We start from the raw sequence: 72,089 nt of genomic DNA on the forward strand, positions 1-72,089 counted from the left end.
ATTTCTCATAATTAATTTCATATTTAAACACTTTAAATATAAATTTAACTTATACTATACATCCAATAACCTAGATTTGGTTTCAAGCCATGCAAGGGACTTTGCAATCTAAATGTAAACCAAACCTGTTTAATTAATCAATTAAATCATATTTAACTTAGTGATTACTTATGTATGTGTGTGACTCACTAGGCTCATCACTAATTGGCAATGAGATATGATATCAACTCTTAATATCATCAAAACTCTTTCTTACCATAAATGATTTCTCTAAATTATTTTATGCAGCTCATAGACTATGGTTAACACCTAGCATAGCATGCCATGGCCACCCAATTAGTAATAAGATTTACCTTAAATGAACCTATAATCATATGTTACCATGCACTAGAATCTCTCTGTTACAAAATCCCAATTCGAGCTGGAGTCATAGTTTATGTCAAACCCCATTTGCTATGAATATTATGTTCTCTTTTAATTCCAGTTCTTGATTAAAAAGATTTTCTCATCAGAAACTCTTTTTTTATTAAATCTATCTGTCCTAGTCAGGAACTTGAAACATCAAGAATAATTAAATGAACATAGCATTTTATCCCTATTTACTCAGAGCAACAGATTTCATCTTGATCAACACCTACCTCCATGTATAACTAGTAGGAGTCAACACATGCCCATATACCCATACACAATACAAGCATGAAAGTAGTATCAAACTCAAATCACCTATATACAAGATAACTGTGCTATCTCAGGTCTAAAGATTATATGCACTGATATGATTTATGACAATGCATTGACAAGAGTAAACTCCATGTGCTTGTTATAAATGTCACTGGTTCGGCCTACTTATCATGTATAAGTGCCTATCATGTTTGTTATATGGCATGAGACTCACCATTCCATCTTATTTATATCTCATATAAATACTTTGGGAACAAACATGAATACAATCTTTCAGGATAAGTCATGTCCTGTGTGAAGTATCCTCAATTATGAACCAATTTATGATACTTTATGCTAGAAATACTGTCACTCATATTCTTAACAACTTAAGAATAGAATTTCTAACAAAATATCAGTGGACCTTTTCTATTACACATAAATATATTATGTAAATGGAAAAGTGAAAATACCTTTTATTAATAAAACATGTACAAGAAACATACTAAATGATATGCTCTAGGGCATACTACTAACATATTGGAGTTGAGAATATGATGAACATATTAGGAGTGTTTTTAACAGGTTCCGAAGAACTATTTTTCTAATTTATAGTTGGCACTCTACCGGATTTTCTGTAAAATTTGCGAAAATTCGAATTAATTGAAATTTTAATAAATGACATAAATGTTATGAATTTCACTCAAAAGCCTTTTAATCAACAAATTAAGAACTGTAAAAAGAAATAAGATAAGATATGGTGCTCCGGCACACTGTGTGGCATGCCTTGCTCGGCTATACTGTAGACAGGTAAGGGGTGTCACACCCTCACATGGCTCCATCTATGCTAAATAGCTCCTAACAAGGGCTTCAAGATCATTGCCTTGGGTACGAATGTCATTTTGAAAACAGGTTTCTCTAGAAACCATGGAAAAGATCACTGATGAGGTCAATGTCTAAGTGTGAAATTGTCAATTTTCATCCTCTTTGTGAGCTAGAAATCAACAATTCTCATTCTTAGTTACAGAAAGCCCTTTTCAAGGAAGTGAGACAAAACCCACTTATCTAAGCTAGCGAATTCAAATTCTGTTATGTCGGTGCGTAAAGCAAGCTCACTTAGACTGCAATGCGCAATCCTGTCCTGCAACTTTCTTTAGGAGGATCTTACTTTCCCTTTCTTTTTTTTTCATTTATAAATAAAATATATAGCTTAAAAGATTTATTCCAAAATGAAAAGATAAATGAAGAAAACTTGACATTTTAAGGTCATGTTGGTATAAATAAATTCCACAAAAACTCATTTATAAATCTAAAATTTAAATGTCTAGTTTAAATGAAATTTCATTTGGAATTCTTAATGATCAATTCCATAAAATTTATTATAACTAAACCAAATTCTAACAAAAGGGATAGAGTTTGTAAATGAATTTCAAACTTAAAATCATATATATTTTAAGACAAAATTACTCTCTTTTACCATATATTATTATACTTTATTTTCTCTTCTCATTTACATTCTTTTGTTATGTCTATATGATAGACACACGGAGATATACAGACAGACATGGACACAGACACAAGCACAAATAAACATTGAAACTAATGCAGGCCCATATAAACATAGACACAAACACAAATAGACATAGACATGAACATGGATACAAACACAGACAGCATAGAGATACAAATAAAGACATACACAAATATACAGACAGACATAAACATAGACTCAGACAAAAATAAACATATATAGACATAGATAGACAAACACAAATACATGCACAGATATAGATGGACAGATGTAAATGCAAATACAGACACAAATATAGATAGACACAAAATATATATAGACATAGGCAAATAGAGAGACATAGACATAAATACAGACATAGACATATATAGACACAAATATATACAGATATTGATAGACAGACACAAATATAGACACAGACATAGGCACAGATATATAAGGACATAGACAAACAGACATACACATATACAAATACAAACACAAACATATATAGATGTAGATAGACGGATATAGACACAAATGCATACACGAAAATAGATAGACAGACATATATAAACGCAGATAGACCAACATAGACTTGAATAAGACACAAACATAGACATAGATATACATAGGCATTGAAAGATAGAAATAGACACACAAATACAGTCATAAACAGATAAACACTCACACAAACAGATAGCATTATAACTATTTTAATTGTCTACACTTTTAGTTAAAAGAAGAAGAAGAAGAAGATGAATCCAATAATAGACATAGAATGGTATTTTTGGAAAAATAACATTTTGAATTGAATTCTTCTTCACTCATACCAAACACAAAATTCATTTCATTTGAAATAAATTCCATATTTAATAAAAAAAATATACCAAATAAAGGAATTCATTTGCAAATGAATTCTATGATAAAGTTTGAACTTTATCATAGAATTGAATAAAAAAGGGTCTAAGCCTCCAATGTAATTCATGTTGTTGAATTCATTCTTGCAATCTATCTTAGAAATTATGGTCTAAAATGGTTCTTGTCTATTTAGATCGTATTTCACTCACTGTACACTTTAGCATGTCTTGTAAATGGTAGAAGCTGGCATGTTCATAGTTATTAGATTGTACTTTTATCATGTACTTTTGCTTCACCCTCTTTGCCCAATTTATTTTGGCCATACAGCTACTCCTTTGGCAATGGATCTTCATCTATAAAAGCATTTAAGGCTGGGTGATCACCATCATTAACAATCACTATAATGTCAGATTTAATTGAACTTTCTGTTAACACTAGTTTGTCCTTCACCTCCCTGCCTTTACCCCAAAGAACCATGTATAATCCACGTACAATTAGCCCTGCACCTAATATGCTGCCATTAGAAAAAAAGTACAATGAAATAACTAACATGAATAAAGTTTCAACTTAAAATTATTTCTTGGGTTCTGTGTTAATTGTTTGATGAATCTAGAGCCATAAGATAGTACTAGTAGTGGAGAGAGAACAAATTATTAATTTATACCTTCCAAGGTGTAGTTTTTCTTCTAGTACTAGAGACCCCATAATGGCTGTGAGTAGAAGTGAAAGAGGGTTAAAATTAGCCATAAACACTGGCTCTCTTATGTGCACACACCAAGCAATGACGATAACAACTAGTCCAGCAATCACAATCCCCTGCACACCATCAACTAACTCAAAGTTTGTAATTGTATAAAAACTAAGATAAAAATATTCAACTTTCTCATTTTGGTTTACTGTTGCATTATATACACCCTAAACATTTATCTACACATTGCACAAGCATATATTTTCACTTTCTTAAATTGTTAATAAATAAATAATGAATTGTGAATTTCAAGCAACATTTTAGATATATATTTGATATATGATAAAGAACCTAAACAATGTGGGCTTTATATATCTGTATAATAATTTTGAGGTCATGGTGTGCTTTATTGAGTTGGATGATGAGCAAGTTAAGGCATCTTGTTCTTCATAAGCTACAAAGTCTAGCTTGTATAAAGCTTTACCCCTTATTTGGATGATGGTTTATCATGGTTTCATATTGTATGGTATAATTATACTCTTTTTTTGTTTAAATAGTTATTGAAAAATGGTAGTTGTGGGTTGTAAAATGATGGTTTCATAACCATCATTTTACCACAAGTTTTCAAACCATCAAATCAATGGTTTGAGATGGTTTTAAATTTTTATATTTTCATTTTATACAATAAAAATTTATATATTTAAAATTATAATAAGAGTATTTTAGTGATCTTCATTTTTATTTTTCCATACCATATCATCTAACCATAAAAAAAAAGGTTATTAAACCATCCTATACTATAAAAATTTTCTAAATATGTTAACAATAAAAACTATACCATACAAGACAATACTATACAATACGATATATTAATAAATCTCGCTGCACTCAATCCAAACAGGGGTTAAATGCAAGTTTGGACATGATTCCTACATAAAGGGACCAAAGAGTGAATGCTACCAATGAAAGGCAAAGATAACCAATGCTTCAAGAAGAAAGAGCACGATGAATAGAAGGACTAGGCTATGATGAGTTATAATTGTGGCAAAATGGGATATTATGCTTGCAAGTGTATAAATAACCTATGTATTTTTAGCTGAATTTCATCTGTAGTCGACTAAAGCACCATAAACCATATAGCTAGAGTTCAAGGAGCAATTATGAAGTAATATTAGATACTAGCTGATACAAAGTGGATTTATGTCACACCCTACCCCTCTGTAAGGCATAACATGATCCAGTAGTATACCTAATGAATTACCAACTTCGTCTACTGATAACCCATTAAATACACTACAAGGGATTTTAAAACTTTCTTACTTTTTTTTTTACAGTGGTGAGCACTATTTACAGGTGTTAAAAACTTTTTGAACTGAAGTGATAGAACTAACACATTTGAATTATTAGGAATTTCTGTAAAAATTTTAGCAGAGTGCCATCTGTATTTTGGATAAAATAGTTCTTCAGAAAACCTGTAAAAAAACACTTCAATATATTTCTCAATCTCAACTCCAATGGTTAAAAAACACAATATTTTTCTCAACTCAATTCCACAATAATTTTTCAAAGACTGAGATTAAAGAGATACAGTACAAATTTTAAAAGTCAAATAACTCATAATTTATTTTACAACTTCAAGGTACAATTTTATTTTACAATTGCTCAAACCAAGAACAAAATATACATACAGTGAATATACATTACAGTACAAAATGCAAAATGCAGTATACTCAATATACCCCATGCTCTCTCGCTGAATGCTCTAGCAGCCTAGTCTGCTGCCCTGTCCGTCTGTTTACCTGTGACAGCAATGAAAAGCTATCGCTGAGACAATGTCTCAGTGGTGCACAACATTAACCAAATACAACTTTAAATCACAAATCATAAGTTAAATAAATAGTGGATACTTAAAACCATAGTTAAATTCAAGACAGTAAATGTCAACAAGAATTTAAACTCCATTTCTTAATATCACAATAAATTTTAATAAATCAAATCATGGTTAAATTCAAAAGACAGTGAATGTCAATAAGAATTTAAACTCCATTTCACAATCTCGTAATACATATCAATAAATCACACACAGCTTAATCATGTTCCAAAGTTCAATTCGTCCCAAAAGCCGATGGCTAATGAGGTATTCAATTCGTCCCAAAAGCTGATGGCTAATGAGGAATAACATAGCTAGCTAGCAAAAATATGAGTACTCATTCTATTCGTCCTCAACAGGCACACACCTCAACACTTCAGCCAGAGAGGGAATTCAATTTGTCCCACTAGACAAGCTAGCGAGGAATACAATCAATATACATGATAGCTGTGGTTTCAAATCATTTCCAATGCTTTTCAATCAATAAGTATCCATCAATATCATTCAAACAACTTTCACAGTTTCAAACCATTTACAATACTTTTAAATCAGTAAGTATCCATTCAAACACATTTCCACAATTTAAAACAATAATGTACAAATAGTCATAATTCATTTCCATTGAAAAATTCAAAAGAAATAGCTGTTGTGCACAAACCTCTGATAACTGTCTCCTGGCCTTGACTCAGTGTTTCCTTCCCTTTCCCTGAGTCCTTGCTAACTGAGAAACACAATTTGAAGTGTTTCAGCATTCATTTAAACTGTCTCTAACGATAATGCTCGATAATTAATTCACTGAATTCTATTATTTACTTAGTCAACCTAATATGTTGACCCTAAATGCGTTCTAGGTAAATTAGGTTTCAACATTACTAATTTGTCACATTCAATAGTCTTTTAGGGTTGGTACATGTTACCAAATTCATTTCCTTGTATATTGCATTTTCTTGCAATTTGCTGGATTCCGAGATACTAGTTTGACCTAGCCGGAAGACCTAGTTCCCTCAATTTTCGAGTTTCGGTCAAAACTACAAACTTGTAGATCTATGTCTTATTGCACGCGGGGCAAAATCACAGGTCATTCTGAGTTATGTAGACCAAGTTATGGTCATTTTACTATTGCTGGTCAAAATGCATCAAAATTGGTCTCTTTAGGTCATTTTAGGTCAATTTTGGTTCAGCCAGTTTTTGGACCCGAACTTGTGCAAGCTGTTTGACTTGCTTATGGTCATTTCTGGATTTTTGTGTCTTCATAAGACTTGTAGATATTGGGTCTTAACTATTCATGGTCAAAATTTCAGGTCAATTGGACCTGTTTTGAGTGAGTTATGGCCTAAACACTAACTGCTGCCCAAATGGTAAATTTTCAGGCCTTAATTGCACTAATCCGGATTTGGTCACTTTTCAAGTTACTTTACAAGCAGAATTTTGGCATGCTTCCTTCATGAAAGTTGGCACATTTTGTGCCTAGTTTCACCTCCAATTCGTTTCATACCAATTGGAGCCACACACTTAAGGTTCTAAGCCCAAAACACAAACTGCCTTATTGCATTTCCTTCATACACATCAATGATCACTTTTAACACTTACCAAACTCAACATTCAAGCCAATTCTGGTTGTACCATAACCTAAACATAATTTACAACTTATTATAGGTCATTTTGGCAGCTTACAATTACATTCAATGTGCACCATTTAGTACAGAATTTTTAAAACCCAATTTACAATAATTCAATCACCTAACCATAACACTTTTACATGTCCAACCTCACACCATCATCCATACACTCAAACTGCCATAACCACTATCACAATTCAATATTATTATTCCATAAACCAAGCATGAATTCCAGCATTCTTCAAGAGTTGACAAACTGCCGCAATGGTATACCTCCATAATTGCCTTCAAACTCAAATTTTTCACTTGGTCACCATTCCATATACATGAAGTTAACTTACCAAAACTTTGAATCACATTAGTCAAAGTTAATTCTTCACAATACATGTAATAATATTTCATTTAGTGCACAATCCCATGGCTGTCCATTTAGACAATCACGCATACAATTCCAAATTCAACAAAAATTTCCAATTCAAGTGTTCAATTTAACATACAACAACAATTAACCTACTAAACTTTGGTTTACTTTAATCAACACTAATACCCATCAAATGCATGTGAAAATAATTCAAGTTCTTAAATTGCCATGGCTGCCTAAACTAGTGCATAATAACAATTCACCAAAATCTCAAAATTTCTTCATCAATTCAATGATCTCAAGCTTCCCATAAACTTTACTTAAGAAATAAATTAATTTAAACACTTACCTATTATTGAGGCTTGTTAAATCTTCACCAAAATCCCTTGATTTTAGTATCTACTTCTTCCTTGTGAGGTGGGGATAAAAATTTGTTAAGTGACTTTGGTGTTTAGTATGGAAATGGTGGGGGTTTAGGAAGCTTTAAACATTTTGGCCATTGATGGTTTTGGAGAGCTTCCTTTCGCAATGGAAGAATGAATGAGGAAGATGGAGTTTGAGTGGGAGTACACCTGCCCACATAGTGTTTATTTAATCCCCATAGTCCTCCACTCACCTAAGAAAATGATTTAATATGATTTAAGTGTTAATTACTCAATTTATACCCCATTTTTGTTATATATATTAGGTACCCCTAATTTAATTTTTCATTATATTTTCCAAGTGTAATATTATTTATTTTTAATGGACATTAAGGTCAAAAGGCAACTCGGGGTGTCAAACAACCACAATGCCCCTGTTCGGGTTGCATTCCCGATTTTTCGGTAACACCGGGTTTTGTCCATTTTTCGATTTCTCACTTTTCTTTGTACTAATTAATTAATTTTTCTTTGATATTTCTAATGATATTTATACTTCAATTGATGTCTCTTTAAGTCCTAAAAATATTTTTGTGGTTCCCGCATCAGTAGCTAGTCAATGGTCCACGCCGTGACCTCCCGGTGCGGTCACCCATCGCTAGGATTCTCGGCTCGCTTAACTTGGTTACATTTCTTTGCTATTATTTTTCTTTTGTTTTTCTTGTATTTTCTTTTCTTGTATTTCATTATTTTATGTCTCCTCACTCATATCGAAGTGTAGTTTTAGGCATTCTAGCTGTCCGGAAAACACTGGTCATTGGAACAGTAGAATGCACTACTGAACATAGGGGTTTTACAATTCTCCCCCTCTTAAAATAAATTTCATCTCGAAATTTTACTTGGAATTAGTCTCTGAACAGTTGTGGGTGTTGTCTCCTCATATCCTCTTCACGTTCCAAAGTAGCTTCCTGGCCTGAATGATGGTTCCATAGCACTTTAACCAGGTGTATTTGTTTGTTCCTCAGCTGCTTCACCTCATATGCCAGAATTTCTATGGGCTCTTCCTCATATGAGAGGTCTGGATTTACCTCAATCTCTTCAACTGATAGTACATGAGATGGGTCAGATCTGTACCTCCTTAACATGGACACATGGAAGACACTGTGTATCCTTGCTAGCTCTGGAGGTAATGCCAACCGATATGCCAAAGGACCCACTCTTTCCAGAACCTCATATGGTCCGATGAAACGAGGACTCGCTTCCTTTCTCGCCAAATCTCATAATCCTCTTCCAAGGAGAAACTTTGAGGAATACTTTATCACCCACTGCGTATTCAATATCTCTTCTCTTCATATCAACATAGGACTTCTGACGGTCTGATGCAGTCTTGAGTCTATCTCTAATCAAACTGATCTTTTCCTCTGTCTGCTGAACAATTTCTAGCCCAATCATCTTTCTTTCACCTACTTCATCCCAACATAAGGGAGTTCTGCACTTTCTACCATACAAAGCTTCATATGGAGGCATCCCAATGCTTGATTGATAACTGTTGTTATAAGCAAACTCAATCAAAGGCAAGTGTGTATCCCAACTACCTTCAAACTCAATCACACAAGCCCATAGCATATCCTTCAATATCTGAATTACCCTTTCAGACTGGCCATCTGTCTGTGGGTGGAATGCTATGCTGAAGTTCAATCTAGTTCCTAGGGCTCTCTGAAGACTACCCCAGAATCTAGAAGTGAACCTAGGATCTCTGTCAGACACAATTGATACTGGCACTCCATGCAATTTTACAATCTCATATATGTATAATCTGGCCAATCTTTCTAGGCTATAATCCATCCGAACTGGCAAAAAGTAAGCAGACTTGGTCAATCTGTCAACTATAACCCATACCGCATCATGACTACTCTGTGTCCTTGGAAGTCCTGTAACAAAATCCATAGTTATCCGTTCCCATTTCCACTCTGGTACTGGCAAAGGATGTAACAAACCAGCTGGAACTTGATGTTCTGTCTTTACTTGCTGACAAGTTAGGCATTTGGAAACAAACTCAGCTATATCCCTCTTCATACCCATCCACCAGTAATGCTCTTTCAGCCCTCTGTACATTTTAGCTCCACCAGGGTGCATAGCAAAAGGAGACTCATGTGCTTCCTTCATAATGATCTGTCTCAATTCCACATTACTAGGAACGCACATTCTGCCCTGATGTAGCAATAAACCATCATCTCTCACAGAAAATTCAGGTTTCTTGCCCTGCTGGACTTCTTTCAGTAACTTCTGATATTTAACATCACTCTGAGCAGCCATTCCGATCTGATCAATCAACACTGGCTGTACATGCTATGCAACTACTGTCTGTCCCTCATCATCAATCTCTAAATTGGGATGCTGTGCTTTCAACTCATATACCATGGACAAAGGAGAAACTCTGAGACTTGCCATAGTCTTGCGACTTAAGGCGTCAGCCACCACATTTGCTTTCCCTGGCTAATAGTCTATTAAACAATCATAGTCTTTAATCAGTTCTAACCATCTCCTCTGCCTCAAATTCAATTCCTTTTGGGTGCCTAAGTACTTCAAGCTCTTGTGATCTATGTAAATGTAGCATTTCTTCCCATACAAATAGTGTCTCCAGATCTTCAGAGCAAAAACAATAGCTGCTAGCTCCAAATCATGTGTTGGGTAGTTCCTCTCATGCGGTTTCAGCTGGCGTGATGCATAAGCAATAACATTCCGATCTTGCATCAGTACACAGCCTAACCCATTGTGAGAAGCATCACTATAAACTGTGTATTCTTTACCCGGAGTAGGTAAAGTAAGGACTGGAGCTTCAATTAAACACCTCTTCAACTCATCAAAACTCTGCTAGCATTTATGAGTCCATTGAAATTTTACATCTTTCCGAAGCAGTTTGGTCAGTGGAGAAGATAACATAGAAAACCCCTTCACAAACCGACGGTAATATCCAGCTAAACCCAGAAAACTGTGAATTTCTGTGATGTTCCTAGGTGGCTTCCAATTAAGGATAGCTTCTACCTTGCTGGAATCTACCTTGATTCCTTCAGCCGACACAACATGTCCCAAAAAGGAGATTTCTTTCAACCAAAATTCACACTTTGACAATTTAGCGTATAGCTGTTTCTCCCTTAAAGTCTGCAGTACAATCCATAGATGTCTATCATGCTCCTCAGCATTCCTCGAGTATATCAAAATGTCATCAATAAACACCACCATAAATTGGTCGAGATATGGTCTGAAGATAGTGTTCATCAGATCCATAAAAGCAGCTGGGGCATTTATTAACCCGAATGGCATTACTAGAAACTCATAGTGGCCATACCGAGTTCTTAAAGCAGTTTTTGGAATACTCTACTCTTGTACCTTCAACTGATAATAACCAGATCGCAAATCAATTTTGGAGAATACAGCTGCACCCTTCAACTGATCAAACAGATCATCAATGCGAGGCAATGGGTATCTGTTCTTTATTGTCACCTTATTCAACTGTCGGTAGTCAATACACAAGCGAAGAGTAACATCTTTCTTCTTAACAAACAATATTGGCGCTCCCCAAGGTGACACACTAGGGTGGATGAAGCCCTTTTCAAGTAGTTCCTGCAATTGTATCTTCAACTCCTTCAACTCTACTAGTGCCATTCTATATGGTGTTATGGAGATTGGATCCACACCAGGCATAACATTAATTTCAAACTGCACTTCTCTTTCCGGAGGTAATCCTGGCAATTCATCAGGAAACACATATGGAAAGTCATATACTGTAGGGATGTCCTTCAATGCTAGACTCCCCACTTGGGTGTCTACCACATGTGCCAAGTATGCTTCACACCCCTTTCTGATCATTTTTCTGGCTAGTGCAGCCGAAATGATGTTTGATGGCAATAACTGCCTCTCCCCATGTATTACCACATCATCATGCATCGAGGAGACCAAAAGTGACTGTCTTTAGCCTACAGTCAATCATAGCATGATGCCTGGCTAACCAATCCATGCCCAAGATGATATCATAATCTCTGAAGGGCATTTCAATGAAATCAGACAGAAAAGTGTGTCCTTGGATCACCAAAGGACAATCTCTATACATTCTATTAACCCTGACCTCCTGTCCTAACAGACTTGTTACTAGCACCTCAAAGTCCATTTTTGTACATGGAACAGCAATGCAATCGATGATGCTAGCACTCACATAAGAATGGGTAGAACCTGGATCAAATAACACAAACACATCTTGATTAAAAGTTGAGAAGGTACCAGCCACAACATCAGATGTCTCGGCCTCTTCTCTCTGTCTCATTGCATAGATTCTGACTGGAGCACTATCTTGCTCTGAATGTTTTACTGTGCCTTGGCTGCCTGCTGGGCTACCTCTACCCCTGCCTCTACCTCTGCTGGGTGGTTGTGAACTTCTGGTGACAGGGCTCTGAACTGACCCTTCTGCAGTAGTAGGAGGTGGTCCAACTCTGCGACTACTAGTGCAGTCCTTGGCAAAATGTCCTGTGCCTCCACAGTTGTAACAGGCTCCAATAGCCTTATAGCATATCCCACCATGATTTCTTCCACAAGTTTCACATTGTCGGGGAGGGTAGGAACCTCTGGTACTCTGCTGACCAGATAGGGGAGGCTTCTGTCCTAAATATCTTCCCCTACCAGACTTCTTGCCACCTCTGCTGTGTCCCCCATGGTTCTTCCTCTTTCTAGTAGGACCACTGGGACTCTGTTCTACTGATTTTCCCTCTTTCTCTGTCTTCTCTGATTTCTTTTTCTTAGGAGCAGCTTCAGACTCAATTCTTTCCAACTCTAGGGCTTGAGAAACAAGTTCAGAGAAGCTAGTGTGTTTGAATCCGACCACTTGTAATCTGATACTAGGCTTCAAGCCAGTTTCAAACCTCTTGCATCTCTCCCTGCTGGTAGCAAGTAAACTTACTGCATAATGGCTCAGGCGGGAAAATTCTCTTTCATACTCACCACCGACCGCTTCCCCTGTTTCAGACTTAGGAACTCTTGTAGCTTCTGGTCTACATAAGCATCAGGGACATATTTTTGTCTGAATTCCCTGAGAAAGTCATTCCATGTTAGCACTGCAGGTTCTACCAGACTGTGGGGAATGGTTTTCCACTAGTCATAAGCATCCCCCTATAGCAAAGATATTGAGTATTCAAATATGAGTTCCTCCGTGCAATGCAGTTTCTTGAATACCCTATCCATCCTCTCTAACCACTATTTAGCCTCTAGAAGATCTATTGTCCCCTTGAACTCTGTAACCCCATATTTCATCAATTTGTCATCTCGCTAGCGTAAGATCGTGGTTGTACCATCGTGTCTCAGTATTGGGACTTGAGTAGGCACATTACCACCATTTGTTGGAACATTGCAGCCATCTACCGAGTGAATCGAGCAGAAACTACTGCAGATCGCAAGGGTGGTCTTCTTGAACCACTGACATTATGTAGGGCTGGGGAATCCCCTTGCACCTCAGCCTCTATAGATTGATCAACTGAACGATCACCCTCTTCCATGGTCAATGTGAGGATCTTAGATCTCCTGAACAAATAACACAAGGAGATTTCCTCCCTTTAGTGTATATTTATAATGTAATGTACTGTATGTATCAAATAATGATATTGAACAGTTGTACTATAAACAAAGAATATTCAAATAACCTGTGAAAATAGAATTTAAAAACTAGCTCTGATACTACTAAAACATGTCACACCCTACCCCTCTGTAAAGCATAACATGATCCCGTAGTATACCTAATGAATTACCAACTTCATCTACTGATAACCCATTAAATACACTACAAGGGATTTTAAAACTTTTCTTACTTCTTTTTTTACAGTGGTGAGCACTATTTACAGGTGTTAAAAACTTTTTGAACTAAAGTGCTAGAACTAACACATTTGAATTATTAGGAATTTCTATAAAAATTTTGGCAGAGTGCCATCTGTATTTTGGATAAAACAGTTCTTTAGGAAACCTGTAAAAAAACACTTCAATATATTTCTCAATCTCAACTCCAACAGTTAAACAACACAATAATTTCCTCAACTCAATTCCACAATAATTTTTCAAAGACTGAGATTAAAGAGATACAGTACAAATTTTAAAAGTCAAATAACTCATAATTTATTTTACAACTTCAAGGTACAATTTTATTTTACAACTGCTCAAACCAAGAACAAAATATACATACAGTGAATATACATTACAGTACAAAATGCAAAATGGAGTATACTCAATATACCCGATGCTCTCTCGCTGAATGCTTTAGCGAATTTAGTCTCACGCTCGTCTGTCTACCTGCGATAGCAATGAAAAGCTATCGCTGAGACAATGTCTCAGTGGTGCACAACATTAACCAAATACAACTTTAAATCACAAATCATAAGTTAAATAAATAGTGGATACTTAAAACCATAGTTAAATTCAAGACAGTAAATGTTAACAAGAATTTAAACTCCATTTCTCAATATCACAAAAAATTTCAATAAATCAAATCATGGTTAAATTCAAAAGATAGTGAATGTCAATAAGAATTTAAACTCCGTTTCACAATCTCATAATACATATCAATAAATCACACACAGCTTAATCATGTTCCAAAGTTCAATTCGTCCCAAAAGCCGATGGCTAATGAGGTATTCAATTTGTCCCAAAAGCTGATGGCTAATGAGGAATAACATAGCTAGCTAGCAAAAATATGAGTACTCATTCTATTTGTCCTCAACAAGCACACACCTCAACACTTCAGCCAGAGAGGAAATTCAATTCGTCCCACTAGACAAGCTAGCGAGGAATACAATTAATATACATGATAGCTGTGGTTTCAAATCATTTCCAATGCTTTTCAATCAATAAGTATCCATCAATATCATTCAAGCAATTTTTCATAGTTTTAAACCATTTACAATACTTTTCAATCAATAAGTATCCATTCAAACACATTTCCACAATTTAAAACAATAATGTACAAATAGTCATAATTCATTTCCATTGAAAAATTCAAAAGAAATAGCTGTTGTGCACAAACCTCTGATAACTGTCTCCTGGCCTTGACTCAGTGTTTCCTTCCCTTTCCCTGAGTCTTTGCTAACTGAGAAACACAATTTGAAGTGTTTTAGTATTCATTTAAACTGTCTCTAACGATAATGCTTGATAATTAATTCACTGAATTCTATTATTTGCTTAGTCAACCTAATATGTTGACCCTAAATGCGTTCTAGGTAAATTAGGTTTTAACGTTACTAATTTGTCACATTCAATAGTCTTTTAGGGTTGGTACATGTTACCAAATTCATTTCCTTGTATATTGCATTTTCTTGCAATTTGCTGGATTCCAGGATACTAGTTTGACCTAGCCGGAAGACCTAGTTCCCTCGATTTTCGGGTTTCGGTCAAAACTACAAACTTGTAGATCTATATCTTATTGCACGCGAGGCAAAATCTCAGGTCATTCTGAGTTATGTAGACCAAGTTATGGTCATTTTACTATTGCTGGTCAAAATGCATCAAAATTGGTCTCTTTAGGTCATTTTAGGTCAATTTTGGTTCGGCCAGTTTTTGGACCCGAACTTGTGCAAGCTGTTTGACTTGCTTATGGTCATTTCTGGATTTTTGTGTCTTCATAAGACTTGTAGATATGGGTCTTAACTATTCATGGTCAAAATTTCAGGTCAATTGGACCTGTTTTGAGTGAGTTATGGCCTAAACACTAACTGCTGCCCAAATGGTAAATTTTCAGGCCTTAATTGCACTAATTCGGATTTGGTCACTTTTCAAGTTACTTTACAAGCAGAATTTTGGCATGCTTCCTTCATGAAAGTTAGCACATTTTGTGCCTAGTTTCACCTCCAATTGGTTTCATACCAATTGGAGCCACACACTTAAGGTTCTAAGCCCAAAACACAAACTGCCTTATTGCATTTCCTTCATACACATCAACGATCACTTTTAACACTTACCAAACTCAACATTCAAGCCAATTCTGGTTGTACCATAACCTAAACATAATTCACAACATATTATAGGTCATTTTGGCTGCTTACAATTACATTCAATGTGCACCATTTAGTACAGAATTTTTCAAACCCAATTTACAACAATTCAATCACCTAACCATAACACTTTACATGTCCAACCTCACACCATCATACATACACTCAAACTGCCATAACCACTATCACAATTCAAGATTATTATTCCATAAACCAAGCATGAATTCCAGCATTCTTCAAGAGTTAACAAACTGCCGCAATGGTATACCTCCATAATTGCCTTCAAACTCAAATTTTTCACTTGGTCACCATTCCATATACATGAAGTTAACTTACCAAAACTTTGAATCACATTAGTCAAAGTTAATTCTCCACAATACATGTAATAATATTTCATTTAGTGTACAATCCCATGGCTATCCATTTAGACAATCACGCATACAATTCCAAATTTAACAAAAATTTCCAATTCAAGTGTTCAATTTAACATACAATAATAATTAACCTACTAAACTTTGATTTACTTTAATCAACACTAATACCCATCAAATGCATGTGAAAATAATTCAAGTTCTTAAATTGCCATGGCTGCCTAAACTAGTGCATAATAACAATTCACCAAAATCTCAAAATTTCTTCATCAATTCAATGATCTCAAGCTTCCCATAAACTTTACTTAAGAAATAAATCAATTTAAACACTTACCTATTGTTGAGGCTTGTTAAATCTTCACCAAACTCTCTTGATTTTAGTATCTACTTCTTCCTTGTGAGGTGGGGATAAAAATTTGTTAAGTGACTTTGGTGTTTAGGATGGAAATGGTGGGGGTTTAGGAAGCTTTAAACATTTTGGCCATGGATGGTTTTGGAGAGCTTCCTTTCGGCAATGGAAGAATGAATGAGGAAGATGGAGTTTGAGTGGGAGTACACCTGCCCACATAGTATTTATTTAATCCCTACAGTGCTCCACTCACCTAAGAAAATGATTTAATATGATTTAAGTGTTAATTACTCAATTTATACCCCATTTTTGTTATTTACATTAGGTACCCCTAATTTAATTTTTCGTTATATTTTCCAAGTGTAATATCATTTATTTTTAATGGACATTTAGGTCAAAAGGCAACTCAAGGTGTCAAATGACCACAATGCCCCTGTTCGGGTTGCATTCCCGATTTTTCGATAACACCGAGTTTTGTCAGTTTTTCGATTTCTCACTTTTCTTTTTACTAATTAATTAATTTTTCTTTGATATTTCTAATGATATTTATGCTTCAATTGATGTCTCTTTAAGTCCTAAAAATATTTTTCAGGGTTTCCCGCAGTCCAGGGGTAGTCAACGGTCCACGCCTTGACCTCCCGGTGCGGTCAACCATCGCTAGGATTCTCGGCTCGCTTAACTTGGTTACATTTCTTTGCTATTATTTTTCCTTTATTTTTCTTGTATTTTCTTTTCTTGTTTTTCATTATTTTATGTCTCCTCACTCATATCGAAGTGTAGTTCTAGGCATTCTAGCTGTCTGGACAACGCTGGTCATTGGAACAGTAGAATGCACTACCGAACATAGGGGTGTTACAATTTATATAGGTAACAATTTTAAATTTGACTTGAAAGGAGTTAGGCACATGAAATTGAAAATTATAGTTTCAACTTAAATTTAAAATCATTATTGGCATAGACTTACTTAAAATGCAAATTGTAATTAATCATTCATAGACAATGTGTTATTTTATAAGAATTTATTTAGTATAATCATTGTATGTACACTTTAATCATTAATTATACTAGGATCCACATGGAAGGCACTATTACCAATAATTATAACAAAATTATTGCATATACAATAGCTATATTCTAAAATTTTTCTATTTTAAACAACTAACCTCATAATCTCTTATAGAATTTTAAAGATAAAAATCGCATTTTTATTTATGTATTATTTCTATAGAATGAGCCTTCTTTAAACCGATTATGTGTAAATTGTACAAATAGTACCTTATTTAGGAGTATGTAATAATAAAGTATCTAAACTTTAATTTGTAATACAAAAGCCCCTAATATTTAATTTAAGTAATATAAAACCCCCTTATAACATTAATACCTAGTTTCTAGGTTATTATACAGACATGTCATTTAACAAAAGTAAAAAAATATATATATATTTTCAAGAATTGGTAGCTTCAGATGAATAAGTTCTAGGTTATTAAAGTGTCAATCTAAGTAATTTGTATAATCGAAAAAATGGATAGAGAGAGAGAGAAAGCAATTAGAATTTTTCCCTAATAAGTGTCAACTTAATAGAGAGAAAATATAATTTTTAATCTGACAAGTATTACGTTAGCAAAAATAACTTAGAAATTGACTACTAATGGTTATAAGAGGGGTTTTATATTATTTAAATTAAAAATTAGAGAGTTTTATGTTACCTAATTTAAATATTAAGAAATTTTATATTATATATTAAAATTTAAGCACCTTACTATTACATATGTTTAATTGAAGTATTATCTATGTAATTTACTCAATTGATTACACTAAAATTTGATTGTCTTTGCTAATTGTCCTATTTGTAGATTTACTATGATGGGTTGTCATGAATTGACTTTCCTTTTCATATTTAATTCAATTCTATTAGTCTCTTTACTTTTTTTTAATTAAATTTATTTCCTTCCTTCTTTCCTTTTCTTTTCACTCAGATTTTATAATAAGATAAACTAATTCAAAAGATTTAGCTGTGATAAGTGACCTTCCTTTTTTCATATTTAATTCAACTAATCACCCACTTTTATTTTTCCTTCTTTATTTTAGATGCCTCTTAGATTCCATATCTTTTTTCTGGATTTATTTATTTTTTATTCTTTTTTAGCTCTTTTGCTTTATTTTTACAATAGGATTTGCTGCCCATTAATTTAACTTACATGAATTGATGTTAAATCATTAATATTTGTCTGTAAACAATCAAAGAGTTTAAAAATAATTAGTTTACAACATAGCATATTTTCTGTCATAATGAAGAAGATTATGTTTGTAATACTCCTATTTGCATAGCCTGGTATATTTCACTGTTCCGGTGATCGGTGTTAGTCCGGACAATTAAGAGAATTAAAACCACATCTATGACAACTAGACAAGCCCTGAACACAAATAATTAGTAATTGCCAAACAGTTAAGTATAAAGAAGAAAAACATAACACAAAAAGTTAAATGAGCCGGGAGTCACAGCGATGGGTGACCTTTTTGTGAAATGACTGCGAGGTCAGTCTAAACTCAAATTTCAAACCGAAAAATGTGACGCCGCGGTCCTTAGGACTATTGTAAACACAGTGCAAAAGAAAAAATCATGAAAAATAACTATTAAGTAGGTCAAATAATTAGGTCAGAGATCCGAAAGAAATATTGAATTACTTGCAAACCGGATTGAACCAGAGATGGGCAATTTGGTCAATTCACCCCTAGAGCTAACTCTTTACCTAACTGTCCAATAAAATTGGAGAAACAAAAATTTTGGAATCAAGAATTAAATTAAAGAACTAATGGAAAAATAAATTTAAAAGAAAAAAGAAAAGAAAAAGGTTTATTTACATCATGCATAACAAAAGCATGATGCAATAAATCTAATATTTAAAAAATTGAAATTGTGGGATAAATCCTAATACTTAAAAGACAAAAATAAAAAGAAAAAAAATTCATTTCTTCTTCTTCATGCAGCCGCCCCACCTCTCTCTCACTTCTCTCTCTCAAAACTCCATTGAAACACAACTCCAAGCTTGTGTGAACCCAAGAATCAGCCATAAAACTTATAGATTTCTTAATTAAATCATGTCTTTGGACCTTGCTAAGCAACTTGGGAGCAAAAAGAAGAAGGGAATCAAAGAGTTGAGAAGAGGAAATTTTCTCTAAACAAGGTTAGTAATCTAAACTTGGAAATTGTAGTTAAATGTTTATGTTTGTAGCTTAATTAACTTAGAAATTATGTAAAATCAAACAAAAACAATTGTTGAGGGACTAAACAAGAAATTCGGTGAACTAGGGTTAGGGTTTGAAATGAATGATTTTGAGATGTTTGAATGATTATTTGAGGTGCATTAGCTGTAGATATCATGAATGTGCACTTTGAATGCATTAGCTTCACAACCTTTTCTCATCAATCTTCTTGCAACTGTGGCTGAGATAACACTGGACAAGAAATCTGTACTTTCACCCACAACAGTTATCTCATTACCCTCAGGAGTTTTCAGAGAAATTCTCTTCAATTTATAATCAACTATTGCCTGATGACGTGACAACCAGTCCATTCCCAAAATCACGTCAAACTCGTGGCAGGGCAATTCAATTAGGTCTGTCGAGAATTCATACCCCTGAATCCTCAACGGGCAACCTTTATACACCTTATTCACTACCACACTGTGGTCTAGTGGATTTATGGCTAGAATGTCTTGATCACTTTCCTCTACTGGAACTCCCCTCTCTACGGGTAGTTTGATGCAAATGTAGGAATGAGTGGATCCTGGATCCACCAATGCATGCACAGAAGTGTTGTAGAGGGAAAACGTACCCCTGATGACATCTAGGGCATGTTGCTCCTCCTGAGCTCCGATGGCATAGGCCCTGGCAGGCACTCTAGTATCTGGCCTCTTAGCTGACTCGGATGCAGGCCTCAGTGCTGCCTCAGATTTACCGAGCTTCCTACCCATTTGTGGTGCAGGAGCAGGTCCATCAACTTATGTTGGAGCAACTGTAGCAATCCTCTTCAGACAATTCTTGATCTAATATTCTGTAGATCCACACCGTAAGCATGCACCGGTCACTCGCCAACAGTCCCCCTTTGTAACACCCCTATTTGTATAGCCTGGTATATTTCACTGTTTCGGTGACCGGTGTCGGTCCGGACAATTAAGGGGATTAGAACCATATTTAAAACAACTAGAGAAACCATAAACACAAATAATTAGTAATGTTCAATTAGTTAAGTATAAATAAGAAAAACAGAACATAAGAGGTTAAACGAGCCGAGAGTCACAGCGATGGGTGACCTCCTCGGGAATGACTGCGAAGTCATTTTAAACTCAAATTTCGAACCGTAAAATGTGACGCCGCGGTCCTTAGGACCCTTATGAACACAGTGAAAAAGAGAAAATCATGAAAAAGTACTGTTAAGCCAGTCAAATAATTAGGTCAGGGAGCCGGAAGAAATATGGAATTATTTGCAAACCGGGATGAACCGGCGAGGGGCAATTTGGTCAATTGACCTCGAGAGCTGACTCCTGACCTAACTGTCAAATAAAATCGGAGAAAAGAAAATTTCAGAATCGAGAATTAAATTAAAGAACTAATAGAAAAATAGAAAAAAAAAGGAAAATAAAAAAGTAAAAAGGTGATGACATCATGCATGACCTCATGCATGATGTCATAAAATAAATTAATTAAGTTAATTATTAATTTAGATTTTTGTGGTCTTCCATAAGTTAAATTAGAGAAAAGAAAAGAAAAAAAAAAACAAAAAGTCATATTCATCTTCTCCCAAAAACGTCACTCTCTTCTCTCCCTGACAAAACCACCATGAAAGCTCTATTGTGAGCTTGAAGAACTAAAAATCCCACCACAAAAAAATAGTCTGTCATATATAAGACTTGTTTGGGCAACTAGAAAATAAGATCTAAGGGAAAGAAAGAAAAGAAAACTTGAAGAAAAGGGAGAAGAAAATTCTACACACAAGGTTAGTAAACTAAACTTGATTTGTTAGTTGATTTAGTTATGTTCATAGCTTAATTAACCTAGAAATATACTTGAAATGAAAAGAAAATATCTCTAGAGGACCAAAAGAAAATTCGTCCAACCTATGTAGGGGTGAGAATTGCATGAGTTTGATTGGATAAAATATGTTAGAAAGCTTGAATGAGTTGAGGAATTGTGTTTGTATGGTTGGAATTAGTATAATGTAACAAATTAAGTTAGTTAGGGTTTTGGGACTTAGGGTTTTGAAGCAAAAATTTGAAGAAGTGAGTAAATTGTGTGTTTGACCTATTGGGAAGTGAAAAATGGTCAATTGTGACCAAATGAGTTGTGTTTGAATTGTTGGAATGGAAGCCAAATTCGGAGGTTGTATGGTCATGCTACTGGCAGCATGACCAAGTCAACTTTGAAGGACCAAAACTGAAATTTTACAAGCCCAATTGATATGGTACCAATTGGGGATGAAAATAGACATAAAATGACACAATTTTCATTTAGGAACCATGCCCAAAAAGTGACCGAAACCTAGTGAACAAATTTACCAAAGTTGAGTAAGAGCAGTCTGCCACTGTACAAACTGACCAAATGAACAGTATTTGTTCCTTTGGTCATAACTCGAGCTAGGCAGGTCAAATTGACCTGAAATTTTACCAATGATTAGATAAGATATAGACCTAAAACTTTCATGAAGAACACAAGTCCAAATTCTGCCAGCAACCAAGCCATTTGGCCACCCCAAGTTGGTGACCCAAAACTGCCAGCACCAAACTTTGCCCAGAAAATCTGGGTTATTTTCCATCCGGCAGCCCTGATTCAAAGGGCCATAACTTGAGCTACAGAACTCCAATTGGGTTGATTCAAAAAGGAGAATAAACTTAAGACATTAAGGAACATTTTCTATGAAGGAAGTTTTGCCAAATTCCAACAGTAGATTGACCAATGGAACAGTGCAACTTGGAGCACCAAAACTGAAAATTTGACAATTTAGCCAAAAGGATTTAAGCTTTGAGAAAATGACCAAAACCAACAAATTTAATGACCAAAATGTGGTATGTGGGTGAAGTTGGAGTTCCCATACCTATTTAGCCTTAAAAAGCCAACAATTTGACTTGAATAGTGAAGTGAAAACACAAAAACTTCGAGAACGTCGAAATTAGCACATTAAAGCTAGGTAAAAATTGAGTGAAATTTATTTTTGGATTTATGCTAAGTTATGGTACTAAAACACTGTGAAACTGTGTGTTTCAGCTGAAAAAGACTTGGAAATTCGAAGAGACTGAGTCAAGGCTTAAAGGCGACTCAAGTCAGGTCTGTGCACAATAATTCTTGTTTAAATATTTTATTCTAAAAATTTTGACTTCTGTGATTAATTATGTACTGTGTTGCCATTTTATAATCGCAAATATGAAAAGGAGGAGGGTTGCGGTAGGTGATAACCAGCGTAAAAATTTCATCACACCCTATGATGTGGATTCAAATGATATAAACGTTGGGGCATCCTCTACTAACGACGCACTACATTGGAGCCCGGGTGTAGTGATAAATATGCAAGGGTGTAGGGCGTTCACCGAAAGCGATGTGCCATGCCGGCGCCCGGGTGTGGTGTTAAGTGAGCAAGGGTTCCCACATTATGGACTGGTGTGGGTAAAGAAGTTAGTCCATAGGACAGATAGTAGAACAAATAGTGGAACAGAACACAAGTTAGACATAGAAAACAATAGAAGATATCATAGAAGGAGACCAATTAGGAAGGAGCAGGATAGGAGGAGGATCAGGGTTGGTACTTGTAATGTTGGATCACTTACAGGAAAATTAATGGAGCTTGTGGATACCTTGGAAAGGAGAAGGGTGAATATTGCTTGCATTCAGGAGACTAAATGGGTAGGAGAGAAAAGTAAGGAAGTGGGTAATTCAAGGTACAAATTGTGGTTTACCGGAAAGGAGAGAAATAAGAACGGAGTGGGTATAATCATAGACAGAACATTGAAAGACGCAGTAGTAGCTGTGAAAAGAGTAGGAGATAGAATTATACTAGTAAAGCTAGTACTAGAAGGAGAAACAATAAATATAGTTAGTGCTTATGCCCCACAAATAGGACTAGACAGTGAGAGTAAACAAAGGTTTTGGGAAGATATGGATGATTTAATGCAAAGCATACCGAATGAAGAGAATGTTTTCATTGGTGGAGATTTGAATGGACATGTAGGAAGTGATAGGCAAGGTTATGAGAATGTTCATGGAGGTTTTGGTTTTGGCAGTCGAAATGAGGAGGGAAAAAGCATCTTGGATTTTGCTATGGCATACGACCTAATACTAGCAAATACCTACTTTATAAAAAGAGAGTCACATTTGGTGACTTTCAAAAGTGGGCAACATAGAAGCCAAATCGACTTCCTCTTAACCAGGAAGATAAATAGAGCTCTATGCAAGGATTGCAAGGTCATTCTAGGAGAGGCTTTAACAAGTCAACATAGGTTGGTGGTCTTGGATGTCAAGTTTAAGAACAATTCAAGTAAGGTCAGAAGAAATAGTGTAGCTCGAACAAAGTGGTGGGAGTTCAAAGGAGTAAAGCAAGTGAAGTTCAAAAATGAGCTTCTCAAATCTGAAGTATGGAAGCTAGATATGGAGGCCAATGATATGTGGATACAGATGGCATCAAAGATTAGAGAAGTAGCTAGAAAAGTACTTGGAGAGTCTAAAGGACATGGACCATCCTCAAAAGAGAGATGGTGGTGGAATGAGGAAGTACAAAAGGCAGTGAAGAGAAAAAGGGAATGGTATAAGAAATTACCTAAATGTGATAATAATGAGGCATATGAACAGTACAAGATAGCAAAGAAAGAGGCAAAAAAGGCAGTTAGTCAAGCAAGAGCACAGGCCTTTGAAAAGTTATATGAGAAACTTGGAACTAAAGAAGGGGAGAAAGATATTTATAGATTAGCAAGGAGTAGAGAAAGGAAATGTCAAGATCTCAATCAAGTTAGGTGCATTAAGGATAAAGAAGGAAAAGTGTTGGTGAAAGATGAGGACATCAAAGAAAGATGGAGAAATTATTTTAATGATCTCTTTAATAATAGTCAAAATGGAAATAGCGTGAATATAGATTATAGAATAATAGAAAAGAATGTAAATTATACTAGAAGGATTAGATCTTTAGAAGTAAAGGAAGCACTTAAGAGAATGAAAGTGGGTAAAGCCTGTGGACCCGATGAAATACCAATTAAAGTGTGGAAGTATTTGGGAGATATGGGAGTGGCATGGTTAACTAAATTATTTAATAAGATTCTAAACTCAAAGAAAATGCCTGATGAATGGAGGAAGAGTATTTTAGTACCTATTTTTAAAAATAAGGGAGACATACAGAGTTGCTCAAACTATAGGGGAATTAAACTTATGAGCCATACTATGAAGTTGTGGGGGAGAGTTGTGGAGCATCGACTACGTCATGATACTTCTATCTCTCTCAATCAATTTGGTTTCATGCCCGGTCATTCAACTATGGAAGCGATCTTTCTCATTATAAGCTTGATGGAGAAATATAGAAATGGGAAGAAAGATCTACACATGGTTTTTTATTGATTTGGAGAAGGCTTATGATAGTGTTCCAAGAGAGGTCTTATGGAATGTGTTAGAACAAAAGAGGGTATCTATTAGGTACATACAAGTATTGAAAGATATGTATGAAGGAGCAACTACTATTGTGCGCACAGTGGGAGGGGACACAAGAGATTTTCCGATCTCAATTGGATTACACCAAGGATCAGCCATAAGTCCTTACCTTTTCACATTAGTTTTAGATGAACTGACGAAACATATACAAGAGAGTATTCCTTGGTGCATGATGTTTGCGGATGATATTGTTCTGATAGATGAGACACAAGAAGGAGTCAATAGGAAGCTAGAACTTTGGAGAAGTACTCTAGAGTCAAAGGGTTTTAAGTTAAGTAGAACGAAGACAGAATACATGCATTGCAAGTTCAGTGAAGGCCAAACTGGTGATAGGGAAGGAGTTAGTTTGAATGGAGTGGTACTGTCCCAAAGTAATCACTTTAAATATCTAGGCTCAGTCCTTCAAGTAGATGGGGGATGTGAGGAGGATGTTAGTCATAGGATTAAAGCCAGATGGTTGAAGTGGAGACGTGCCACGGGAGTTTTATGTGATCGTAAGATTCCTAATAAATTAAAAGGAAAATTTTACCGTACAGCCATACGACCTGCTATGTTATATGGTAGTGAGTGTTGGGCACTGAAAGAGTCGTATGCATCTAAGATAAGAGTTGCAGAGATGAGAATGTTAAGGTGGATGAGTGGCCATACTATACTAGATAAAGTCCGTAATGAAAGTATTAGAGAAAAGGTAGGAGTGGTGCCAATTGAAGATAAGTTGAGAGAAGGGAGATTGAGGTGGTTTGGTCATGTGAAGCGTAGACATACAGAGGCTCCAGTTAGACAAGTAGAGCACATTAGGTTAGAGGAAAGAAAGAAAAAAAGGGTAGACCTAAATTGACTTGGAGGAGAGTAGTACAACATGACTTAGAAGCATTACACATTTCTGAGGATTTAACCCAAAATCGTTCAAAGTGGAAAAAGCGAATCCATATAGCCGACCCAAATTTTTGGGATAAAGGCTTAGTTGAGTTTAGTTGAGTTGAGTTGAGTTATTTGAATAAATTGGTTTGAATTGATTTTGTGTTCACACTTAGCATGACAGTATCACACTATTCCTCCTCCATTTATGGGGTTGAGATCATTTATTTTCCTCCCTCTCTGGTTTACCAGTTGAGGTTGAGATCGGATGAGTACTCATTAGCTAGCTAGCCACCTCCCTCATTGATTTCGATTAATGGGGTTGTAGATTGCTTTGTCGTGGTGTACAACACGGCATTGATCGGAAATTTTGTGTCATAGCTTAAGTTGTGTATGATTTTGGCAACACTGTGTTTATGAAATTATTTGACTAAATTGTGTTATTATGAGCTCTGATAGTTTGCGAAATGTGATTGAGAAATATTTAAACTGTGTTTTGATAATGAATGATTTATGTATTACATTTTAAATTTTTATTGTGCACCACTGAGTATTTTATACTCAGCGATAGCTTATTTTGCTGTCGCAGATAAGAGCAAGGAGAAAGCAACAGAGTGAGCTGCTATCGAATTGTGGACCCCACTGATCTTTTTGTACGGGTATTATTTTATACCATTGTAGTTAATTTTGATGTAAATATAGTAATGTTGTATGTATCAATGTAAGTTGAGCAGTTGTAAATAAATTGTAATAATATTATTTTGGATTTTCTTCTGTAAATTTAATATTGTACATGTGAATTTCATGCTTTATGCCTTGTGAATGAAGTATTAAATATTTTGAGATAATGAATTTTGATTTGGATTGTGAAATTACCTTGAAGTGAGTTGAATTGTGTTGATTGAGATTTATTGGAGGTTGGGTGTTGTGGAAAATTTTTGGGAGTGTTTTTTTTAGGTATTTGAAGAACTCTTTTCTCCAATTACAAATGGAACTCTGTCAAAATTTTTATAAAATTTGCGGTAAAATTTAAATGGACAAAAATTTTTACTAGTATTTAAACTTTGAATAAATGGTTTTTAATTTCTACCAAAATGCTCACCACTTCCAAAATGTAAGTAAATTGTTTTACAATCCCTTGTAGGGTACTTAATGAGTTATCGGTAGGTGAAGTTCGGTAGTTCATTAAGTATTCTACGGGATCATGTTATGCCTTACAGTGGGGTAAGGTGTGACATGTTTTAGTGGTATCAGAGCATGGTTTTTCAATAAATTTTAACTATGTGTATGAACATTTTATTGATAAGTACAACTGCTCAAGTGTCCTTAATTGATACATATGACATATTTACATCATGAATATGCCTTAACGGAGGTCAACCTCCTTGTGTTTGATCTCAGGAAGTAGAAAATTTGGGAAAACGGAATGGAAGGAGGAGATCATTCCGAAGAACAATCTGTTGAGGCTGAGGTTCAAGGGGAAGCCCCAGCACTCCAGAACGTGAGTGGGTCAGCCACTCCAGCTCCTGCTCCAGCACCGTAGTTTCCTGCTCAATTTGTACAGCAGATGGCTGCGTTCTTTTAGCAAATGGCGGGTAATGTGCCACCCCAAGTTCAAATGCCAGTACCTGTAGCACAACCACAGCCCTCAGCTCGGCAATATGAAAAATTAATGAAATTTGGGGCCACCGAGTATAAAGGCACTGTGGATCCACTAGAGGCAGAACAGTGGTTGGAAAGAATGGAACGAGTTTACAGAAAACTGCAGTGTACGGAAGAGATGAAGTTCGAGTATTCTATTTCCTTGTTACAAGGGGATGCATATGAATGGTGGAAGACCATCCCCCATAGCCTGGTTGAGTCGCCTGTGCTGACATGGACAGACTTTCTGAGGGAATTCAGGCAAAAATGGGTTCCTGATGCATATGTAGATAAGAAATTGTAAGAATTCTTGAGTTTGAAACAAGGGGACCGAACCATAGCATAGTATGAGAGAGACTTCTCAAGGCTAAGCCACTATGCTAGAAGCTTAGTCTCCACCCCCAGAGACAGATGTAAGAGGTTTGAATCCGGGTTAAGGCCGAATCTGAGAATGCAAGTCGTGGGTTTTCGACATCAGAATTTTGCTGAATTGATCTCACAGGCCCTGGAACTGGAAAGAATAGAATCAGAAGGGGCAGTGAAGAAGGGTACACAAGAGAAAACTGAAAAGACTACGGGACAAACATCTAAGAGTGGCTTTGGAAAGAGAAAACAGTTTGGGGGATCCAGCTCCCGTAGATCTGGCAGAGGCAGATTTTCTAGCCAACGACCACCCCGGTCTAGTCAGCAGACCCAGCAGACACCCCGAGGAGCTCTATCAGTCCGGCAGTGTGAAACTTGTGGTAAAACTCATGGCGGGGTTTGTTTCAAGGCCACCGGTGCATGTTTTAACTGTGGAGGGAGCAGACACTTCGCTAAAGATTGCACCAGTCCGAGCCGGTCTGGATCTTTTACTACATCTGAAGGATCAGCCCAAGTCTCTACACCTAGAGGGTCACAGTCAGCTGCTAGAGGTAGAGGCAGAGGTAGGGGTCCTGGTAACACCCCTGGAAGTCAAAGCACTGTTAACCAGCCAGCACCCAGTGGCGCACCAGTCAGAGTGTATACCATGCGTCAGAGGGAGGAGGCTAAAACATCAGACGTTGTAGTTGGTAATTTTTCCATCCTTGACCAAGATGTGCATGTGTTATTTGATCCTGGCTCCACACATTCGTATGTTAGTGCTAATGTGATGTGTTCTACTACTATTCCGTGTGTACCAATGGACTATGATGTGCTAGTAACTAGTCCATTAGGCTAGGAGATCAGAGTAAATAGGCTATATAGGGACTGTCCTTTGGTGATCCAAGGACATACTTTTTTGTCTGATTTAATTGAAATGCCCTTCAGAGATTATGACATTATCTTGGGCATGGATTGGTTAGCCAGGCATCATGCGATGATTGACTGTAGACTGAAGACAGTCACTTTTGGTCTTTCTCAGTATGGTGATGTAGTAATACATGGGGAGAGACAGTTATTACCTTCAAACATCATTTCAGCTGCACTGGCCAGAAAAATGATTAGAAAAGGGTGTGAGGCGTACTTGGCACATGTGATAGACACCCAAGTGGGGAGTCCAGCACTAAAGGACATTCCTACTGTATGTGACTTTTCGGATGTATTTCCTGATGAATTGCCAGGATTACCTCCAGAAAGAGAAGTGCAGTTTGAAATTGATGTTATGCCTGGTGTGGACCTAATCTCCATAACACCATACAGAATGGCACCAGCAGAACTAAAAGAATTGAAAGTGCAGTTGCAAGAGCTGCTTGATAAGAGCTTCATTTGCCCTAGTATGTCACCTTGGGGAGCGCCAGTATTGTTTGCTAAGAAGAAGGATGGCACTCTCCGATTATGCATTGACTATCGGCAGTTGAATAAGGTGACAAAAAAGAACAGATACCCATTGCCCCGTATTGATGACTTGTTTGATCAGTTGAGGGGTGCAGCTGTGTTCTCCAAAATTGACCTAAGATCAGGTTATTATCAGCTAAAAGTACAAGAGCAGAGTATTTCTAAAACTGCCTTCAGAACCCGCTATGGCCATTATGAGTTCTTGGTCATGCCATTCGGGTTAACTAATGCTCCGACTGCTTTTATGGATCTGATGAACACTATCTTTAGACCATACCTCGACCAGTTTGTTGTAGTATTTATCGATGATATATTGGTCTATTCGAGGAATGCAGAAGAGCATGATAGACATCTGCGGATTGTACTACAAATTTTGAGGGAGAAACAGCTATACGCCAAATTGTCGAAATGTGAATTTTGGCTGAAGGAGATATCCTTTTTGGGGCACATAGTATCAGCAGAGGGTATTAAGGTAGATCCTAGCAAGATTGAAGCCGTCCTTAGTTGGAAGCCACCCAGAAATGTCACAGAGATTCGCAGTCGGGTTAATGGATACTACCGTCGATTTGTGAAGGGATTCTCCATGTTGGCATCTCCATTGACCAAGCTGCTTAGAAAGGATGTGAAATTTCAGTGGACGGATAAATGCCAGCAAAGTTTTGATGAATTGAAAAGATGTTTGACTGAGGCTCCAGTCCTGACTTTACCTACACCGGGTAAAGAATATATAGTTTACAGCAATGCTTCTCACAATGGGTTAGGTTGTGTGTTGATGCAAGATCGAAATGTCATTGCCTATGCATCACGCCAGCTAAAACTGCATGAGAGGAATTATCCGACACATGACTTGGAGCTTGCAGCTATTGTGTTTGCTCTTAAGATCTGGAGACATTATTTGTGTGGGGAGAAGTGTTACATCTACATAGATCATAAGAGTTTGAAGTATCTGAGCACCCAAAAAGAGCTGAATTTGAGACAGAGGAGATGGTTAGAGTTGATAAAAGACTATGATTGTCTAATAGACTATCAGCCAGGGAAAGCTAATGTTGTGGCCGACGCCCTAAGTCGCAAGACTATGGCGAGTCTACAGGTTACTCCTTTGTCTTTGGTACATGAGTTGAGATCATTACATGCCAGTTTAGAGATTAATGATGATGGGCAGACAGCAGTTGCATGGCATGTACAGCCAGTGTTAATTGATCAGATCAGAATGGCTGCTCAGAATGATGAAAGATATCAGAAGCTGTTGGAAGAAGTCCGACAGGGCAAGAAACCAGAGTTCTCAATCAGAGAGGATGGTTTACTGCTACACCAGGGCAGAATATGTGTTCCTAATGATGTTGATTTGAGGCAGATCATTTTGAAGGAAGCACATGAGTCTCCTTTTGCTATGCACACTGGTGGTACAAAAATGTATAGAGGCCTAAAGGAGCATTACTGGTGGATGGGTATAAAGAGAGATGTGGCAGAGTTTATATCCAAATGCCTGACTTGTCAGCAAGTAAAGGCAGAGCATCAGGTACCAACTGGGTTGTTACATCCACTACCAGTGCCGGAATGGAAATGGGAAAGAATAACTATGGATTTTGTGATGGGACTTCCGAGGACACAGAAGAGTCATGATGCAGCATGGGTCATTGTTGACAGACTAACTAAGTCTGCTCATTTTCTTCCAGTCTGAATGGACTACAGTTTAGACAGATTGGCCAGGTTGTACATTGATGAGATTGTGAGACTTCATGGAGTGTCAGTATCCATTGTATCAGACAGAGATCCTAGGTTCACTTCTAGATTCTGGGGTAGTCTTCAAAGAGCCCTAGGAACTAGATTGAACTTTAGTACTGCATTCCATCCATAGACAGATGGCCAATCTGAGAGGGTAATTCAGATTTTGGAGGACATGCTACGGGCTTGTGTGACTGAGTTTGAGGGTAGTTGGGATACACACTTGCCTTTGATTGAGTTTGCTTACAACAATAGCTACCAATCAAGCATTGGGATGCCTCCATATGAAGCTTTGTATGGCAGAAAATGTAGAACCCCGTTGTGTTGGGATGACATGGGTGAAAGAAAATTGATTGGACCCGAAATTGTTCAACAGACTGAAGAGAAAATTAGGGTGATCAAAGACCGACTTAAAGCTACATCAGACCGTCAGAAGTCCTATATTAATTTGAAAAGAAGGGATATTGAGTATGCAATGGGTGAGAAAGTTTTCCTCAAGGTTTCTCCTTGGAAGAGAATTATGAGATTCGGCATAAAGGGGAAACTAAGTCCTCGTTTTATCGGGCCATATGAGGTATTGGAAAGAGTAGGTCCATTGGCTTATCGTTTGGCACTACCTCCAGAGTTGGAGAAGATACATAACGTCTTCCATGTGTCTATGTTGAGGAGGTATCGATCAGACTCATCTCATGTACTATCAGTAGAAGAAATTGAAGTGAATCCAAACCTCACATATGAAGAAGAACCCATAAAGATTCTGGCTTATGAGGTGAAGCAACTACAGAACAAGCAGATACCATTGGTAAAAGTGCTGTGGAACCATCATTCGGGCCAAGAAGCTACTTGGGAACGAGAGGAGGACATGAGGAGACAACACCCACAGCTGTTCAAAGATTGATACCAGGTAAAATTTCGAGACGAAATTTATTTAAAGGGGGAGAATTGTAACAACCCTATTTGTATAGCCTGGTATATTTCACTGTTCCGGTGACCGGTGTCGGTCCGGACAATTAAGGGGATTAGAACCATATTTAAGACAACTAGAGAAACCATAAACACAAATAATTAGTAATGTTCAATTAGTTAAGTATAAATAAGAAAAACAGAACATAAGAGGTTAAACGAGCAGAGAGTCACAGCGATGGGTGACCTCCTCGGGAATGACTGCGAAGTCATTTTAAACTCAAATTTCGAACCGTAAAATGTGACGCTGCGGTCCTTAGGACCGTTATGAACACAGTGGAAAAGAGAAAATCACGAAAAAGTACTGTTAAGCCAGTCAAATAATTAGGTCAGGGAGCCGAAAGAAATATGGAATTATTTGCAAAATGGGATGAACCGGCGAGGGGCAATTTGGTCAATTGACCCCGAGAGCTGACTCCTGACCTAACTGTCAAATAAAATCGGAGAAAAGAAAATTTCAGAATCGAGAATTAAATTAAAGAACTAATAGAAAAATAGAAAAAAAAAAGAGGAAAATGAAAAAGTAAAAAGGTGATGACATCATGCATGACCTCAGGCATGATGTCATAAAATAAATTAATTAAGTTAATTATTAATTTAGATTTTTGTGGTCTTCCATAAGTTAAATTAGAGAAAAGAAAAGAAAAAAAAAAACAAAAAGTCATCTTCATCTTCTCCCAAAAACGTCACTCTCTTCTCTCCCTCACAAAACCACCATGAAAGCTCTATTATGAGCTTGAAGAACTAAAACTCCCACCACAAAAAAATAGTCTACCATATATAAGACTTGTTTGGGCAACTAGAAAACAAGATCTAAGGGAAAGAAAGAAAAGAAAACTTGAAGAAAAGGGAGAAGAAAATTTTGCACACAAGGTTAGTAAACTAAACTTGATTTGTTAGTTGATTTAGTTATGTTTATAGCTTAATTCACCTAGAAATATACTTGAAATGAAAAGAAAATATCTCTAGAGGACCAAAAGAAAATTCATCCAACCTATGTAGGGGTGAGAATTGCATGAGTTTGATTGGATAAAATATGTTAGAAAGCTTGAATGAGTTGAGGAATTGTGTTTGTATGGTTGGAATTAGTATAATGTAACAAATTAAGTCAGTTAGGGTTTTGGGACTTAGGGTTTTGAAGCAAAAATTTGAAGAAGTGAGTAAATTGTGTGTTTGACCTATTGGGAAGTGAAAAATGGTCAATTGTGACCAAATGAGTTGTGTTTGAATTGTTGGAATGGAAGCCAAATTAGGAGGTTGTATGGTCATGCTGCTGGCAACATGACCAAGTCAACTTTGAAGGACCAAAACTGAAATTTTACAAGTCCAATTGATATGGTACCAATTGGGGATGAAAATAGACATAAAATGACACAATTTTTATTTAGGAACCATGCCCAAAAAGTGACCAAAACCTAGTGAACAAATTGACCAAGGTTGAGTAAGAGCAGTCTGCCACTGTACAAACTAACCAAATGAATAGTTTTTGTTCATTTGGTCATAACTCGAGCTAGGCAGGTCAAATTGACCTGAAATTTTACCAATGATTAGATGAGATATAGACCTAAAACTTTCATGAAGAACATAAGTCCAAATTCTGCCAGCAACCAGGCCATTTGGCCACCCCAAGTTGGTGACCCAAAACTGCCAGCACCAAACTTTGCCCAGAAAATCTGGGTTATTTTCCATCCGGCAGCCCTGATTCAAAGGGCCATATCTTGAGCTACAAAACTCCAATTGGGGTGATTCAAAAAGGAGAATAAACTTAAGACATTAGGGAACATTTTCTTTGAAGGATGTTTTGCCAAATTCCAACAGTAGATTGACTAATGGAACAATGCAACTTGGAGCACCAAAACTGAAAATTTGACAATTTAGCCAAAAGGATTTAAGCTTTGAGAAAATGACCAAAACCAACAAATTTAATGACCAAAATGTGGTATGTGGGTGAAGTTGGAGTTCCCATACCAATTAAGTCTTAAAAAGTCAACAATTTGACTTGAATAGTGAAGTGAATAGTAACCCGAAACACAAAAACTTCGAGAACGTCGAAATTAGCACATTAAAGCTAGGTAAAAATTGAGTGAAATTTATTTTTGGATTTATGCTAAGTTATGGTACTGAAACACTGTGAAACTGTTTGTTTCAGCTGAAAAAGGCTTGGAAATTCGAAGAGATTGAGTCAAGGCTTAAAGGCGACTCAAGTCAGGTCTGTGCACAATAATTCTTGTTTAAATATTTTATTCTCAAAAATTTGACTTATGTGATTAATTATGTATTGTGTTGCCATTTTATAATCGCAAATATGACTTTAGAAATTGATTAGATTTTTTATAAATTATTTGAATAAATTGTTTTGAATTGATTTTATGTTCACACTTAGCATGACAGTATCACACTATTCCTCCTCCATTTATGGGGTTGAGATCGTTTGTTTTTCTCCCTCTCTGGTTTACCAGTTGAGGTTGAGATCGGATGAGTACTCATTAGCTAGCTAGCCACCTCCCTCATTGATTTCGATTAATGGGGTTGTAGATTGTTTTGCCGTGGTGTACAACACGGCATTGATCGGAAATTTTGTGTCATGGCTTAAGTTGTGTATGATTTTGGCAACATTGTGTTTATGAAATTATTTGACTAAATTGTGTTATTATGAGCTCTGATAGTTTGCGAAATGTGATTGAGAAATATTTAAACTATGTTTTGATAATGAATGATTTATGTATTGCATTTTAAATTTTTATTGTGCACCACTGAGTATTTTATACTCAGCGATAGCTTATTTTGCTGTCGCAGATAAGAGCAAGGAGAAAGCAACAGAGTGAGCTGCTATCGAATTGTGGACCCCATTGATCTTTTTGTACGGGTATTATTTTATACCCTTGTAGTTAATTTTGATGTAAATATAGTAATGTTGTATGTATCAATATAAGTTGAGCAGTTGTAAATAAATTGTAATAATATTATTTTGGATTTTCTTCTGTAAATTTAATATTGTACATGTGAATTTCATGCTTTATGCCTTGTGAATGAAGTATTAAATATTTTGAGATAATGAATTTTGATTTGGATTGTGAAATTACCTTGAAGTGAGTTGAATTGTGTTGATTGAGATTTATTGGAGGTTGAGTGTTGTGGAAAATTTTTGGGAGTGTTTTTTTCAGGTATTTGAAGAACTGTTTTCTCTAATTACAAACGGAACTCTGTTAAAATTTTTATAAAATTTGCGGCAAAATTTAAATGGACAAAAATTTTTACTAGCATTTAAACTTTGAATAAATGGTTTTTAATTTCTACCAAAATGCTCACCACTTCCAAAATGTAAGTAAATTATTTTAAAATCCCTTGTAGGGTACTTAATGATTTATCGGTAGGTGAAGTTCGGTAGTTCATTAAGTATTCTACGGGATCATGTTATGCCTTACAGTGGGGTAAGGTGTGACACCCTTATGCCACTTCTGGCAGTACGGACAGGCAGAAGATGTTGGGGCTGGTCCCCTAAACACCATCCCTGGAGAGCTACCCACTGATTGTGTAGACTAGACTCTCCTAGGTGTGAACTGTGGTCTGGGCCCTTGAGACTGACCCTGACCCTATGATGGTCCTAAACTCTGAGCAGGAGGACCCTTACTCTTCTTACTAGGAGCAGAAAATGTACTGGACTGACCTGGACTCCCTTCTATTTTGTTCATTTATTTGGACCCTTTCCTCTTTTGATGCAGCATCTACTAGCTTAGAAAAATCTGTAATCTCCGATGCTGTGATCATGACTTTGATATTGTCATTGAGTCCTTCTTCAAACCTTCTGCACCTCTCTGCCTCTATAGGGACTATCTCCCTCCCATACCGGCTCAGTTTGACAAACTCATGCTCATACTCAACCACTAATAATTGTCTCTTTCTCAGACTGATAAATTCTCTTCTTTGCTCTTCTAAATACACTTTGCTAACATATTTCTTCCTGAACTCTGTGAGGAAGAATTCCCAAGTAATCCATTCCGGTTGCACCTCACAGGTTACTGTGTCCCACCATTGATATGCATCATCCTGAAGTAGGGACACAGCACCCTCCAGATTCTGCTCGGGGGTGCAGTTAAGCTATTTCAGCACTCTGATGGTTCTGTCCAACCAGTTTTCTGATGTCATGGGATCATCCTCCCTCTTCCCAAAGAAATCTACAGCCCCATGTTTTCGCAGTTTCTCCAGATGGGAATCTGTGGTGCTAGTGGAGGTTGTGACTGTGGTTGTGGTGGTGGAATTGCCCCCATCATTTGCCAGTAGAATTCAGTCATTTGCTGAAATAGCGCAAACTGAGGTTGGGCAGGTGCCTCAGCTGCTGGTGGAGCAGATTCTGCCCTGCCCCCAGATTCAGCCCTTGGTGGAGCACGACTCTCCACCTCTTCATCAACTACTCTTTGTGAAGCAAGATCCATATCCTATTCAAAATAAGAAAACAAACAGATCTGCATTAGTGTCACCTCAACACTTACAAATGCAATGCAATGGTATGCACTCTATCTAGGCCCAAAAATGCCTAAACCGATGCTCTGATATCACTAAATGTGACACCCCTTACCCGTCTACAGTGTAGCCGAGCAAGATATACCACTTAGTATGCCGGAGCACCAATTCATGTTTCAAATACAATTTATCCCTTTTAATTCATTTATTTACAATTTTTGATATATCTGAATTTTTTCACAATTTTTATAGAAAATCCGGAAAAGTGCCGGCTATAATTTAGAAAAACAGTTCTTCTGAACCTATTTAAAAATAATTCCAATATAATTTCCAAATCCAAACTCCATTATACACACATATCTCAACTCAATCTCAAAATCTCAATATTATTTTCAAAAATTTTTCTTTTCTGTTCACATCATCACTGGAAGCTCATTCATAAATATTTCTTAACATTTCATTTATCAACATACATTATACAGAAAATTTCAATAATATGAAATTTCATATATTTACATTATTATATAATTACAAGAGTTTATAGTTACAATCCAAACTAATACAAAATGCAAAATACAAAGTGCTACCCCAAGGTCCTAATGTCCTACCATATGCACTGCAGATGTGAGGTGACTCTGGACTCCGGATGCAGATTTGAAGGCTCACCCGGTCTAATGTCTACTGGGCTTCCCAGCTAGTTCTCCAGTACCTGCGCGTGACAAAAGCGATGCGCTAAGCAATTCTGCTTAGTGGTGACAATGTAACACCCCTATTTGCATAGCCTGGTATATTTCACTGTTCCGGTGATCGGAGTAGGTCCGGACAATTAAGGGAATTAGAACCACACTTAAGACAACTAGATAAGCCATAAACACAAATAATTAGTAATTGTCAATTAGTTAAGTATAAATAAGAAAAACAGAACATAAGAAGTTAAACGAGCCGAGAGTCACAGCGATGGGTAACCTTCTCGGGAAGGACAGCAAAGTCATTTTAAACTCAAATTTCGAACCGTAAAATGTGACACCGCGGTCCTTAGGAACATTACGAAGATAGTGGAAAAGAGAAAATCACGAAAAAGAATTGTTAAGCCAGTCAAATAATTAGGTCAGAGAGCCAGAAGAAATATTGAATTATTTGCAAACCAGGTTGAACCGGCGAGGGGCAATTTGGTCAATTGACCCCAAGAGCTGACTCTTGACTTAACTGTCAAATAAAATCGAACAAAAGAAAATTTTGGAGTTAGGAATTAAATTAAAGAACTAATAGAAAAAAATAAGAAAAAAGAAGAAAATGAAAAAGGTATAGGGAGATGACATCATGCATGACATCATGCATGATGCCATAAAGATTATAATTAATAAATTTAATTAAATTGATTTTTGGGTCTTCCATAAGACAAAAGACATAAAGAAAGAAAAAAAAAATCCAAAGTCTTCTTTTTTCTCTAGTTGCCGTCTCCCATTTCTCTCTCCCTCTCCATTGTTAAACCTCCATTGAAGCTTGTACTCAAGCTCAAATTCCCTCACTTAACCTTAAGATTTTCCATAAACACTTCATCAAAACTTGTTACCTCAACCTAAGAAGAGGATTGAAAGAGCAAAGAAAAAGAAAAAGGAAGAGAATTGAAGAATTGGACATCAAAGATTGAGGTTAGTGATTTAAGTTGCAAAATCAGTTTATTAGTTATGTTTATAACTTGATTAACTTAGAAATAAACATAAAGTGAAATGAAATAAATTGTTGAGGGACCAAGCTGAATTTCTTGATTAACTTAGAAATAAACATAAAGTGAAATGAAATAAATTGTTGAGGGACCAAGCTGAATTTCGGCCAGCATGTGTATGAGGGGATTATTGCATGAGTTTAATAGATTTAAAAGTGTATGTGATCTTGTTTGAGATGAAGAAACATGTATATAGGCTTTGAATCAATCAAATGCAATGAATTAGTGTGGTTAGGGTTTGACACCTAGGGTTTAGAGGCAAAAATTTGGAGAAATGGTGAAATGATGTATTTGATCTAGTTTGAAATGAAAAATGGTCAATGGTGATCAAATGAAGTGTGTTGGAAGTGTTGGAGTTGAGATCAAATTCAGATTGAGTGTGGTCATGCTGTTGGCAGCATGACCAAGGTTCCTTTGAGGGACCAAAAATGAAAATTTACAAGTCCAATTGGTATGAGACCAATTGGAAATGAAAATAGACACTAAATGACACAATTTTCATTCAGGAATCATGCCCAAAAAGTGACCAAAACCTAGTGAACAAATTGACCAAACTCGGAAAATCTCAGTCTGCCTTGTACAAACTGACCAAATGAACAGTGTTTGTTCATTTAGCTATAACTTGAGCTAGGCAGGTCTAAATGACCTGAAATTTTACCAGTGGACATTTGAGGTATACACTTAAAACTTTCATGAAGAACAAAAACCCAAATTATATCATTAACTAAGTCATTTGGCCACCCAAAATTGGCGACCTAAAACTGCCAGAACCAAAATTTGCCCAGAATTCTGGGTTAAGTCTAATCCGGCAACCATCATTCAAATGGCTATAACTTGAGCTACAAAACTCCAATTTGAGTGATTCAAAAAGGAGAATAAACTTAAGACAATATGGAACATTTTCTATGAAGAAAGTTTTGTCAAATTCGAAGAGTAAGATGACCAATGGAATAGTGCAACTTAAGACACCAAAACTAAAAATTTGCAAATTTGCCTAAAAGACTTAGAATTTGAATAAACAACTAAAACCAACAAATTTAATGACTAAAATGTGGTATGTGGGTGAAGTTGGAATTCCCATACCTATTAAGCCTTAGAAAGTCAATAAATTGACTTGAATAGTATAGTGAATAGTAACCCCGAAATACAAATTTTGAAGAACGTCAAGTTTAGCATATATAAGTTAGATAAAAGTGAATTTGAATTTATTTTGGATTTATAATAAGTTATGATATTGAAACACTGTGAAACTGTGTGTTTCAGTGGAAAAGAACACCGGGAAAGAACCCGAGAAATCGAGTCAAGGCCAAGAGGTGACTCGTTTAAGGTTTGTGCACAACTAACTCTTTTGTTATATTTTACTTCTAAATCGATTTGAACAAGTTATTTATAATTTATAAATTTTGATGTGTTGAGAATTATAGTTTGTTGAATGAAATTGTATAAATTAAATGTAAATTTTCTTATGCATTTAAGAATTTATTGCATGGTTTTGAGAATCGTAAATTTTAAGTTTGATGTGTTGCCAACCTTGAGCATGAATTTATGATGATCAAATATGTTGATGATTTATAAACACTTTGTAAATAGAAATTATTTTGAATATGATTTGAAACCACAGTTGACATGGCAAAATTTGTTATGAATTCTCATTAGCTTGTCTAGTGAGATATCTCCTCCACTAGATGGGGCGAGTTACTTCCTCTCTGGCTTGCCAGTTGGGGAAGAATTTGAATGAGTACTCATATATACTAGCTAGTCTTTGTTTCTCTCTTTTAGCCTCAGTTATTAGGAGAATGTGAAATATCGTTGTGTACAACACGACATCTATTTGAATTTTGAGTCATGGGTTCAACTGTGTTAATTATTAGCAATGCCCTTTAAATTATGCATAATTTGATAAATTGTGATTGAAATGAATAATTTGTTAGTGATTCAAAATATTTTTGTATTGTTTCGAAATTTAAAAGAAATATAAATAAATAGTTATTAATTGATCAAAATGTTATTTAAATGAAAAATTTGCATGAATGAAAATAATAATTTTTGAATGTCATGGATTTTGAAGAATTTAGAAATTTTAAATTTTTATTCATTATGAATTGTTAAGAATAATTTGTATTAAGTTTTAATTTATTAGTTTATGCACCACTGAGTTCACCACTCAGCGATAGCTTTGTATGCTGTCGCAAGTGAAAGGAATAATAAAGCAGTTGAGCAAGATTTCTTAAAAGGCATAATGAGACTATCTTTAGGTATATCATAGGTATACCCTTGTACATTAGCTTTTAATGTAATTCTGTAATTATATGTATGAAATTTCCTTTGAGCAGTTGTACCAACTCTTCTGTAATATATATATTTAGATTGTAATCAAATACAAATTATTGTAATATTATCTTGAGATTTTATATACTTATAAAATTTTACATTATTAAATTTTAATACTCCCATGAATGTAAATATTTATTTTGTTATCTTAATGAGATATTTCAATGTTTGATTTAATTTAAACTGTGTATTGAATTACTTGTGCTGGTTTGTGAAATAAGGATGGTTTGAATTTTGAGATTTGAGAAATTGGCTGAGATTGGTTATGAAATTTGAAGAAGTTGTTGAGAAAAATATTAGGAGTGTCTTTATTTTCAGGTTTTGAAGAACTATTTTCTTAAAATACAGACGACACGCTACCGAAATTTTTGTAAAAATTGCGGAGATTTTTAAATATCTAAAAATTTGATTTATGTTTGGACTTTAAATAAAGGTTTTTAATATCTGAGAAAATTTTACCCACCAATTTAAAAATGAACGAAAATTGTTTCAAAATCCCTTGTAGTATATTTAATTGGTCACCGGTAGGCGAAGTAAAATAATTCATTAGGTGTACTACGGGAGCATGTTACATTTTATGAGGAGTATGGTGTGACAGACAATATAAATTAGAATAAAATAAAATAAAAATAAATATGCAGAATGTATAATTTCATTTTTGGGTAGACTTAATTTCTGATATTTATTGCAGTATTATTCGATTAAAATTTGGTAAGGTTTATTATCATTGCCCAGTAACCCATACTAGTTGACTATACTGGATAAATGGGTAAACTGGTATTGGATACTAAGTACCTCGGACTATCACGCCATCGGTCACATTGTGTCTCCCGGTGTGCAACAGAACAGCTAATAAGCTGTAATAATTATCAGGGATAAAACTCGAGTGTAACAACTCAAATAGCATAGCCAAAGGCTATTATGTCACAGAATGGCAAGAGAAGCCATGAAATACAGAATGGCATGAAGCCATATGCAGTACTGCTAACAGAACTCTATTGGCATGCCAACCTATCCAAACCAATCACATTAGGCCTACTAGGGCATTTAACACTTTTAATTTATGTAATTCTTTGAAATTGAAATTTTATGGCTACTATTCATTTTATTAGTCAACTAAAATGTTGACTTTAGCATTGACAATAGGTACATTGGTTCTAATACTCCCAACATACCACATTTTGCATTCTAAATTTGCTGGTATTGGTTACCAATACCATTTCTAAACTTAATGTTAATTGGACAGAATTTTCAGTTTTCATGCTTTGTCTTTACTGTTCCATTAGTCATTTTTGCAGTGGAAATTTGGCAAAATGATCAACACGAAAGTTGTTCCTTATTTTGTCTATTGCATTTCTTTTTTTGAATCACTCCATTTGGAGTTTTGTAACTTAAGTTATGGCCCAAAAACCACAACTGGCAGGATTGCAATTTTTCCTGAATTTCTGGACTGACCAAATCTATAGTGTTAGGAGTAGTGATTTTAGGTCACTTTTTGAATATGTTATGTCATAATTTGGGTTAAGTTTCTTCATGAAAGTTGTTGGTCTATATCTTAGCTTGTTTTTGGTAAAAGTTCAGGTCAATTGGACCTTTCTGCACTGAGTTATGGCCAAATGACTAAACACTGTTCATTTGGTCATTTTGCCCAGGTAGAATGCTGGTCACCCGGATTAGGGCAATCTTTTGGTCAACTTGGTTTGGTTTTCTGGGCATGGTTTCTTAACCAAAGTTGTGCCATTATGTGTCTAGTTTCATGTCCAATTGGCCTTACACCAATTGAACCTTTACAATTCCAGTTATTGCTGCCCAAACCTGCTGGACTCATGCCCAGTCCTGCAGGTCACCAAGGGCAGCCACACCAAACTCCAATCCCACTACAGAATTCACTTCATTTTTTATTTAAACAGAACCAAATGGTCACTAATTGACCATTAAAACCTACTTTCATCATCACATGATCAAAGTCTCATTTTTCACCCCAAACCCTAACTCAAACATCATCAACCATGCATTATCATTTGCATTTCATCACTTCACTTAAGAGATGCATAATGAGGGCAGCCATACTACCATTTTAACTTTATAAAACTCATCACAATCATACCCCAACCAAGGCTGCCAAAATTTAGGGATGGCATACAAATGGTATTTCATCAATTTTTTTGTCATTTGCACTCATTCATAGTCCTTAAACATGAATTTAAAGTGAAAACCAAGGTTAGGTCACAAACCTCTATGGAGTGAGATTTCCCACTTGCTAGGGTTCCTCTTTTCCTTTTCTTTTTGCTCCCAAAAGACTTGCCAAGATGTAAGAACACTTTTTTGTGTTGCTAGGTTAGGGTTTTGTTGGGTAAAAGTTAGGGAAATCAGCTTTGAAAAGCTTGCTAAGGTTGGCTATGGTGGGTATGGGTGACGGCAAGAGGAAGAAAGGAGAAGGAGTTCTGATTTTTTTTCATTTTTCAGCCCATTTGGTCTCTTTTAAATAAGTTTATGCCATGTGTCAACATTAGATTGGTTGGGAGATTTTTAATGACATCATGATGATGTCATAATTCCATTTTCTTCCATTTTCTCTCTATTTCTTGCCTATTTAATTTCAATTAAATTTTTAACAACATTTATTCATATTTTATGTTATATAAATTATTTATTTAACTGGACAAGTTGGCCAAAAATCATCTCTGAAGACGAAATGAGCAAAATGCCCTCCGTTTGGCTTAACGAGCCAAAATTGTGTGTACCGATAGAAAAATTTTTCTAAGTATTTTCTTGGCATTCTAATGCCATAAGAATCTCAATGACCCTTCTCTGGAGTCCCAATAATTATTTTATAATTTTTCCCCCAGGTCTAGGATTGCTAACGGCCTTCACCGTCACTTCCCCTACGGGTTACTCATACCTGGGGTTTCGGCTCATTTAACCTTAGTGTTAAATGGCTTCTAAAAATTTTCCTTGATTTTTATGAGCATTATTTAGTTTCTTTATAACTCCTCACTCTAGTCTATTTATTATTTCAAACATTCTAGCTGCCCGGACCAATATTTGCCATCGAAACAGTAGACTGTACCAATTAGCTATAGTGAGGATGTTACAATTATAGGAAGTGTTTTTATAGGTTTTTGAAGAACTATTTTCCCTAAATATAGACGGCACTCTGCCTAAATTTTTCCAAAATTTTCGAACAAATAAAAATAGACAAAAATTTTAAATAGCTTTTAAACTTCTATTAAAAGTAAGAAAATGCTCACCACTTCCAAAAAGTAAGAAAATAGTTTTAAAATCCCTTGTAGGGTACTTAATGAGTTATCGGTAGGCGAAGTTCGGTAGTTCATTAGGTATTCTATGGGATCATTTTATCCCTTATAGAGGGGTAAGGTGTGACATGTTTTAATGGTATCAGAGTGAATTTTTGAAATATGTTTTGATTTGTGAATTTGTATCTTTTCTTTGATAAGTACAACTCCTCAATGTCCTTATTTGTTACATACAGTGCATTACATCATAAATATGAACTAACGGAGGGAATCTCCTTGTGTTATTTGTTCAGGAGATATCTTAATTCCAATTTGAAATAGAAGAAGAGGATTGCTCAGTTGAGTAGTCGATAGAGACTGAGGCCCAAGGGGAAGCCCCAGCTCTCTAAAATGTCAGTGGGTCAGTGGCACCGGCACTACAAATGCCGCAGTTTTCTGCACAATTCGCCCAGCAGATGGCTGCTATGTTTCAACAGATGGCTGGGGGATGCGTGCACAAGATCCACCCCAAACTCCTGTGGTGCAACGTCAAGCTCCAGTCAGACAATATGACAAGCTGTTGAAATATGGGGAGACAGAATTCAAGGGTATAGTAGACCCTTTAGAGGCAGAGCAGTGGCTGGAGAGGATGGACCGAGTGTTCAAGAAACTGCACTGCCTGGATGAACTAAAGTTTGAATATTCAGTGTCTTTATTACAAGGGGATGCATATGACTAGTGGAAGACCATCCCCCATAGCTTGGCTGAATCGCCAGTATTGACCTGGGATGACTTCATCAGGGAGTTCAGACAGAAATATGTCCCAGATGCATATGTGGATCAGAAACTACAAGAGTTTTTAAGTCTGAAGCAAGGGAATAAATATGTGGTAGAGTATGAAAGGGAGTTCTCCCGCTTAAGCCACTATGCTGGGAGTCTCCTATCTACCAGCAAAGAAAGGTGCAAGAGATTTGATACCAATTTAAAGCCCAATCTGAGGATGCAAGTAGTGGGATTCAGACACAATAACTTCTCTGAGCTCATCTCTCAGGCACTTGAGTTAGAAAGAATTAAACTAGAAGTGACACCAGTGAAAGAGAAATCAGAGAAGACTGAGAAATCAAAGAAAGATAAAAGGGAAAAATTAGTAGAGCAAAGTTCCAGTGGTACATCTGGAAAGAAGAAAAAATTTGGGGGACCAAGCAGAGGTAGAGGTGGAAGATTTGGAAAGGGTAGATTCTCTGGACAGAGACCCCCTAGATCTGATCAGCAGTCATCCAGGGGTTCATATCCTCTTCCCCCCCCCCCCCCCTATGAGACCTGTGACAAGAGTCATGGGCGAGAATGTTACTAGGCAACAGGAGCTTGCTTTAATTATGGAGGCAAGAGCCATCTCGGTAAGGACTGCACCAGTGCCCCTAGATTTGGGGCAGCTCCTACTACTACAGAAGGATCCATTCAGAGTCCTGCTACCAAAGGTTCACAACCCATTAGCAAAGGAAGAGGCAAGGGTAGAGGCAATGCTTTTGGCAGTCGGGGTACCGTTAGCCAGTCAGCACAAGGGAGTGCTCCAGCCAGGGTTTACATAATGAGATAGCGGGAAGAGGCTGAGACTTCCGATATTGTAGTCGGTACATTCTCTATCTCTGATCAAGATGTATTTGCACTGTTTTATCTAGGTTCAAACCCACTCGTATGTTAATGCTAGCATAGTTAGTTCTCTTGCTATTTTATGTGCCAAAATGGATTTTGAAGTGCTAGTAACTAGTCCGTTAGGACAAGAGGTCTGGGTCAATAGAATGTATAGAGATTGTCCTTTGGTGATCCAAGGACATGTTTTCTATCAGATTTGATTGAAATGCCCTTCAGAGATTATGATATCATCTCGGGCATGGATTGGTTAGCCAGGCATCACACCATGATTGATTGTAGACTGAAGACAGTCACTTTTGGTCTCCCTCTGTATGGTGATGTGGTAATATATGGGGAGAGGCAGTTACTACCATCAAACATCATTTTGGTTACAATAGCCAGAAGGATGATCAGAAAGAGGTGTGAAGCATACTTGGCACATGTGATAGACACCCAAGTGGGAAGTTCAGCACTGAGGGATATCCCTACTGTATGTGACTTTCCAGATGTGTTCCCTGATGAGTTGCCAGGATTACCTCCGGAAAGAGAAATGAAGTTTGAGATTGATGTTATGCCTGGTGTGGACCCAATCTCTATAACACCATATAGAATGGCACCAGTAGAATTGAAAGAGTTGAAAGTGCAGTTGCAAGAGCTGCTTGATAAGGGCTTTATTCGCCCTAGTGTGTCACCTTGGGGAGCACCAGTGTTGTTTTTTAAGAAAAAAGATGGCACTCTCCATTTATATATTGACTATCGGCAGTTGAATAAGGTGACAATAAAGAATAGATACCCATTGCTCTGCATTGATGACTTGTTTGATCAGTTGAGGGGTGCAGCTGTGTTCTACAAGATTGACCTGAGATTGGGTTATTATTAGCTGAAAGTACAAGAGCAGAGTATTCTTAAAACTGCCTTTAGAACCCTTTATGGCCATTATGAGTTTTTAGTCATACCATTCGGGTTAACTAATGCTCCGGTTGCTTTTATAGATCTGATGAACACTATCTTCAGACCATACCTCGACCAATTTGTTGTGGTATTCATAGATGATATATTAGTCTATTCGAGTAATGTAGAAGAGCATGATAGACATCTACGGATTGTACTATAGACTTTGATGGAGAAACAGCTATATGCCAAATTGTTGAAGTGTGAATTTTGGCTGAGGGAAATATCCTTCTTGGGGCATGTAGTATCGACAAAGGGCATCAAGGTAGATCCAAGTAAGATAGAAGCTGTCCTTAATTAGAGGCCACCCAGAAATATCATTGAAATTCCCAGTTTTCTAGGTTTAGCTGGATACTACCGCCGATTTGTGAAAGAGTTCTCCATGTTGGCATCTCCATTGATCAAATTACTTTGAAAAGATGTGAAATTTCAGTGGACAGATAAATGCCAATAGATTTTTGATAAGTTGAAGAAATGTTTGAATTAAGCTTCAGTCCTTACTTTACCTATCCCGGGTAAAGAATACACAGTTTACAGCGATGCTTCTCACAATGGGTTAGGCTGTGTATTGATGTAAGAGCGGAATGTCATTGCCTATGCATCACGCCGGCTAAAACCGCATGAAAGGAATTATCCGACACATGACTTAGAGCTAGCAACTATTGTGTTAGCTCTTAAGATCTAGAGACACTACTTATATGGGGAGAAGTGCTACATCTAAACAGATCATAAGAGTTTGAAGTATCTGGGCACTCAGAAAGAGCTGAATTTGAGACATAGGAGATGATTAGAGTTGATAAAAGACTATGATTATCTGATAAACTATCAGCTAGGAAAAGCTAATGTGGTGGCTGACGCCTTAAGTCGTAAGACTATGGCAAGTCTACAGGTTACTCCTTTGTCTATGGTACATGAGTTGAGAGTATTACATGCTAGCTTAGAGATTAATGATGAGGGGCAAACAATAGTTGCATAGCATGTACAACTATTGTTAATTGATCAGATCAGAATGGCTGCACAGAATGATTAGAAGTATCAGAGGCTGTTAGAAGAAGTCCGGCGGGGCAAGAAACCTGAATTCTTAGTGAGAGATGATGGCCTATTGCTACACCAGGGCAGAATGTGCGTTCTTAATGACGTTGACTTGAGACAGATCATTTTGAAGGAAGCACATGAGTCTCCTTTTGCTATGCACCCTGGTGGTACAAAAATGTATAGAGGGCTGAAAGAGCACTACTAGTGTATGGGTATGAAAAGAGATGTGGCAGAATTTGTTTCCAAATGCCTAACTTATCAGCAAGTGAAGGCAGAGCATTAAGTACCAGCTAGTTTCTTACATCCACTACCAGTACCGGAATGGAAATGGGAGAGATTAACAATGGATTTTGTGATGAGACTTCCAAGGACACAGAAGAGTCATGATGCAGTATGGGTCATTATTGATAGATTGACCAAGTCTGCTCATTTTCTGCCAGTCTAGATGGACTACAGTTTAGAAAGATTGGCCAAGTTGTACATTAATGAGATAGTAAGACTGCATGGAGTGCCAGTATTCATCATATCAAACAGAGATCCTAGGTTCACTTCTAGATTTTGGGGTAGTCTTCAGAGAGCCCTAGGAACTAGATTGAACTTTAGCACGGCATTCCACCCACAGACAGATGGCTAGTTTGAGAGAGTAATTCAGATCTTGGAGGACATGCTACGGGCTTGTGTGATTGAGTTTGAGGGCAGTTGGGACACACACTTGCCTTTGATTGAGTTTGCTTACAATAACAACTACCAATCAAGCATTGGGATGCCTCCATATGAAGCTTTGTATGGCAGAAAATATAGAACCTCGTTGTGTTGGGATGAGGTAGGCGAAAGAAAGTTGATTGGGCCAGAAATTGTTCAGCAAACTGAAGAGAAAATCAGATTGGTTAGGGATCGACTCAAAGCTACATCAGACCATTAGAAGTTCTATATTGATCTAAAGAGAAGGGATATTGAGTATGCAGTGGGTGAGAAAGTATTCCTTAAGGTTTCCCCTTGGAATAGAATTATGAGATTCGGCAGAAACTGAGTCCTCATTTCATTGGGCCATATGAGGTTCTGGAGAGAGTGGGTCCTTTGGCATACCGTTTGGCACTACGTCCAGAGTTGGAGAAGATACATAACATCTTCCATGTGTATATGTTAAGGAGCTACAGATCTGACCCATCTCATGTACTACCAGTGGAAGAAATTGAAGTGAATCCAGACCTCACATATGAGGAAGAACTCATAGAGATTCTGGCTTATGAGGTGAAGCAACTACGAAACAAGCATATACCGTTAGTGAAAGTGCTGTGGAACCATCATTCGGGCCAGGAGGCTACTTGGAAACGAGAGGAGGACATGAAGAGACAGCACCCACAACTGTTCAGAGACTGATTACCAGGTAAAAATTTTGAGACGAAATTTATTTTAAAGGGGGGAGAATTGTAACACCCCTATTTACATAGCCTGGTATATTTTACTGTTCCGGTGACCAGTGTCAGTCCGGACAATTAAGAGAATTAGAACCACATCTAAGACACCTAGACAAGCTCTGAACACAAATAATTAGTAATTGCCAAATAGTTAAGTATAAAGAAGAAAAATAGAACACAAAAAGTTAAATGAGTCGGGAGTCACAGTGATGGGTGACCTTCTCGGGAAATGACTGCAAGATCAGTCTAAACTCAAATTTCAAATCAAAAAATGTGACGCCGCGGTCCTTAGGACTATTGCGAACACAGTGGAAAAGAGAAAATCACGAAAAAGAATTGTTAAGCAGGTCAAATAACTAGGTTAGGGATCCGAAAGAAATATTGAATTACTTGCAAATCGGATTAAATCAGCGAGAGGCAATTTGGTCAGTTCACCCCTAGAGCTGACTCCTGACCTAACTATCCAATAAAATAAGAGAAACAAAAATTTCGGGATCAAGAATTAAATTAAAGAACTAATGGAAAAATAAATGTAAAAGAAAAAGGAAAAGAAAAAGGTTTATTTATATCATGCATGACATAAGTATGATGCAATAAATCTAATATTTAAAAAATTGAAATTGTGGGATAAATCCTAAAACTTAAAAGACAAAAATAAAAAGAAAAAAAATTTATTTCTTCTTCTTCATGCAATCGCCCCACCTCTCTCTCACTTCTCTCTCTCAAATCTCCATTGAAACACAACTCCAAGCTTGTGTGAACCCAAAAATCAGCCATAAAACTTGTAGATTTCTTAATTAAATCTTGTCTTTAGACCTTGCTAAGCAACTTAGGAGCAAAAAGAAGAAGGGAATCAAAGAGTTGAGAAGAGGAAATTTTGTCTAAACAAGGTTAGTAATCTAAACTTGGAAATTGTAGTTAAATGTTTATGTTTGTAGCTTAATTAACTTAGAAATTGTATAAAATCAAACAAAAACAATTGTTGAGGGACCAAACAAGAAATTTAGCCAGCTAGGGTTAGGGTTTGAAATGAATGAGTTTGAGGTATTTGAATGGTTATTTAAGGTGCATTAGGTGTAGAGATCATGAATGTGCACTTTGAATGCATTAGATTAAACTTTATGTGTAGTTAGGGTTTTGAGCTTGTGAAAAATTAGAGAAAAAGTTGAGAATTGGTCAATTGATGTAGTTGACCTTATTTGAGTTAAGAAATGGTCAATTGTGACCATTTCTGATGTGTATGAATCATTGGAACCAAGTTCCAATTCGGATTGGTTAGGGTCAATCTGCAGGCAACTTGACCTAGGTCCCTGACTAAAAATTTACCAACCTAACTGATATGAGGCCAATTGGAAATGAAACTAGATACAAAATGGCACATTTTTTATTTAGGAATCATGCCCAGAAAGTGACCATAACTTAGTGAACAATTAGGCCAAATCCGGAATTGGGCAAACTAACCTGTACAAAAATGACCAAATGAACAGTAGTTACGTAAATGACCATAACTTGGTCTAGGAAGGTCCAAATGACCTGAATTTTATACCGATAGAAATCTGAGACATAGCCCTACAACTTTCATGAGAAAACAAACCCAAATTTTGATCATAACCTGTTTGAAAAACCACCTGCAGTCAACCCACAAAAACTACCAATAACCAGGAAATTGCCCAGAATTCTGGGTAACACTGAATCTGGCCAGCCATGTTCATATGGCTATAACTTAGGCTACAAAACTCCAAATGGAGTGATTCAAAAAAGGAAATAAAGTTAAGACAATAAGGAACAACTTATATGAAGAAAACTTAACCAAATTACCTTAGCAACTTGATCAATGGAACAATGTAAAATAGGGCACCAAATCTGAAATTTTAGAAGTTTCACCTAAGAAACCTAAAGTTTGAGAAAACAACCAAAACCAACAAATTAGGTAACCAAAATGTAGTATGTGGGTGAAATTGAAATTCCCATACCTACCAAGCATTTGAAAGTCAACAAATTGACTTGAATAGTGTCGTGAATAGTAACCCCAAAGTGCAAATTTTAAGGAATGTCAAGTTAAGCATATTAAAGTTAGATATAAATAGATTTGAAATTATTTTTGGGATTTATGATAAATTATGATACTGAAACACTGTGAAATTATGTATTTCAGTCGAAAAGAATACCGGGTAAAGACCTAAAGCATTGAGTCAAGGCCAAGAGGCAACTCGTATAAGGTTTGTGCACAACATAAATATTCTTTAAAATTCCTTTGCAAAGTGCATGAAATGGTTTGTGGTTTATTTATATTGCAAAATAATTATTGAAATGTACACTATGCTTTTTATCTAAATTGTTGGAAATTTGATGATATGTGATTTAATTGTTAGTAAATGTTTGATAAATTGATAAAATAGTTTTGAAACCATAGCGTCATGACCATATATTTAAATGTCTCACTAGCATGACTAGTGGGAGAAATTAGTTTTAAATTTTGATTCCTTCTCTGGCTGAAGTGTTGAGGTGTGTGCTAGTAGAAAAAGAAATTTGAATGGCTACCCATAGATTGAGCTAGCTAGCCTTATGTGTAACACCCCTATTTGCATAGCATGGTATATTTTACTATTCTAGTGACCGGTGTCGGTCCGAATAATTAAGGGGATTAGAACCACATCTAAGACAACTAGATGAGACGTAAACACAAATAATTAGTAATTGCCAATTAGTTAAGTATAAATAAGAAAAATAGAACATAAGAAGTTAAACGAGCCGAGAGTTACAGCGATGGGTGACCTTATCGGGAAGGACTGCGAAGTCAATTTAAACTCAAATTTCGAACCGTAAAATGTGACGCTGCGGTCCTTAGGACTATTGCGAACACAATGGAAAAGAGAAAATCACAAAAAAGAACTGTTAAGCCGGTCAAATAATTAGGTCAGGGATCCGAAAGAAATATTAAATTATTTGCAAACCGGGTCGAACCAGCGATGGGCAATTTGGTCAATTGACCCCGAGAGCTGACTCCTGACCTAACTGTCAAATAAAATCGGAGAAAAGAAAATTTTAAAATCGGGAATTAAATTAAAGAACTAATAAGAAAAAAAGGAAAAAGAAAAGAAAAGGAAAATTAAATTATGACATCACAAAGATGATGCCAAAAATGAGGTCATAAATAAATTTTCTATTTAATTAAATTGTTGACTAAGTCAATTAGAAAATAAAAACTAAAAAATTAAAAAGGGAAAGGGGTCTTCTTCTCTTCATTTTGCTGTGGGTTTCTCTCACTCTCCCTTTCTCTCATTACAACCTCCATGGAAGCTTGATTCAAGCTTTTCAAAACCCTCACTTTGGCCATAATTTTTCGAATCCATTAAACTAAACCTTGTTCTAGCACTTTAGTTTAACTATTGAGTAAGAAAGAAAGAAGGAAAAAGAGAAGAAATTGGAGGAGTGAACTTCAAAGTGGAGGTAAGCAATCAAATTTGAAATTTTTAGTTTATTAGTTGTGTTTGTAGATTAACTAACCTAGAACTCAACTTAAAAATCAAAAGAAAACATCTTTCAAGGACCAAATAGAAATTCAGCTAGCTAGGGTTTAGGTTTGAGAATGGATAATTTTGATGCAAATTATGAATTAGTTAAGTGTGATTGAGTGTATGAGAACTAAATATGCATTTAGAATTCAATAAATGTAACAAATTGGTGAATTAGGGTTTGGACCTAGGGTTTTGGAAGCTAAAAATTGGAGAATTGGTCAAATGGTGTGTTTGACCTAGTTTGAGCTGAAAAATGGTCATTTGTGACCAATTGAGGTATGTTGGAAGTGTTAGAATTAGGTTCAAATTCGGATTGATTAGGGACATGCTACAGGCAGCATGACCAAGGTCCCTTTCAGGGACCAAAACTAAAAATTTACAAGCCCAATTGGTGTGAGGCCAATTAGGAATGAAACTAGACACAAAATGACACATTTTTCATTTAGGAATCATGCCCAAAAAGTGACTAAAACCTAGTGAACAAATTGACCAAATCCGGATTAGGCAATCTGACCTATACAAAAATGACTAAATGAATAGTGTTTGTTCGTTTGGCCATAACTTGGGCTAGGCGGCAGGTCTAAATGACCTGAAAGTTTACTAGTGAAAAGCTGAGATATAGACCTAAAACTTTCATGAAGAACACAAACCCAAATTATACCCTTAACCAAGTCATTTAGCCACCCAAATTTGGTAACCTAAAACTGCCAGAATCAGAATTTGCCCAGAAAATCTGGGTTAAGTCCAATCCGGCAGCCATGATTCAAATGGCTATGACTTGAGTTACAAAACTCCAAATGGAGTGATTCAAAAAGGAGAATAAAGTTAAGACATTAAGGAACAATTTCTATGAAGAAAACTTAGCCAAATTCTAACAGCAACATGACCAATGGAATAGTGCAACATAAAACACCAAAGCTGAAAATTTACAAATTTGCCTAAAAGACTTAAAATTTGAGAAAACAACCAAAACCAACAAAATTGGTGACCAAAATGTGGTATGTGAGTATAGTTGGAATTTTCATACCTATTAAGCCTTAGAAAGTCAACAAATTGACTTGAATAGTGTAGTAAATAGTAACCCGAAACACAAATTTTAAAGAACGTCAAGTTTAGCATATATAAGCTAGATAAAAGTGAATTTGAATTTATTTTTGGATATTTGTTAAGTTATGGTACTAAAACACTATGAGACTGTGTGTTTCAGTGGAAAAGAACACATAGAAAGAACCCGAGGAATCGAGTCAAGGCCAAGAGGCGACTCGCTTAAGGTTTGTGCACAACATCAATATGCTTTAAAATTCATTTACAAAGTGCATGAAATGTGTATTATGCTTTTGCTTTGAATTGTTGAAAGTTTATTTGTGTATGTTTGAAATGGCAATAAATGTTTAGTAAAATGTTAAGATAAGTTTTGAAACCACAGTGTCATAACCATATATTTGAACACCTCACTAGCATGACTAGTGGGGGAAATCAGTTTCGAATTTTGATTCCTTCTCTGGCTGAAGTGTTGAGGTGTGTGCCAGTAGAAGAAGAAAAAGAATGGGTTCCCATATATTTGAGCTAGCTAGCCTTGTGATGCGACTCTCCTTAGCCTCTGGCTATTGAGATTATATTTGTTTTGAATGGCATGATATAACTGTGTGTTTTTATGAAATTTGTTTTGAGACTTTTGCAATGAAATTGTTTGGATTAAAATCTTATAAATCATGTTTTGAATTTATATTTCATGTTTAGTTTAATTTTTAAATAAATATGACTTAAATTCTGCATAAAAATTATTTTTAGTATGTTATGCACCACTGAGTCCCAGTACTCAGCGATGGCTGTTATTGCTGTTGCACATATATAGACTAGAGGAGCAGCAGAGTGAGCTGCTGAGGATTGAGGAGCTACCTACTCTGAAGTTTATTGGATATATTTTTTACCCTGATTGTAAAAATTATTTTGATGTATGTAATGTATGTAAATGTAGAAAATGGTCATGAGCAGTTGTATAGAGTTGTATAAAGCTTGTAATAAATTTTGGTTTGGATTTTTCCTAATGTAAATTTTTAGAATGATGTATCTAAATTGTTTTATCTTTATTGAAATATGAATGGAAATATTTTGTTTAATTTGAATGAAATTAATTGGTAGTATTTTGATAATTGTTGAATTTTGGAAATTGAGAAATGATATTGAAATTGGTTGGAATGGTTGTGAAATTGATAAAGTTGTTGAGATAAATCTTTGGAAGTGCTGTTTACAGGTATTTGAAGAACTGTTTTCTCAAAATACAGACGGTACTTTGCCGAAATTTTTATAAAATTTACGGAAAAATAAAATGGAACAAAAATTTTTACTAGTTTTAGAACTTTGAATAAATGATTTTAATATCTATTAGAAAATGCTCACCGCTTATAAAAGTAAAAAAATTATTTTAAAATCCCTTGTAGGGTACTTAATGAGTTATCGGTAAATGAAATTTGGTAGTTCATTAGATACTCTACGGGATCATGTTATGCCTTATAGAGGGGTAAGGTATGACATTATATTTTCTCATAAGCCTTTGGCTATTGAGATAAATATTGTTTCGAATGTTATGATATAATTGTGTGTTTTTATGAAATTGTTTTGAGGTTTCCTAAATGAAATTGTTTGGATTAAAAGTTTATAAACCTTGTTTTGCAGCTGTCTTTCATTTTCAGTATTGTATTTGAATAAATGTGATTTGAATTATACATAAATATTATTTTAGTATGTTGTGCACCACTGAGTCATAGTATTCAGCGATGGCTGTTTTGCTGTCACAGATATAGAGACTAGAGTAGTAACAGAGTGAGCTGCTGAGGATCTTGGAGCCACATCCCTGAAGTTTATCGAGTATATTTTATGCCCTGATTGTAATATTTATTTGGGTGTATGTAAATGTATGTACATGTATAAACTGGTCATGAGCAGTTGTATAGAGTTTGTAATAATATTAGTTTGGATTTTCTCATGTACATTTTGGATGATGAATGTAATTTGATTTTACTTTAATGAAAAATGAATGAAGTATTTAGTGATATATTTTGAAGACAATTGATATGGGAATTATTTTGAATTTTGGAGTTTGGGGAAAAGTTGTGTTGATTGTTTTACAGTAGTGATGGATTTTGATGAAAGGAATTATAGGAAGTGTTTTTACAGGTTTTTGAAGAACTGTTTTCTCTAAATATAGACGACACGCTGCCGAAATTTTTCCAAAATTTGCTGACAAATAAAAATGGACAAAAATTTTAACTAGCTTTTAAACTTCTATTAAAAGTATGAAAATGCTCACCACTTCTAAAAAGTAAGAAAATGATTTTAAAATCTCTTGTCGGGTACTTAATGAGTTATTGGTAGGCGAAGTTCGATAGTTCATTAGGTATTCTACGGGATCATGTTATGCCTTACAGAGGGGTAAGGTGTGACAATGTTATTTTTGTTGAAGAGTAATTATCTTATTTATTTTTTTAAGGAATTATTGTTAGATTTTTAATTTTTTAGCTTTATTTTTATTTAAATTTTCCAAAATAATGGTATTAAAATTTCAAATGAATTATGTTTTATGTGATATTCCAATAAAAATCTCACTGAAAATGTAATTTAATAGACAAGTTAGTGAATTATAACAATAAAATAAAAATTGAATTCTATCAGTGCTCTTTAATTTAATGAGGTCTTGAATTTAAGTCTCAATTAAAGTCAATTAATTTTTTTTTTTAAAGTTAAAGTTCAATTTGAAGGCTTCTATATTTTCTTTCTAAATATTATCTCTAAACTAAATAATACATCATACTATTGATGAATTTCTTGTCAAAATAATATAATCCTTATTATAATAAAATTAAAATTTAATAATTAAATTTTATTAATTAAAATTTTGTGACCCCTATAAAAATCAATGTATAATTCATCCAACTCCTATCAAACAAAGTGTAGCAAAAGATTCCAGCTCAATAGGAGCTAATTATAAAAGAAATTAATAAATACTTAGGATTGAAAACATATAAGTTAGTATGTTTATTTTTATTTTTGAAAAGAATAAATTGCTAAAAATATATATATTGGAAAGAGTTAACAGACTTTCACATACCGAATATGCGACAGTGAGAAGCATAAGATTCCATCCCAACTTCCAATTGCTCCAATTCCTCTCCATACATAGTGACAAAATCACACACTGAATTGATGCCATTATTGACATTAAAGCTGAGCTTGAGTAATGACATGGATATCTCTCACTCATCTTGGTCTACGCTTCAAAACAATATATATACATTTTATTTTTTCTTTAATACAATAATAATTGAATCTTAATTTTAAATATTAAAAAAATCAATATCATAAAAAAAATTAACTGAGTTTTACGCCGTTGATTGACCTATATCATAATCCTCCATTCTTTTCTCAGAATTTTGGAATCCATTATATTTTGTTAAGCTCACGTAAACAGAATTAATTTATTTTTTTATGAATAAAAAAGTATTAATTTTTAATTTCAATTAATAAAATTATTCAAATTTGATTTTGTTTTAAGTAAAGTTGCATTTAATTAGTTTGAACTTAGAGCAAATATTCAATTAGGACTAAGGTTTTCAGACCTAAACTAGTAATTGGTGAAAACAAAGTGTTAAGAGTTTAAGATTTAATTGGGATTGAATCGGAGTTAAACGGATATATTATTAAATAAATTATAAAATTATTAATAATAATATTTCATTATAATTAATATTTTTATATATCTTATAAATAATTAATAAAAAAATTTAGTTAAATTTTAATATGTAATTTTTTAAAAAATAATTTAGATATTTAATTAATTTTTTAAATAATAACATTTAATTATTTTTAAAAAAGTTTAAAATTGAAATTCTTTAAAATAATTTTATTTTTATTAATAAAAAAAATTAATATATTAATTTATATAAAATATTAAATAAAAAATTATATAATAATAATAGTAATAATAAAAAGATAATTCAATAATTTAACATAATAATAGAAAAAATTATTAATATTTTTAATTATTAAAATTGCAAGTGAATGAAATTAAAAGAAAGTTATTTATTATTTTAAATTAGTATAATTAGTTAAATAATTATTTTATATATATATATATATATATATATATATATATATATATATATATATATATATATATATATTATCAAATAATTATAAAACAATGGTGTGGCTTAGTAGCTTATTGGCCCAAAATTCATTGTTTGTTCTTGTGTTCAATATTTATTGTTGCTCATTGTAAAAATTTTTTATTGAGTATATCGAATTGGAAAATCAGTTCAAACTCGATCGGATTTTTAGTTTGTTGGTTACTCGATCGGTTCAAACTGATTTTCTCTAGTTATTAGAAGTGAGAGTTTAATGTTTGAATCGGATTGGACATGGTCCGATTCCCTATTAAACCGGTCCGAATAGCCACTTTGATCCGGTCTTCAATACCATGACTAGGACTTAGATGGGAAAAATTACAATCAAGTCCTTAAAATGATTTTTACATTTAATTAAATATTTCTTTCTAGAAACTACGACTTAAAACAAATTACACTTATTAGAAAAGAACTAAGCAAATTACCAATATGTAATTTTATTGAAAAATCATTCTAAATTGTTTGTATTTTTTATTTGTATTTAAATTAATTGATTGAAATAAGATAAATATGACCCATTATATTAACTCCAACTTGAGAGAATCTTAATTCTTAATTCATTAACAAAATAACTTAATTGCACCAAAAGTCAAATTTGAAAAATTGATAGCACATTTGTTTAGATCATATTTAACTCAAATTGATCTATCAAAGTTGATAAAAAAAAAAAAAATAAATCTTTCAAAGGAAATATATAATTTTAAAAATTTTCACAAAAATTTTATAGATTAAAATAAATTTAACATATTAAAATATAAAATACCAAATATGAATAAATTAAGTTAAATAAATAAATCCATTTCTTAATATTAGAAAGAAAATTATAAATTAGGTTAAATATATGAGATTCTAATTAATTTATCAAGATTTTGTGTAAGCAACCTGAACTATTAGCCACAAGGCATAAGAGGTGCAACTGCCAAGTGCCAAGGAGGAGCCAAGAATGTGAGTGGAAGAAATGTAGCTATTTTGATGCTGATTTGTTTTCAATAGGTGAAGATTTAGTGACCAAATATTGGTCTCTGGACCTTTATAGAAAGTGAGAAGCATTGCCCCACCAATTCCTATTAATGTTCCCATCACCTTGGCCTTCGCTATTGTTGTCTTTAGCTCCAAATTCTCCAACCTAGGAAGAAAATTAGTCTGGAACAATTAAACAAGAAAATTGAAGTTTCCTATGAGTTTCATTGAGATAAAAACATATGTTCCTAAATGAGACAGCCAGTATCAATGTTATTGCTGGAAGGAGGATGGACATGGCCCTCACATATGTTGCAGATGTTAAGGCTAAGCTTCCCAAGTACAAATTCTGGCTTCCTAGTCCTCTACAGTTCAAGAATTAGAGAGAGAAAAAAAATTCATAACTTTAAGTGACGAGTATCATTCAGAAAAAAAAAAAAGGTATTTAAACCTAATTCATCATAAATTCAAGACATAAATATGTGAGTCTAACAAATTTCATATACAAATCCCGCCATATATATTTCATAATAAACCGAATCTAAACAAGAGATTCTCATATCATTAGCTCATTGTTAACTTTTAAGTGTAATATTTGGCAGTAATTAAGTTAGTACCAATTATCTTACCCAAATAACCCACAAAGAAAGGCTTGAAAAAGAACCACTCTTGTAAGCTTTGGTCTGCTCTTCCTATATACATAAGAATGTAAAAAACTTTCATAAATTACTAGAAATTAAAAAAGGAAAAATCAAAAAGAAATGATTATAATAACTGATTGGTTTTTGTGGAGAATAGAAGAAATGATTATAGAGAAGAAACAAACCTTTCAACAATGAGTGCTAGAGGAATTAGAAGGGCAGATGAAAAAATCCATCTATAGGCAATAATTACCCTCGAATTGATTCCTTCATTTGCAGCCAATTTATATAAGATATTCATCCCAGTATATGCAATATGAACCACCACCATTACTATTGCTGGCTTCAAGCCAGCCAAGGCTGCAAAAATATGCCTCATCGATCCCGTCCTAGCAACGAAAGATGACCCTTTTCAAGATTTTTTAGAAGAAGAAGAAGAAGAAGAAGAAGAAGAATAATGGTTATGCACTTGCTGGTGTTTAGTGAAAGTGATCGAATTCAATATAAGAAAGGATCAGATGAATAGGTAATGCATTTTCTTTATATATATATATATATATAGCAAGTTGGAGCAAGCAAGCAAGACTTCACTTTCTGCAAACAATTGTGAACGTGTATTTTGGCAGTAGCTCTTGTATGGTTATAGGCGTGTTTCTTTGATGTTAATTTTATTAATAATTACTAAAGAATTGTGTCTTCTAACAATTGAATACTCTTAATGCATAGGAAAGATTATAGAATACTCTTAATGCACGCAAAAATAGTGTTCTATCTTTTATAAGAAATTGGGCCCTCATAATATAAAGAGTGAATCTCACATAATTATAAGAGATAATTCATGCATATCGGATGCTCCTAAAAATTTCTTTAAACATATAAGATTATAGAGAACTGCTAATACATACAAAAATAGTACTACATTTCTCACAAAAAAAACTTCATATTGAAACCGAATTCCACCCTTCCCACATATGTAATAAAAAAAAAAAGGCTTTATTTTACCTCACATCTTACCTGATATTTTAAATTATTTATCTATGGCCGGGTTATAGGCGTGGGATGCTTAGGAGTGATATATAAATAAAAAAAAAAAGTCAACTCCCATGAACCAAACCAAAAGATTAGGGAAATTAAATTAGTATTAATCGGTTTGATTAATTGAACCTATATCAATTTTTCTAAAATAATAATTCATTCCTTTTTTTAAATTAGTTTTTATCTTAATGTTAGTTTACTCATTACATAAATTCGAGAATTAAATTTTTTATATATTTTTTTAATTTTTATATATGATATAATATTATCATAATATATTATTTTTAATAGCCAATTAAATTTAGTTACTCATTAGTATGATTGTATCTTACTTCTAATTAAAATTGGTTCAAAAAATTTTAAGAAAATAAAATTAATAAGTTATATTACTTTAGTTAATTAAAATATTATTAATAAAACACATGAAATAAAATTTTTAATATATATTACTTTAGCAATTAAAATAGTATAAATGAAATACCATAAATATGGTATGAGAATATGAGTGTTTTGATTTTATAAATTAAAATTTATTGTCTACTAAAAGTTATTTTTAAATAGTTTTAATTTTTTAATTTTTTTTAATAAAATTATTATAGTTCATTTATAATAGAGATTGTAAGGAAAAAAATATGTTTTTTATTATTTGATTTTATCTTAATGCAATAAAAATTTTAGAACTAATAATTTTTTATAAATACATTTTGATTTGGTATTTTTGTAAATAATAAAAATAATGAATAATATTTTTAGAAATCTCAATGTTCTCCCTTCCCATTTTTAATTTTTTTTTCAAATTTTTTGTTTAGCTTTACGTTAAAAATTTATTATTTACAATATGTCAATTCATTTAAAGAGAAATCAACAACTAAAATTATATTACGATCATAGGTTAAAAAAAATATTTAAAATCATACTAAAATTATCAAAAAAAAAATTAACCATAATTATAAAAATTTGAAAAAAAAATTTTTTTTTAATATTAAGCCATTAAATTACATATTATTATTTATTATTAATAAAATTTTTTGAGTTAGGACTTTTATTTATATAATTATTTTTTGAAATAAAATTGATAATGCACTACAAAAAAAAATTAGTTTTGTAACCAATTATTGCAACCGACTAAAATTGGTTGCTATGGGCAATAAATTTTACAATCGATTTGTGATTCTTTTTTTTTTTAGTAAAATAGTTAATTTTTAAAAATTTAACAATCGATTCAAGAGTAGGTTGCTAAATCTGTTGTTATTAATAATCGATTTATAATTGGTTATTAAATCAGTTGTTAATCGATATTAGAAAAATCTTAAATATATTATATTAGTAACTGATTTTAAAATTGGTTGCTATTAGTAATGCTAACAGAAACCCATTTAGAGAATCAATTACTAAATTAAAGAATTATTTTAATTGTTTCCAAAGTTAGCAATCGATTTGTAATCAGTTATAAAAATCAGTTGCTAATAGCAATCAGTCGTCAAATCGATTATTATTTATAATCGATTTCTTGTCAGCTGCTAATAGCAAATCGATTTTTTCTCCCAAAAATTTCCATCCAATTTTTTTTTATTTGCAACTAATTTATGAATTAGTTATTGTAACACCCTCACTTTAGCTAGTCCGTGCATTCGACTGTTCCGGTGACCAATGTATGTCCGGATAGTTAGAATGACTGGAACTATATGTAAACTAGAGTGAGGAGTCATAAATAACCCAAATAATGATAAGAAAAATTAAGAAAAAATTTTAGAAATAAAATACAACAAAGTTAAATAAGCCGGTGCCCCGGTGATGGGTGACCCAACGGGAAGTTGCTGTAAAAATAGCTAGTAGCCTTAAATCCAAGGAAAACCCAGTGAAATAATTTTTGGGAAGCCAGAGAAGAGTTACGGTGCCCTAGGTAGCATTAGAATGTCAAGAAAAGGTTAGGAGAATTTTTTAGATCGGTACAGATAGTTTTGGCTCTTTAAGCCAAATGAAGGGTATTTTGGTCATTTCATCTTCAGAGATGATTTTTGACTAACTTGTCCAGTTAAATAAATAATTATTATGACATAAAATATGAATAAATATTACTAAAAAATTAATTAAAAATGAACAGAAAAGGAAAGAAAACAAAATGGAATTAAATTAGATTTATTGCATAGGCATGTTGTAGTAATGATGTCATTAAAAATTTTCTAACCAATTATAACTTAACAAGTCCACTTAAATTCATTAAAAAAAAAGAGAAAAATGAGTCAAAAAAACACAATCTTCTTCATTTTGCTCAAGTTGGCCGAAAATCTACATGGAAGGTTCTTTCCTTTTTTCTTTTATTTTGCTTGATTTCCACCAAATTACACCATAATACCCTTCTTGCTTTTATTAAACTTGGTCCTTGCATCTTGGCATGTCACACCTTACCCCTCCGTAAGGCATAACATGATCCCGTAGTATACCTAATGAATTATCAAACTTCGTCTACTGATAACCCATTAAATACACTACAAGGGATTTTAAACCTTTTCTTATTTCTTTTCACAGTGGTGAGCACTTTTGACAGATGTTAAAAATTTTTTTTTAATTAAAGTGAAATCAAATAACAAATCTGAAGTATTAATAATTTCTGTAAAAATTTCGGCAAAGTCCCGTCTATATTTGGAGCAAAACAGTTCTTCAAAAAAACCTGTAAAAAGCACTTCCAATATATTTGTTCAATTCTAAACTCCAATATGGCTCAACTCCAATCAGTGTCTTCAACACAGTTCAAACTCAATTCAATATCATTTTTAGCAATTCCAAAGATAAAGTGTAAAATAACTGAGTATTCAAAGCTGAAATAAGAGAATTGTAATGCAATATTTTGACAGGCCAAAATAATTTACAACTGCTCAAGACCAAATACAATTTATACATATAGTTCACATACATTACAACAAAAATTACAAGGAGGTGGTATACTAAAAATACCAGGCAAAATCCCAAAAGTGCAGCACAAACAGCCTATTCTGATGCTTTATCTGTCTGTCTACCAGCGACAGCAATGAAAAAGCTATTGCTGAGTAAAATTTACTCATTGGTACACAATAACAATTTAAAATGCAGTATATGAAATTTTTATTGACAATTTACAATTCAAATAATTCATAATTTTATGTCATAATTTTCAAAGCTCATATAACACAAATTTGATCAAACAATTGAATAACACAGTGTTACCAATCAATAACACAACTTAGGTCATGACACAAATTTTTTCAAACATGCCGTGTTGTACACCACGACAAGGCATACTCACCCCACTAATCGAGATCAATGAGAGAGGTGGTGTAACATCCTCACTTTAGCTAGTCCGTACAGTCTACTGTTCCGGTGATCGGTGTCGGTCCGGACAGTTAGAATGTACAGAAAAATATTTAAACTAAAGTGAGGGACTATAATTAACTCAAATATTAATAAGAAAAATTTAGCAAAAATTTTAGAAATAAAATACAACCAAGTTAAATGAGCCGGTGCCCTAGCGATGGGTAACCTAGTGAGAAGTTGTGGTTCTTGCAACTAGGAGCTCTAGACCCGGGGGAAAAATTATAAAATAATTTTTGGGACTCCAGAGAAGGGTTATTGAGGTTCTTATGGCATTAGAATGCCAAGAAAATACTTAGAAAAATATTTCAATCGGTACAGACAATTTTGGCCCGTTAAGCCAAACGGAGGGCATTTTGGTCATTTCGCCTTCAGAGGTGATTTTTGGCCGACTTGTCCAGTTAAGTAAATAATTATTATGACATAAAATGTGAATAAATATTACTAAAAGTTGAATTGAAAATGAGTAGAAAAGAAAAGAAAAAAAATGAATTAAATGGGAATTTATGACATCACATGATGTCATTAGTGTGCCTTCACCCACTCAAGTGTTGATACATGGCATAAATATGTTTAAAAAGACAAAATGGGCTGAAAAATGAGAGAAAGAAATCAGATTTCCATTTCCTCTTCTTCCTTTCCGTAAACCAATTTTCCCTAACCTCCATGGACAAGCTTTTTCAAGCTTGATTTTCCCTAGCTTCCACACCATAAAAGCCCTAGTTGTCTTCACAAAAAATTTACCCCACACCTTGAGGAAGCTTTGGGCAGCAAAATCTTGAAGAAAAATTAAAGTTTTGGTTGGCTTGGATTTGAGCTAAAAGAGGTTAGTGACCAAAACCTTAAATTTAAATTCAATTCCATGTTTAAGCATTATATTGGTGATTAAATGACAAAGAAACTTGATGAAAGACATTGGTATGCCATCCCTTATTTTTGACAGCCATGTTTAGGGTTTGATGGTGTTGAGTTTAATGAAGTTAAAAGGGTATTGGGGCTGCCCACAATGTGTATTTGCTAAGTAGATTGAAGAAATAAAGTGAAAATGCAAGTTTGATAATGTTGAGTTAGGGTTTGGAGGGGGGGAAAATGAGACTTTGATCTTGTGATGATAGAAGTAGGTTTTAATGGTCAATTAATGACCATTTGGTTTGGTTTGAACCAGAAATGAAGTGAATTGGGTTGTGGGATTTGAGGTTGGAGTGGCTGCCTTGGGTGACCTGCAGGTGTGGCTGTGAGTCCAGCCTGTTTGGACAGCCATAACTTGAATTGTAGAGGTTCAATTGGTGTTTGGCCAATTGGAAATAAAACTAGACACATAATGGCACAACTTTTATGAAGAACCCATGCCCAGAAAACCAAACCAACTTGACCAAAAGCTTGCCCTAATTCGGGTGACCTGCACTCTGCCTGGGCAAAATGACCAAATGAACAGTGTTTGGTCATTTGGCCATAACTCAATGTAGAAAAGTCTAATTGACCTGAAATTTTACCAGCAACAAGGTGACATATAGAACAACAACTTTCATGAAGAAACCTGACCCAAATTATGATCATAACCTAGTCAAATTGCCAACCAAACTTGAGACACCAAATCTGGCAGAATCAGTTTTGCCCAGAATTTTGGAATCTGCCCAATCCGGCCAGTTATGGTGTTTAGGCCATAACTTGAGCTACAAAACTCCAAATGGAGTGATTCAAAAAAATAAATTCATCTAGATAAAATAAGGAACAACTTTCATGTTGATCACTTTTCCAAAATACCACTGCAAAGGTGACTAATGGAACAGTAAAGTTAAAGCATGAAAACTGAAAATTTTGTCTAATTATCATTAAGCTTAGAGATGGTGTTGGCAACCAATACCAACAAGTTTAAAATGTAAAATGTGGTATGTTGATGATATTTAACCTAATTTACCTATTGTCAATGTAAAAGTCAACATTTTGGTTGACTAATGAAATGAATAGTAATCATTAAAATTTCAATTTCAAAGAATTACACAAATTAAAAGTGTTAAATGCCCTAGTAGTCCTAATGTGATTGGTTTGGATAGGTTGGCATCCCAATAGGGTTCTGTTAGCAGTACTGCATATGGCTTCATGCCGTTCTGTAATTCATGGCATCCCATGCCATTCTGTAACATAATAGCCTTTGGCTATGATAGTGAGTTGTTATACTTGGGTTTAACCCCGATAATTATTACAGCTTATTAGGTTACATTACAGGGAGGCGAATGTGACCGATGGTGTGATGGTCCGAGGTACTTAGTACCTGTGCGGTTACTCGTTTATCGATCCGATCAACTAGTATAGGTTACTCGGGCAGTGTTAATAAATCTTACTCAACTTTAATCGAATAATATTGCAATAAATATTTGAAATTTAGTCCACCCAAAAATGTAAACCAACATTCTACATATTTTATTATATTTTATTTTATTCTATTTTATATTGTCACCACTAAGCAGAATTGCTTAGCGCGTCGCTTTTGCCACGCGCAGGTACTGGAGATTTAGCTGGGGAGTCCAGCAGACCGCATACTGGGTGAGCCATCATATCTGCACTCAGAGTTCAGAGTCACCTCACATTGCAGTGCATTTGGTAGGACATTAGGCCATCTGGGATATTTTGATATTTTGTTATTTTTTATTTTGTAAACTTTTGTTATGTACATTATAAACTCATGTACTTATATTTTTGCTGTAATTATCTATGAACTGTGTTCATAATTAAATATGAGTATTTCTCATTGAACTTGGTGAATATGAGTTGAATGTAAATTTTGGAATACTGAATTAATTTGAGAAATGATTGAGATTGAGATTGTAATTATATTGGGAGTGTTTTTAAACAGGTGCAGAAGAACTATTTTCCAAAATATAGCCGGCACTCTGCCGGATTTTCTATAAAATTTGCGGTAAATATAGATTTTTTTTCAAACATTGTAAATAAATTAATAAAAAGGGATAAATTGAAATTAAAACATGAATTGATGTTCCGACACACTGAGTGGCATAACTTGCTCGGCTACACTGTAGACGGGTAAGGGGTGTCACATTTAGTGGTATCAGAGCATCGGTTTAGGCGTTTCTGGGCCTAGATAGAGTACATACCATTGCATTGCATTTGTAAATGTTGAGGTGACACTGATGCAGTCTGTTTGTCTTCTTATTTTGAATAGGACATGGATCTGCCGCAAAGAGCGATTGATGAAGAGGTGGAGAGTCATGCTCCACCAAGTGAGTGCAGGCGGGGAGAATCTGCTCCACCGGAAATGAGGCAGCTGCTCAACCTCAGTTTGCGCTATTTCAACAAATGACCGAATTCTATCGGCAAATGATGGGGGCAATTCCACCATCACAGCCACAGCCACAACCTCCACCAGCCCCACAGAAGTCCCATTTGGAGAAATTACGAAAACATGGGGCTGTAGACTTCTTCGGAAAAAGGGAGGATGATCCCATGGCTGCAGAAAATTGGTTGGACAGAACCATCAGTCTTGAAAGCAGTTAAAGCGCACCCCAGCGAGAACACGGTGGGTCTTTGTGTCCCTACTTCAGGATGACACATATCAGTGGTGGGACACAGTAACCAGTGAGGTGCAACCTGAACGGATCACTTGGGAATTCTTCCTTACAGAGTTCAGGAAGAAATATATTAGCAAAGTATATTTAGAAGTGCGAAGAAGGGAATTCATCAGTTTGAGACAAAAGCGATTGTCGATGGTGACTATGAGCATGAGTTTGTCAGTCCGGTATGGGAGGGAGATAGTCCCTACCGAGGCGAAGAGGTGCAGACGGTTTGAGGAAGGGCTCAATGATAACATCAAAGTTATGATCACAGCACTAGAGATTACGGATTTTGCTAAACTGGTAGATGCAGCATAGAAAGTGGAAAGGGTCAAAATCAATGAACAAAATAAAAGGGAAAGACAGCAGAAGAGGGGTCCGGGTCAGTCCAGTGCATTTTCTGCTCCCAGTAAGAAGAGTAAGGGTCCTCTGCTCGAGTTCAGACCACCACAGTGGTCGTGGTCTCGAGGGCCTGACCGTAGTTCACACCGAGGAGAGGCCAGCCCACACCATCAATGGGCAGCTCTCCAGGGACGGTGTTTAGGGGACCAGCCCCTGCATCTTCTGACTGTCAGTACTGTCAGAAGTGGCATAAGGGGGAATGTTGGCGAGTGACTGGTGCATGCTTACGGTGTGGATCAACAGAACATCAGATCAAGAATTGTCTGAAGAGGACTACTACAGTTGCTCCAACACAAACTGATAGACCTGCTCCTGCACCACAAAGAGGTAGAAAGCCTGGTAAACCTGAGACAGCTGGTCCATCACTGAGGCCTGCATCCGAGTCAGCTGGGAGGCCAGACACTAGAATGCCAGCTAGGGCTTATGCCATCAGAGCTCAGGAGGAGCAAGATGCCCCAAATGTCATCAGGGGTATGTTTTCCCTCTACAATACTTCTGTACATGCATTGGTGGATCCAGGATCCAATCATTCCTACATTTGCATCAAACTACCCATAGAGAGGAGTTTGGTGAGAGAGTGATCAAGACATTCTGGTCACAAATCCACTAGGCCACAGTGTGGTAGTGAATAAGGTGTATAAAGGTTGCCCATTGAGGATTCAGGGGTATGAATTCTCGGCAGACCTAATTGAATTGCCCTTCCACGAGTTTGATGTGATTTTGGGTATGGACTGGTTGTCACGTCATCAGGCAATAGTTGATTGCAAATTGAAGAGGATTTCTCTGAAAACTTCTGAGGGTAATGAGATCATTGTTGTGGATGAAAGGATGATTTCTGTCAATGTTATCTCAGCCACAGTTGCAAGAAGAATGATGAGAAAAGGCTGTGAAGCTTACCTAGCACACGTGGTTGATACAAGGCAAGCTGAGCCAAACTTGTTTAATATACCTACAGTAAGAGACTTCCCAGATGTGTTTCCTGAGGAGTTGCCTGGTTTACAACCAGAAAAGGAAGTCGAGTTTGCTATTGAGGTAATGCCGGGTACAGCACCCATTTCTATTGCTCCTTATAGGATGGCACCCATCGAATTGAGGAGTTGAAAACTTCGGTTGCAAGAGTTGCTTGATAAGGGGTTCATACGCTGATGTGTCACCGTGGGGAGCTCCGGTGCTATTTGTGAAGAAGAAGGATGGAACCTTGAGATTGTGTGTTGATTACCGGCAGTTGAATAAAGTAACTGTGAAGAATAAATATCCATTACCCAGAATCGACGATCTGTTTGATCAGTTGAAAGGAGCCGGTGTATTTTCAAAAATTGATCTCAGATCAGGATATCATCAACTGAGGGTAAAGGATACAGATGTGTCAAAAGCGCATTGAGAACTTCGGTATGGGCACTATGAATTTCTAGTGATGCCGTTTGGGTTAACAAATGCACCAGCAGCATTTATGGACCTTATGAACCGTATCTTCCATCCATACTTAGATCGGTTTGTAGTGGTCTTTATTAATGATATTCTGGTGTATTCCAAGACCAGGGAAGAACATGATGAACATTTGAGGATTGTTCTGCAAACCCTGCGAGAAAAGAAGCTGTATGCTAAGTTGTCCAAGTGTGATTTTTGGATGAGTGAGATCTCCTTTCTTGGACACATAGTGTCAGCTGAGGGGATTAGAGTAGATCCCAAAAAGATAGAAGCAGTGATGGAATGGAAGCCTCCTAGAAATACAAGTGAGGTCAGACGTTTCTTGGGGCTATTTGGATACTCTGAGACGATTTGTGAAGGGGTTCTCTCTCATAGCTGCTCCAATGACCAAGTTGTTGCATAAGAATGTGAAATTTAGCTGGAACGACAAGTGCCAAGCCAGTTTTGAGAGGTTGAAGGCTATGTTGACAGAAGCACCAGTGTTAACACAGCCAGTGTCAGGAAAAGACTTTGTGGTCTATAGTGATGCCTCGCATAATGGGCTAGGGTGTGTATTGATGCAAGAAGGGAAAGTGGTTGCCTATGCTTCCAGGCAGTTAAGGCCACATGAACAGAACTACCCGACTCATGACCTGGAATTAGCAGCAATCATCTTCGCACTGAAGATATGGAGGCATTATTTATATGGTGAAAAATGCTACATTTATCTGAGACCACAAGAGTCTAAAATATTTGCCAACCCAGAAGGAGCTCAACCTTAGACAAAGGCGATGGATTGAGTTCCTGAAGGACTATGATTGTGTGATAGATTATCATCCTGGGAAGGCAAATGTAGTGGCTGATGCTTTGAGTAGGAAGTCCATCACAGCTTTAAGATCACTAAATGCACATGTCCTTAGCTCAAGATGGAGCTATTTTGGCTGAGTTGCAAGTGAGGCCAACTCTGCTCTGTGAGATACAAGATGGGCGGAAAGCGGATGAAAAACTAATGGCCATTATGGCTAAAATTCTGAGGAAGGAAGCTGAATATGAGGTGAAAGCGGATGGATGTTTATACTACGGAGGAGAGTGTGTGTACGGATGATGGGAAAGCGAGGACTAATATTCTGAATGAAGCACACACTAGTGTTTATGCTATGCACAGGGAGCACAAAAATGTATAATGATTTGAAGCCTCATTATTGGTGGCACAGTATGAAGAGGATATAGTGACTATGTGACTAAATGCTTGACATGTCGGCAAGTTAAAGCGAGAACATCAAGTTCCATCGGGTTTATTCTGACCTATAAACATACAGAATGGAAATGGGACCGGTCACTATGGATTTTGTTAGTGGTCTACCTCTCACCCAAAGGAAGCATGATGCGGTGTGGGTGATAGTGGGCCAGTTAATGAATCGACACATTTCTGCCGATTAGGGTGACTACTCACTAGAGAAGCTAGCAGAATTATATATCAGTGAGATAGTTAGGCTGCATGGAATCTCACTTTCTATCATATCTGATCGAGACCCAAGGTTTACATCAAGATTCTGGAAGAAGTTGCATGAATCCTTGGGTACACAACTCCATTTCAGCACAGCTTTCCATCCTCAGACGGATGGGCAATCAGAAAGAGTAATCCAGGTCCTTGAGGATATGCTGAGGAGTTGTGTCATTGAGTTTGAGAGAAGTTGGGATAGATATCTTCCACTGGCAGAATTTGCATACAACAATAGTTATCAAGCTAGCATCCAAATGGCCCCGTATGAAGCACTGTATGGGAGGAAATGTAGAACTCCAGTGTGCTGGACTGAATTGGGCGAAGATAAGCTGGTAGGGCCAGACACAGTGAAGCAGTGAGGAAAAAGTGAAAATAATCAAAGCTAACCTGAAGATTGCCTACGATAGACATAAGTCTTATGCCGATCTGAAGAGAAAAGAGATAGAGTATACCGTTGGTGATAAAGTGTTTCTCAAAGTCTCACCATGGAAGAAAATATTGAGGTTCGGAAGAAAAGGTAAGTTGAGCCCTAGGTTCATTGGCCCATATGAAGTCATTGAACGTGTGGGACCAGTAGCCTACAGGCTAGCTTTACCACCAGAGCTGGATAAGATCCATAATGTGTTCCACGTGTCTATGCTAAGACGATACCACTCAGATCCTTCACATGTCATCTCCATGGAAGAAATTGAAGTACAACCGGATTTGACATATGAAGAGGAACCCATACGAATCCTGGCTCGGGAAGTAAAAGAGTTGAGGCATAAGCAGATTCCACTGGTGAAAGTGCTTTGGAAGCACCACAACACCGAGGAGGCAACTTGGGAAAGTGAAGAGATGATGAGGCAACAGTTCCCTCAACTGTTTGCATCAGGTAAATTTCGAGGACGAAATTTTTATTAGAGGGGAAGAGTTGCAACATCCTCACTTTAGCTAGTCCGTACAGTCTACTGTTTCGGTGATCGGTGTCGGTCCGGACAGCTAGAATGTATGGAAAAATATTTAAACTAAAGTGAGGGACTATAATTAACTCAAATATTAATAAGAAAAATTTAGCAAAAATTTTAGAAATAAAATACAACCAAGTTAAATGAGCCGGTGCCCTAGCGATGGGTAACCTAGTGAGAAGTTGCGGTTCTTGCAACTAGGAGCCCTAGACTCGGGGGAAAAATTATAAAATAATTTTTGGGACTCCAGAGAAGGGTTATTGAGGTTCTTATGGCATTAGAATGCCAAGAAAATACTTAGAAAAAATTTTCAATCGGTACAGACAATTTTGGCCCGTTAAGCCAAATGGAGGGCATTTTGGTCATTTCGCATTCAGAGGTGATTTTTGGCCGACTTGTCCAGTTAAGTAAATAATTATTATGACATAAAATGTGAATAAATATTACTAA

General features: G+C 35.4%; 1 protein-coding gene across 1 annotated transcript; it reads right to left on the minus strand.

Annotated features, from left to right (window-relative positions):
- Positions 1–3,358: 3,358 nt before the first annotated feature.
- LOC110659794 (WAT1-related protein At1g68170-like) lies at positions 3,359–59,806 on the minus strand. The gene is made up of 7 exons (XM_058151565.1): positions 59,613–59,806; positions 59,416–59,478; positions 59,046–59,151; positions 58,709–58,969; positions 56,752–56,910; positions 3,696–3,847; positions 3,359–3,545 (listed from the first exon to the last, which is right to left on the minus strand). The coding sequence occupies exons 1-7, from the start codon at positions 59,804–59,806 to the stop codon at positions 3,359–3,361; spliced, it is 1,122 nt and encodes a 373-aa protein (XP_058007548.1).
- Positions 59,807–72,089: the final 12,283 nt, after the last annotated feature.

This window comes from Hevea brasiliensis, chromosome 8, assembly GCF_030052815.1.
Source record: "Hevea brasiliensis isolate MT/VB/25A 57/8 chromosome 8, ASM3005281v1, whole genome shotgun sequence".
NCBI lineage: Eukaryota > Viridiplantae > Streptophyta > Magnoliopsida > Malpighiales > Euphorbiaceae > Hevea > Hevea brasiliensis.

Coding starts and splice junctions, on each gene's coding strand:
- LOC110659794 (XM_058151565.1), bottom strand. CDS start 59,806: ATGAGGCATATTTTTGCAGCCTTGGCTGGCTTGAAGCCAGCAATAGTA. Junction 58,970..59,045: donor CAATAACATTGATACTGGCT/GTCTCATTTAGG, acceptor TAATTGTTCCAG/ACTAATTTTCTTCCTAGGTT. Junction 3,546..3,695: donor GAAAAACTACACCTTGGAAG/GTATAAATTAAT, acceptor TTCTAATGGCAG/CATATTAGGTGCAGGGCTAA.